General features: G+C 45.2%; 1 pseudogene; it reads right to left on the reverse strand.

The window, feature by feature from the left end:
• Nucleotides 1–69,912: 69,912 nt before the first annotated feature.
• LOC113837136 lies at nucleotides 69,913–70,023 on the reverse strand (annotated as a pseudogene).
• Nucleotides 70,024–72,089: the final 2,066 nt, after the last annotated feature.

The raw sequence follows: 72,089 nt of genomic DNA on the forward strand, positions 1-72,089 counted from the left end.
TTCCTCAGCCTCCTAAGTACTGGAATGACAAACATGTGTCAGCACTCTGGGATGCAAAGTCACACTTTTCTTTTTGCAGTATTGAGCATTGGGCAGATGTACATGAAGACAAAACACCCATGCATATTTTAAAAAGTTAAAAAACATTAATGTGGTACACATTTAATCCCAGCACTCAAGAGGCAGAGGCAGGCTGGCTGATCACTCTTGAGTTCTAGGCTAGCCAGGGCTACATAGTGAGATCTTGTCCTGAAAAGAAATAATTGATGTGTGTTCTATGAATATACATACATATATACATGTGTATAAAGAAACATTTCAGAGCATATTTTAAAATGTATCATTTCACATATTGTATGTGTCTTTGTTTTGCATTGTTAGAATAAAACAGCTGCATAGTTTAAAAAGATAAGAAACTTATTTCTCACAGTGCTGATGGCTGGCCAGCATAGATATCATCCAATCTCCACAGACTGAGAAGTCTTGCTCACTGGTATTTGGTACGGACCTGTGTGTTTGGTGTGGTTCTGTGTGGTGATTTGAATATGAAATGACCCATTGGCTTGTGAGTTTGAGTAATACTTAGTCTCACCACATGGTGGTGCTGTTTTGGAAGAATATGGAACATTTAGGAGATGGAGCTTCAATGTGGGTCAAAATAACCCCTTTCCAATTTAAGTTGCTCCTTGTCAGTTATTTGATGCCAGCAAAAAGAAAATTGTCTTAGTTTGCTTCTCTGTTACTGTGATAAGAAACTGACCACAATTGACTTTGGGAGGATAGGGTTTATGTTGCCTTCCAGGTAACAGTTTATCACGATGGGAAGCCAAGGCAGGGGCTGAAGCAGAGACCATGGAGAAATGTACTGTGGGAAGCCAAAGCAGGGGCTGAACCAGAGACCATGGAAAAATGCACTATTGTGAGACCATGGAAGGATGCTGCTCACTGATTTGGTCAGCCACCTTTCTGTAACAATAACTCTTTCTGCCAGCTGCCGGAGTCCCGCCACCTTGTGAGCGCCCAAAATAACACACAGAGATTAATATTAGGTACAATGCTGCTGGCTAATGACTAGGATTTCTTAGACGCTAGCTCAGTCTTAATTATCAACCGTAACTACTAATCTATATATTTTATAAAGACTTACCTTACCAAGGACACCGGCAGCAGCATCCTATCTTGCTGGGATCACATGGCGACTTCCTTTCTTATATTTTCCAGAATCCTTCTTGACTCCAAGCCCCACCTATCTTGTTTCCTTATTGGCCAACAGTGCTTTATTTATCAACCAATAAGACAAACATATACACAGAAGGACCTCCCCTATCACACCTTTTCCTTCCTTCCTTCCTTTCTTCCTTCCTTCCTCCCTCCCTCTCTCTCTCTCTTTCTCTCTCTCTCTCTCTCTCTGTCTCTTTCTTTCTTTTTTTGAGACAGGGTTTCTCTGTATTGCTTTGGGGGTTGTTCTGGAACTTGCTCTGTAGACCAGGCTGTACCAATAAGTCTTTTCGCCAGGCCGCCCTCCACCAGTTCCGCCCACCACCACGTTATGGTCTCAAGTAACATACAGAGACTTACATTAGGTACAAATGCTGCTTAGCCAATGACTAGGATTTCTCATCTGCTAGCTCAGCCTTAATTATCATAAATCTATATATTTTATAAGACTTATCGGATGCCAGCGGTAAGCGTCCTATCTTCCCAGGCTCACGTGGTGACTCTGCGCTTTCTCCTACTTTCCCCAGAATCCTCCTTGACTCCTAGCCCACCTATCTCGTTTTTTTCCTCTTGGCCAACAGTACTTTATTTATCAACCAATAAGACAATCATATACACAGAAGGACCTCCTCCATCATCTCCTCTTTTCTGTCTAAATAAAAAGAAGGGTAACTTATCTTTTATAATAACTGAAGAAAACTATAACCATAACTATCTGTCTCCACCTCCCGAGTGCTGGGATTAAAGGTGTGTGCCACCATCGCCCAGCTTTTCTTTAGTTTTAAATATTTATTTTTATGCACACGTAAGTGCATGTCAGTGCCCATGGAAACCAGGAGAGGGCCTTGGATCTCTTGGAAGTAGAGTTGCAGAAAGTAGTGAGCCACCATGTGGGTGCTGGGAACTGAACTTTGGTCCTCTACTCAGCCATTGCTCCAGACCCACAGATACTTTTCTCATACAGCTCAGACTCTCATACAGTTTAGGGATGGTACCACCCATAGTGGGCTGGGTCCTTCTACACCAATTATCAGTCAAGAAATGCCTCACATACATGGCCATAGACCGGCTGGACCCAGGCAGGCAGTTCCTCATCTGATGTCCCATCTTCCCGGGTGATTCCAAGTTGTGTCTGGCTGACAGCTGAAGCCAGCTCTGACAAGACTACAGCCTCCTTGCTCTGTCACCCCACAAGTATGGATAGAGGGTTACAGAGGGTCAGAGAACAAGAGACAAAGTGTGTCCTCATACCCACTAATTATCGTTGCTAGTCCAGCCACTGTGAATACCTGCCATTGAGCCCCACCACCAGCACTGGTGGACTGGGATGAAATTCCTAACACAGTATTTTTGAGGTGTGGAGTTATTTTCAAGCATACCAGTGTGAAAATGTATGTTTAGTCTCTCTCTTGTGCGGCTGTTGTCATTGGTTTTATATTTACTTTTGTCTGTGCTACAGGCACACAGTGGTCATGTATACCACAGTCAGGCCACTGATAATAGACATGAAAGAAAACAAAGAACCAAATTTAAGCAGGGCATGGTGGTGCACACCTTAATTCCAGCACTTGGGAGACAAAGGCGAGGGAATCTCTGTACGTTCAAGGCCAGCCTGGTCAATAGAGTGAGCTCCAGGACAGCTTGGGGGTACACAAAGAATCACTGTCTTGAAAAACCTCCACCACCACCACCAACAACAACAACAAAAAGGAAGCAAATTTCAAGTGCACCACTTAAATCTTGACATTTTCACACCCATGGAAGCACAGGATTAGAATATGAAACACAATTTCTTCTTGCCCCTTTGCGTCTCCCTCTCCCTCCCATCTCTCCTCACCCCTTGTTGACATTCTTCCATAATCACTTGCCAGTGTGCTGAGTTAAAGTTTCTTTGTGCCACTTGCTATCGTATCTGCAGCCAGTCTCCCCAACCCCCTTGCCTAATTGCTACTTTTAAGACCACATGCAGTTGGGCAGACCACAGTATTGCCTGGAATCTTAGAGCCAGCCCCCACCCCCCCCAGACTAACTGCGGTATATCCTATATGTTATCACAGCCTCACTATACATCATGGACAAGCCAGTCTGGTTCACAGATTAGGACCTGGGCTCTGAGGGTGAGGAGTGTGAGGACGCCCAGAGCCTGGGCCTCCCTGACGGAAGAAGTATGTGTGTTCATGGTCAGGAGAGCTCTTCTTCCTGCCGAGTCTTGTCGCTGGCCAGACATTCAACCCTCTAGTCCGTTTCTGGGGGTAGTTATTTCACAAGGAGCCTGTTCCTATTCCATGGGGTATTTGGTAGGCCTTCTACACATCAGCGGAGTTCCTTGCGTTGGTTCACTAGAGAACTCCAGCCACCCTGGCCTCCCCGAATACTTGCATGACCCCAATGATGCACTGCTTTGGGTTCCTCTCTCTGTCCTGTGGCCCGGATATGGAAGACTCTGGGTGTACAGTTAGCAGTGCTCACACTCAGGTAAAGTGGGGAATGTTGTTGGCAGAGGCCTGGAGGCTGGGTGGGACATGTTAGGCCTGAGTAGATGAGGGAAGGTGTCACCAGGTGAATTGTCAGTGCCAGGGGATGTTAGATTGTGTGTATTAACCTTAAAGGAAGAGGAGAGCACAGAGATGCAGGATTAAGGAAGTGACATTTGAGTTTATTAAGCAGAGTGCTGGCTGCAGAGGCTGACACAGCTGGCCTTTAGTCAGCCCAGTTCTTCCTCTAACCCCACTTTAGACACTGAACTATGGGTCTTCCTTTAGCTATCCTTTCCCTGTAGGAAACAGGGCGTGACTGTTAGAGACCCTTAACTATCACCTTACCATTGCCTAGGAGGGAGATGAGCGCTCATGGCCAAAAGGGCCTGGTGTTCTCAGGATTGCATGTCTTGTAAGAACTCCAGAAGCTGTGGAAATGGGTCAGGCTGCAACATTCCACATGCTTGGCCCGTGCAGCTCCCATGCCTGCACCGTTTTGCTTTCACTCCTCTAGAGAAACCCGCTTCTATGTAAGAATATTATCACTCTCATTTCATTCTAGGAGAATGTGGGTGGAGCGGGAGCCACTGCAGCGGGAGGAGAAACGCTCCCCTGTTGGGCAGTGGTTCTCAACGTCCCTAATGCTGAGACCCTTTAATACAGTTCCTCATGTCATAGTGACCTCCAACCATGAAATTATCTGGTTGCTACTTCATAACTGTCATTTTGCCACTGTCATGAATTGTAATGGAACTATCTGATATGTAGGGGTCATGGCCCCCGGGCTGAGAACTGATGCTCCTGGGTGAAGCTTTGTTTGTGACGGACACATAGGTGGGGTGTAGAAGGTGCTCAAAGGTGTGTGTGGAAGGGAAGAGGTGGTGGGCAGTGTGGGTGAGATATAGGAGGTGAGGCAGTTGGCAGTGCCACAGAGGCCTGGCAAGAAGTCACAAATGGAAGGTTGGTGGCAAATACGGCCCTAGAGGGTGATCCAAGAGCATTGCAGATCCAGACAGGCAGTCAGCAGCCTGCATCGAGTCTTGCTGACAACACAGAATAAATAAAGATTAATCACTCCCCAGGGCACCGAATTATCCTTCCCAGGTTCCCTGCCCATCATTGGCTCCTTGGACCCAGAGTTTTGGATCAGAGGCTCATTGGCAGTTGGTAGAGTCTAAATTATTCATGAGCTCTGTGACTTAACAGCTTGCTGAAGCCACACTTCCATTCTTTACAGTTTTTATAGGAGTGCTGTCTGTCTGCATTTGACAGGAGGGACTCTCCCTCATGAGGGCAACAACTTGGATAAGGGAAGGGGTTTAGAGGGAGGACATCGGAACTTTCCTTTTTGCATTATCAATCCTCAGACATCATGTTCAGAGGTAACTGAGGAGTTGAGGGACGGATATAAACACAGGGCTTTTATTTCTGAGCAAGTGTGTGCTTCTAGTGTCAAATTCCATGACTTTGGGGCCGTCCCAGAACTTCCACGTTGTCTAGTAAGCACTCATTTCTTACTCTGCCTCCCACCTGACCCCTGTACACAGGAGTTGACTCCTGTACTAATCCCTGGCTCCCAGCCGTGATGAACAGCAAAGGGTCATCCTTTCCTTACCCAGCATGCTCTATTCTAGAAGTCTTTATAATTAGAAATTCTCTTGTAGCAAACATCATCTCTTTCTTTTCCAGTGTAAGGAGGAAGTAACTCAGAACAGCACTAACAGGCATTTAGTAACTGCTGATGATGGCAATGATGACATCTAGTTGCCATGGCAACGTGCACTTATTCTCACAGTGGCTTTTGGGCTATGAGAAATATGGAAAGGAATATACACTTCTCCCCACGGTGTGAGAAAAAAAAATTGTATCTCTGGTCACCTAATGTTTTTCTCTAAGCATGTTTATTCTAAGTAGTTGAATCCACTTTCTTGATGCTGTGACTTATAATGATGTCGTCTTTAGGGATGGTTTCCCGGGTTAGGAGTGGTGTCAGAGAGGGAGGGAAGCAGGGAACGAAGGGGGTGGCTTGTTAAGAAGTGTGGATGGCAACCCATTTTTAGCACAATTTCCTTTTTGTCCCTTCATGCTCCCATCTGATCTTTATCAACCCAATTAAATCCTCCTTAGACCTAGATATCGCCTCACTATCTAGACAGACAATACTGAAATGATTCATAGGGCTAGAGAGATGGCTCATCAGTTAGGAGTGCTGGGTGCTCTTCTACAGGGTTCCCAGTACCTGTGATTCCAGCTCCGGAGGATCAGACACCCTTTTCTGGCTTCCATGGGCATCCACACATGTGGCATCCACTCACACAGACACATGCATATACATAAGTAAAAAAAATATATATATACATATATATATATATATATATATATTGCACACACACACAGACACACACAGACACACACAGACACACACACACACACACACACACACACACACACACACACACACGTATTTTAAAGAAGAGAAAATGTGCAGGAGTCAATCAGTGCTATTTCTAGATGGTGTTCATCAAGGATGGATACTCAGCTGGACTGGACCACCTTTCCTGGTTGCTAAGCACCGAAATACTAGTGGTTTGTCACTGTTGTGAGGCATCCACCAGAGAAGACCACCTGGACACAGGTTGAAGCCAATAAAAAGTCTTTATTAGCTGGCTGGTGACTACACTGGGTGTTTGAGATGGAATTCCAAGCCTTTGTGAGTTTTTAGGCACAAAAACCACATCATGGCCTGATACACCTCAGTTAGCAAGAACAGTTAGCCGGAAGAAGAACTACAGTAGCCAAAAAGATTAGTACATTTTCAGATTTTCCCAGAATGATGGATTTTGATGGATTAGGTCTTTGTTTTTGCTTTGGCGGGTGAAACTGCCTATGTATTAGGTTTCAAGGCCAGAATTATGCTCTACCAAGGAATCAGCTATGTTAAGGTCTGAGGGCCTGTTATATTAGTCTCATTCTGTACCTTAGCCAATCAGTGCTGGTCTTTGGTGACAATCATGGTTAATCACTGTGCTGGCAATTTCATGCCAACTGACACAAGCTAGAGTTATCTGGGAAGAGGGACCATCAATTTGAGAAAATGCCTCTATAAGATTTGCCTGAGCCGGGCGTTGTTGGTGTACGCCTTTAATTCCAGCACTCGGGAGGCAGAGGCAGACAGATTTCTGTGAGTTCAAGGCCAGCCTGGTCTCCAGAGTGAGTTATAGGATAGGCTCCAAAGCTACACAGAGAAACCCTGTCTCGAAAAACCAAAAAAGATTTGCCTGTAGGCAAGTCTGTGGGACATTTTCTTTTCTTCTTCCTTTCCCCCCCACCTCGAGATGGGGTTTCTCTGTGTAGCCCTGGTTGTCCTGGCACTCACTCTGTAGACCAGGCTGGCCTCAAACTTACAAAGATCCACCCTGCCTCTACCTCCCGAGTGTTGGGATTAAAGTTGTGTACCACCACCACCCAGCAGGACAATTTCTTAATTACTGATTAGTGGAGGAGGGCCCAGTCCACTGTGGGTGGTGCCATCCCTGGGCTGGTATGGTCCTGGATGGTGTAAGAAAGCAGGCTGAGCAAGCCAAGGGGAGCAAGTAAGTAAGCAGTGTTCCTCCATGACTTCTGCTTTAGTTCCTGCCTGAGAGTGGGAATTTCTCTCTCTCTCTCTCTCTCTCTCTCTCTCTCTCTCTCTCTGTATGTGTGTGTCTGTCTCTCTCTCTCTCCTTCCCTTTTTCTCTGCATGTGTGCATGTCTGTGTGTACCTGCATGTACTCGTGTGTGTGTGTGTGTGTGTGTGTGTGTGTGTGTGTGTGTGTGTGTGTGTGTGTGTGTGTGTGTGTGTGTGCTGCCCTGAAATAAAGAGGAAATGAGGAAAAGAAGTGCTGCCTGCCTGCCTTCCCTTCTTGCTGGTGACTGATGGTTCTTCAGGGATCACCCTGGTCCTGAGGACCAGACTGGGACCCATAAAGCATCCAGCCTCAAGAACTCAGCAGCCACGGGTTTCTCAGCCTCCCCAGGATCAGACAGCCAACCTGGGACGGACCAGCCCTTCCGGAAACAAGCCACTCTAATCCTCTTTTAAAATGTATTTATTCTGCTGGACATAGTGGCGCACACCTTTAATTCTGGCACTCAGGAGGCAGAGGCAGGCAGATCTCTGTGAGTTTTGAGGCCAGCCTGGTCTACAAATCGAGTTCTAGAACAGCCAGGGCTGCTACACAGAGAAAGCCTGTCTTGAAAAAGTCAAAAAAAAAAAAAAAAAAAACTTCTTTAAAAAGATATTTATTTTACCAGTTCTGTTTTTCTAGTACAGCACCTTCCTAGATACAGTCTAGAAGCTTTCAAATAAATACATAAACACATTCTTTCCCCCACCCAGGCATGACAGGAAAACACTGCGTACTTGTAGCAGACAGTTGTATATCAGTTCATCAATATCTAGCTATCATTCTATAGCTAGACAATACTCCATTACATAGACCAGCTACGTATCAGTCAGGTTTCCTGGGTAACAACCAGCCATTGTCTATCAGCAGTATACAATAATGAGCATTTGTGTCCCCCTTGTACATGTGTGGGTGAACTGAAGTGGCTTTGACTTGGGTCACAGGTATGCAGATGGGCTGAGGCAGCTTTGTCCTTTGGAGGGGCAGGGGACACCAGGCTCTGTTGTCATCATGGGGATACCGGCACACCAGGAAAACACACCATCTCTGCTCACATCCTACCTATAAATACCTTATTGGCCATCACATGACAACTTACCTGGATAGACCCATAGCCAAGAAGGAAAGACATTCTCCTTACCCACCCTGATGCCACAAGAAGGTCACAATATTGCTTCAGGGAGCTGACATCACTATAGTCCAACCTACCACAACCTCGATTTTATTTTGCCAGCTGTTTATGGATGGGCACTAAGTTCATTTTTCACCTTTTGCATATTTACATGAGTTATGTTAATCCTAACTCTGAACTCCCATTCCACCAAGATAATGAAAATTCACTCCATCATTATTCGGACAGCATTTGCCTCTGTGTGGTGCTCTGATGCTAGGATCACATGCAAGTTAAACACCGAAGAAGCCTTTGGGTCTCTGTTATTGGTCTCTACTGGCAACCATGAGGCAGGGCCCAAGGCTCATGATCTTTTTAGGACCCGTGCTGTTATGATTTCCGTGTCATAGGACCCGTGCCTCAAGTTCCATCTACAGTGATAGAAGTTCTTTCTATAGGTATAATGACCTCACTTGGATATGTGTTGACAAAAGTAGAATATTCTTTGCTTATTTTTAAAGATTCGTTTTTTCAGATAAGTTATTATCTAAATTAAAAACAATCTTATTTTGCATACCAATCCCAGTTCCCTCTCCTTCCTGTCCTCTCATGTCCCCCACCAGCCCCTATTCACCCCCATCCGCTCCCCAGGGAGGGTGCGGCCTCTCATGGGCCAGTCTGATGCATCATTTGGGGCAGGGCCTAGGCCCTCCCCCATGTATCTGTGCTGAGAGACTAACCCTCAATAGGGAATGGGCTCCCAAAGCCCATTTGTGCACTATGGTACATAGTACTGACCCCATAGACTACCCAGGCCTCTGTACTATTTTAAGATATGTGTCTCTGTGGGTATGGGCACATGAATACCACTGCCCATGAGGCCAGAGATGTTGGATTACCCCTGGAGCTGGAATTATGGGTAATTGAGACCTGCCCAACAGGAAAGCTGGCAATCGAACTCAGGTTCTTTGTAATGGCTGTGTGCTCCCTTAACTGGCTGAGCCACCAGTCTCAAAAGTAGAATATTTAGAACAGTTTTTTTTTACAATTTTTGTTCATATTTTTATGTGTAGATATGAGCTCATGGGCCATGGCATGCCTGTGGCAATCAGAGGACTTGTGGGAATACTCTGGAAGAGCTGCCGGTGCTCTCAACCCCCAAACCATGTCTTTTGCCCCTGAGCACTGGTCTTTTGCTTTGTATGCAAGCTCTCTGACTGCAGAGCCACATCCCTAGGCTCTGTGTGCATCTTCTACTCAAGTTTCCTTCAGCTCTCTGAACTCACTGTTTGCCTGGAGGGACTTGCTCTTCCCTTCCCCAATGAGTCTGGGTTTCAAATATTCCTTCAGACACCACCTTCCCTGGAAAATCACTTGGCTCCCGATCACTCCAGGTTTGAATCCGAGAGTCCAGGCCACCTTGGACTCCTTTTACCACAGCATTTTGGACACCAGGCTGTAAACTGAATCCCCAGAGGAGACAGAGCAAATGTGGAAGGTGGGAACTGTTTTTTTTAATCTCCAAATCTCCAGCCCTGGAACATCTTAGCTAATTGACCAGGCTCTCAATTAATTATTGCCTCTCAGCAAAAGTGTGAAGTATCCCAGAGACGCTGGAGACTCACGGTCAAGTTCTACCTCTTCTGGAGTTATTTTTGATGTATCAGAGAAATGTGATATTGGGATTTAGATCCAAGGAAGAGACAGAACATGTAGCATTGCAAACAGGTCCAAATCTAAGAGGAGGCATCTGCCTCAGGCCTTGGCAGATTTCCTTGCCTCCCTCTAATCTGTTCTTTTATCCGGCAGATGTCTGCAAACTGCAACCTCAAGATAATTAATAATGCAAGGAGTGGGGATGGGAAGAGTTTTGTATTTTGGGCCCAAATTTTCCATCCCCGTGTGCGACATTAAGTTTGTTTTCTTCTATTGAGGTGTATGCTTAAGTAGGTTTAATTAGGAATAACCATTAAAAGGTAGTATACTTACCCTTATAGAAGAAATGGCTGATGGGATACTATCAGAAACTAACAAAGAAGGGACGAGGAGTCGGAGAAAGTAGTAGGATGTTTAGGAGAAGGAAGTTGTTGGCTTAGAGAAATATGGGAACGAGAAGAAAGTACCCCAAAGTGTTGAAGTCTCTCTTGATGACATTTCCATGTTTATTTGTTGATTAGTTGTTGGTGGTTGGGATAAAACTAAGGGCCTTACACAACTACAGAAGCTCTTCACTACTGAGCTACATGGCCATGATTTCTTTTTTTTTTTAATTTTTTTCTAAATTTTATTGATTTATTATGTATACAGTCTTCTGCCTGCACGCCAGCAGAGGGCACCAGATCCCGTTAAAGGTGGTTGTGAGCTACCATGTGGTTGCTGGGAATTGAACTCAGGACCTCTGGTAGAACAGTCAGTGCTCTTAACCACTGAGCTGTCTCTCCAGGCCCCCATGGCCATGATTTCTTGACACAAGGTCTCAGGATGTAGCCCAGGCTGATCTTGAACCTGTGATCTTCATGTCTTTGCCTCCACTGGGACAGAAGGTATGAACCATTTTATCTGGCTTTAGTATTTTTATAGATTTGGGCAATGGTTCTGAATACCTAGCCATGACCCTTGGGGGGGGGTCCTTGGTATTAATCCAAATTAAAATCCATATGTTCTCAACTAGTAGAAAGTAAAAATATAATTAAGTCTATGACAATGTCTATAATTAAAAGATGGCAGAGCCCAGTGTGCTCACACCCACCTGTGATCCCAGTCCTTGGGAAAGGGAGGGAGGAAGATCCAGTGCTGAAGGTCACCTTCAGCTCTGTAGTGATTTGGGGCCAGCCTGGGCTACACGAGACACTGCCTTACCCCTCCCACCCCAAATAAAGATTGGTAATAGATCTCGAACTTTTAGTGTCGATGCTGGACTAGACACTAATTTTGTATTTCTGTAATACATTCCAAAGTACAGAGATTTCAAAACTAATTATATCATCCATAATGCTATGGGGTGAAAGAGAAAAATACTCCTATTTTTCAGATGCAAAAGAGAGACTTGGGCTATGACCTGTATATAGTCCACTGAATTAAACTGGTTCAATTAGATGAGCCAGCACATTCCATGGCCTTTGTACAATACTTTCTTTTCTGTTCTACAAAGAAAGAAAACATATCCAGGACAAAGAATAGAGAAGACATATTAGTTACTTTTGGCGAAATGCCCAGCATAACAATGAATGGGAGGGAACATTTTTCCTGGTCCATGTTTTCAGAAGGACTCAGCATCTCATGTCAGGAGGTGTTCATGGCGGCAGGAGCCTGTGCTACAGACTCAGCATCCCATCATGGTGGAGCAGGAAGCAGAGCTCCCGACCCCTACTCACCCACTTCTTTGAGACAGTTTCCAAAACCTCCTAAAATTGTTCTACCCTCTGGAAAATGAGTGCATCCAGTAGCTTTCAACCTATGGGTCGTGACCCCTTTGGGTTCACAGGAGTCACCTAAGACCATCAGAAAACACACACACACACACACACACACACACACACACACACACACACACACACACACACAACTTTTTTGTTTGTTTTATGAGACAGAGTTTCTCTGTTGCTTTTGGAGGCTGTCCTGGAACTTGCTCTGTAATCCAGGCTGGCCTTGAACTCACAGAAATCCGCCTGCCTCTGCCTCCCGAGTGCTGGGATTAAAGGTGTGCACCACCACTGCCTGGCAAAACACTGATATTTATATTATGATTCATAACAGCAGCAACATTACAGTTATGAAGTAGTAATGAAATAATTTTATGGTGGGGGGTCAACATAACCTGAGAAACTGCATTAGAATCATAGAGCTAGCAAGGTTGAGAACCACTGGTTTAAAACATGATCATTGCTGAAGTTACCACAAACTTTGGTTGCAGGGCATAGAGGAATCTAGCTGTCACTAAGCTGTAAGGTCCTCCTGCTGGCTAGTTTTCACGGCCCTGGTAGGTCCAGACTATTGGGGAAGTATCAGCAGTCTTATTCAATAGTCGACCCTATATTATCTACTTCCAGGTAAGATGCCAACTGCTGCAAAAGTGGCGAAACTACGATGAGGGTAACCGGCCACTTTCTGATTGGATTTTTGACCTGCTTTACAGGAGGGAGTTCATATCTGCCCCTGCAAAGCCCATGTCTGGGGAGGTCCTAGGTCCTAGGAGGGAAGCTACTGCTATTGCTTTGATAAATGAACATGATGTGTTCATCAAATTGGCTTCTAAATGTGTGTGTTTATATCTCTGTTACTGATGCTGTGATCAATCAAAAAAGCATTGTTTTGTAGTGGGTTGTTTTGCAGTTACTTCGGAGACTAATAACTGGTTTAAGTGTTGAGAGTAAGAGACTTTTGAGTGGTCAACACTAAATGGGACATCTCTTCCAAAGTGGAACACTGCACAAAGGGGTGGGAGGATTTTAAGATCCAGAAGGAGAGGTAGAGTGTATGGGATGCTGTCCCGGAATGATGTAGACAATGCAGTCTTTCATTGGATAAGATTACCCGCACAAGAGTGAGCCTACCAACATTCCATCGTGGATGGGGGGAGGGTTATTAAGGCCCTGCCCCTCTCTGAGCTCTCTGAGGATCTGTATACTCTTAAAGGTGCTGGGAGAGAGAGAGAGAGAGGGAGAGAGAGAGAGAGAGAGAGAGAGAGAGAGAGAGAGAGAGAGAGGGGAGGGAGAGAAAGAGAGAGAAGCACTTTCTTTAGTGGTATAGTTACTTTTAAATGGCCTGTGTTCGTGTAAGTAACCCTAATTGACTCAGGTCACACAGCTATAAAGAAGACATGAAAATTGAAGGGAGATTATTGGGAAAAAGAAGGAGATCCTTGGGATGGGGGCATGAAAGAGGGTAGCGGGAGACGAGCATGATCAAAGTATATTGTATACATGCCTGAAAATGTCAAAATGAAATCCATTATTATATATAACTAACATATGGTAATAAAGATTTAATTCAAAGCAAAAGTATCCCTCGAGCCTTTTAGATTCAAATGATAGCATTAAATGATAACAGATGAGCTATCAGACATTAAACAGACATTCACTAGGAGCGAAGAAAAGGAAGACTGGGGCTGGGAGAAAGCTGGACCTTGTCTGACAGCAGTGTTTGAAATGGATGGATTCTGTAGGTGGGGCTTGGATATGGAACGGAATAAGGGTTTGTTATGGTCAAGCAGTTGTGTCTAACATTGAACAAAGCCTCCTGATGCTCTAATGAGTGATTTGGGCGGGGCTGGAGAGATTGCTCGGTGGTTCAGAGCACTGGCAACTCTTGCAGAGGACCTGGGTTCAGCTCACAACTGTCTGTAATTTCAGTTCTCAGGAATCTGCTGCCCTCTTCTGGCCACTTTAGATACATATGCGCTGCCCATATGCATATGACAAGTAAGAAATAAGACACATAAGAAATAATTATTTTTTTTTAAAGAAGTGTCTTTCGGAGTGGTGGTGGTACAAGCCTTTAATCCCAGCACTTGGGAGACAGAGAGAGGCAGATTTCTGTGAGTTCAAGGCCAGCCTGGTCTACAGAGACAGTTCCAGGACAGCCAAGGCTACAACTGAGAAACCCTGTCTCAACATCCCCTCCCCCAAAAACCAGACAAAAAAGAAACAAAAGGACGTGTCTTGATTTTCATCCAGAGTAGAATAAAAATTATGTTGGAGGAAGGTTTGAGGGATGGACACAGGTCACTTCAAGGCTTTAGATGAAGGATGGACCAGAACAAGGAACAGAGCACACATTTGATAGCATTTAGTCTCTCCCTTGATTCATTACAGTGTATCTTCTGCAATGATGGCATAGACAGAAAGACACACATTTGCTGTAGGGAAAATCTTCCTCTATCTGATTGTAATAATATAGGCATTTCTTTCAAAGTGTGATTACATCATTGACTAATAGTAGACCAAGAACCGTGAACCTGAGAGAAAGTGTATATTCTGTGTAAATTCCATGTAGTTAATGGAAAGAACTGTGATTTTTCTGGGTATCGTGGGTGGACTAGTTTATTATCATTCTGTCTGCCTATCTACACTAATTATTAGAAATTTTATATTAAAGATTCATAGTTGACACAGTTTTTACAAACAGTGTCATAAAGTTTAAAGTAAATAAGTCTAAAGTCAAACAGGCAAAATACAGTGGGAGTTAAAAATAGGGACTTAAGCTCAGAGGTTTTTGAATGCTAGGTCCATACACTTAAACTTTCTCAGTAGTATTTTAAAAATGATTAAAAATTTTTTATTAGTGTGTGTGCCTGAAAATATGTGCACCACGTGCATGCGGGTGCCTGAAGAGGGCAGAAGAGAGCGCCTGGTCCCCTGGAACTGGACTTAACAAGCAGTTGTAAGCCAATAGATGTAGATGTTGGGGACCAACCCAGATCCTCTGTAAGAGCAGTACACGCTTTTACTGCTGAGCCGTCTCCCAGCTCTCTATGTAGTCTTAAAATGAGCAATGTACAGTGTTCCCTGGAAGTCTCTGGAATTTAAACCCGTGTTACCTGAATTTTATATGTGAAGGCTTTTAGGCTCGCAAATCAAAGCAAGTTTGGGTGCATTCTCCCTATCTGTCACTAGGTGGAGTCAGCGCACTGATAAGCCATGCAGGTTTGGGGAGGGAACAGTATTTATTCTAGGAAGTCAGGGAGTCAGGAAGGCTGGTTTTGATTAAAGTGCTAAAAAGCTCACTCCCTCTGACAGCTGGCTTTATTTCTTTTCTGGATAATGTAGATGAGGAAGACGAGCGGTCTCTGGAGGTGTAGAGAATTGCTAGAGCCAAGAGCTATGTGGGACAAATGCATGATGGACGAATTCTGTTCTTTCCCAGGGTAGTCCTAATGATCCAGCGCGCGGCTGGGCTGTGGGCTGTGGGCTGTGGAAGCAGAACACATCACCATTCTGCCCTGTGTGCTCTGTCTGCCTTCAGCACTCCAACCTTCCACATTACATAATGCTGAGCACACCTAGTGTTTCCACTGGCAATAGCTAGAATGATGGTGATACTGCGCGGCGCTAGTGTGCACAACACTTTACGATTTGTACGGCACCTTCACTTGCACTTAGCCTTGAGGGAGTGGACCCTTCCACCGGGGACAGATCTTCCTGAGTCAAAGAACGTAGGATAAGGAGGGTGATAGGGTTGGGCCACCCTTCCTCCATGAGTCAGGCTCAGCCTCTCTCTCTCTCTCTCTCTCTCTCTCTCTCTCTCTCTCTCTCTCTCCATCTGTGCTTTCTCTATATATCATACCGTCCATCTATCTGTCACCTGTCTCTATACAATTATCCATTTATTGTTGATCTCCCACCTGTCATATTTAGCTATCCATTTCTTCTATCTATCTATCTATCTATCTATCTATCTATCTATCTATCATCTCTCTATTATTTATATGTCTGTCTGCTGTCTTCCCTTCCCTTCTCTTATCTATTCCACAGCTATGGAAACTGGCAAGTCCAAGGCCTAGGCTGCCAGGGTGCACTTGATGCTGTAGCTTGAGTCTGAGGGCAGCCTGCTGGCAAAATGCCTTTTCTTTGAGAAATCCTGGACGTTTTCTTAAGGCGTTCAGCTAATTAGATGAGGCTACCCACCTTCCAGAGGGCAGTGTCCTCCACTGCAAGTCTATTGATTTAAGTGCTAATCTTATTTTAAAACATCTTCACAGACACAGGGAGACGTGCTTGACAAAACGCCCGAGAATTGTGGCCTAGCTAAATTGACACATAAAACTGACTCTCAGAAACGCAGCAAATTCCCTGCCAGGCCCTGAGAGATGCTTCTTTCGTTGTCTCCGCCAGGGTGTGGAGATGTTCATCTCAGCCTCCACTCGCTCTCTCTCCTGTCCTGATAGTGATGAACGGACAGTGATCGCTCACGTAATTAAAATGGTCTAACACAGGTATTTAAAGAGATTTATTCATTTTTATTTTATGTGTGTATTTATACCACACATGTGTAGTTGTCTGTAGAGGCCAGAAGAGGTCATCTAATCCTCTGGAACTGGAATTATAGATGGTTGTAGGCTGCCCTGTGGGTGCTGGCAACTGAACCCAGGGCCTCTGCAAAAGCAGCAAGTGCTCCTAAATTGCAGAGCCATCTCTCCAGTTCCTACACAAGCCATCTCTCCAGTCCCCACACAAGCCATCTCTCCAGTCCCTACACAAGCCATTTTGTTTCATTTTTCTCTTTTGAAATAGTCCCAGATACCCTCGAAGTTGTGATCTTCCCTTTAAAAATCCCTGCGTGCTGGGGCTGTAGGTATTAAAATAAATAAATATATGTATATGATTGGCTTCCAGTGCTCTCAGTCTATATTGTAATTGTCAGGTAGAGCTGATATTTCTTTTCTGTAGAAAAACTTAGAAAAGTGTGCAATGAATGGAGTACCTTCCACCTATGAGGCATGTCGAGTGTTATTTTTGAAAGGGTCCCCAGAGACACTGTGTATGGATTTCCGCATTTTAGCATCAGATGGAAGCATAGAAGAATGAAATGGCTTCAAGGTCACAGGGTTGCTGAATGAGAGCGCAGAGGCCCAGACTCAGTCCTGTCTGTCCTGGGCTGCATCATGTGACACCATGTGAGGGTACAGTGTGGGGCTGGGGACCAGCTAGGGTGCTGGCCTAGCGTGCTCTGGGTGTGAACCTCCAACACTTAAAACTTGGACGAGGCTATATACTCCCGTAATGCCGGTATTCAAGAGGTGGAGGCAGGAGCATCAGAAGTTCAAAGTCACCCTTGGTTCCATAGTAAGTTTGACGCCACCCCGTGTTTCTTACGTGAGACTACCACAGGAAACAAAGGTGCAGCCATAACGACCTGGACTATACATTTCCAATCAGTTGTGCTGTCTGTCCATCCCGGGTCTCAGCAGCTCCAGTGGAAATGCCAATGTCCAGTGAAGCAATGGTTGAGACTGAAGGAAAATATGGGGATATTGAAGTCCTGGCCTTTTCTGGGGAAGCAGAGATGAAAAGTCTTTGCTACATCCGTGTAGCAAGCCGTGGGAGGAAAGTAATCAAGACTTAGGCTCCCGTGAGCCCCGGGCTTAGTCGTGTTGCTGCGCTGTCTGAGGAGACTCTATCAGGCCCTACAGAGTGGATTTGTGCTCTCTGCAAATTGAGATTTCTGAGGCATACATCACTTCAGAGTCACACACACCACAAGCTTATGTGTTGATGTGTGCCTGTAATCCGAGCACTTGAGAGATGGGGGTTGGAGGGTTGTGAGTTCAAGGCCAGCCCCGTAGCAAGAAAAGTCTCTCTCTCTCTCTCTCTCTCTCTCTCTCTCTCTCTCTCTCTCTCTCACACACACACACACACACACAAACACACACACACACACAGAGCAGTTTCTTCAATGAATTCTACAAACACATCTCCAGAAAGCATTCGATTTGAAGGTAAGGGGAGAGACTGATCTTTTGATACAGCCACGGATCCCTGCTGCTTCTGAATACTGGCCACAAACTCCAGATTGTGTCAGCTGGAAGAAATGCTAGGCATGGCCTTGGAACTAATATCTGGGCTCTTGGAGACTCTTTCTGATACCCTAAAATTTAACGCCAAGGGAACTTATTCAAAACGTACTCTAAATGAGAAACTGTAAGGAAGCTGAGACGAAAGGGACCCTTTCTTTCACCAGAGCTGTAACAAGGAAGAAACAGTGGCTCCATCCAGTTTTCGTCTGGATGGGAGACAAAGTAGTCCAGGGCTCAGGAGAAGGCAAGGGTTGTGGGAGAAGCAAAGGGATAATGGTCACGGTGATGCTGTCCACAGGACCAGTGAGGACAATACCAACAGCAGATGCTTGTTCACCGATGGAATTCAGCGCAAATTCAGCTGGAAAACTCTTTTGCAGCTCCTGGGACGGGCTTCCTATCCAGTATAAAACCCTCTTCTTCATACATTCTTACAGCGGTCCTACCTTACATGGCTGCAGTGGAGACTAAGCTCCAGCAATCTGCTTCATTAGACTCTATCACAAATCACAACTTACTTGCCTTCTTTTTGTCAGAAACGCAGCTCGTCACCACAGAATTTCTCCATGCTATGCATCGTTCAGTAGACACTGCCCAACAGGATCTTAGGCTCACATCAGAGTGCAACATTATGAGTTTATAAGCAAACCGAGGATGAATCACTTTCGTCTTATTCAAAAATATTATGATAGACCTGGGTTGTGAGTGGTGGCAACAAAGGCAGCAAATCTTACGGCATCCTGTTGCCCTCTTCATCACCCGACACTAGCAGATCCATCGTCTATACACTAGAATAATTCAAAGAGGCTTTATACAGTCCAGCCATCACAGACGGCCACACAAATAGACTGTGGTGTGCAGGGGGTAAGAATACAACACTGAGGCTGGGGAGGTGTCTCTGTAGGCGAAGCGCTTGCTGTGCAAGAATGAAGACCTGAGATTGGAGCCCCCCAAAGTCACATCAATCCAGGGGCAGTAGTGCATCCTTAATCCAGTGTTCCTACAGTGACATGGGAGATGGAGATGGGGGATTCCTGGAAGCTCACCAGCCATCTAGTCTTCTGCACACTGGCAAACAGCACAGAGACCCTGCCTCAAGCAAGGTGGTAGAATGCTTGAGTTTTTCCTTTGACCACCATACATGCACTGTGACACACTTGTGCCCATGCTCACACACATGAGCATAACTATGTATACATATGTCACACATACTTCCAGTGGTGGTTTGAAAGAAAATGGCTGCCAAAGGAAGTGGTACTAATGAGAGGCGTGGCCTTGTTGGAGGAAGTGTGTCATTGTAAGGGTGGGCTTCGAGGTATCCTATGCTCAAGCTACACCCAGTGAGATAGTCCACTTCCTGTTGCTTGTGGGATCAAGATGTAGCTCCTTTTCTACTCTCAGCTTTTCCTCCAGCACCCTGGCTGCCTCCATGCCACTGTATCCTGCCATGATGGTAATGGACTAAACCTCTGAAACTGTAAGCCACCCAATTAAATGTTTTCCTTTATAAGAGTTGCCGTGGTCATGGTGTCTCTTCCCAGCAATAGAAACCCCAAGACATATCCAAACAAGTTAAAAAAGCAAATAACCTGGAATTGAAGCAAGACGGAGTACTTTGTCAGATGCAAACACTGGCAGTGTGACCTCGGACAAGTTCCTTAACTTTTGAAAGCTGGGCCCAGATTCTCATCTTGAAGATGTAAAAAATAAGACTGACTGGGGAGGGGTACTGTTGTGAAGTCAAAAGAAACTCCCCTGAAGTCATTAGTAAAATTTCTTGGGTAAGGTCTTCCTCCACAAACATGGGTGAACAGCTCCCTCCCTTTTATTTTCAGTGTTTGAACTCGCAGCTGTTTGTGACATTATGATTGGTATCTGTTCCACATAAAATTAAGCTGCAAGTAGAAGCACCAGCCTGTCTGAATGGACAGTTGCTTATCTGGCAATAGCAAGTTTCTTACTAAGGAAGATATTGGAGAATGGGTATGGGAGAACCTCGGCACACATTTCCTCTAATGCTCGACTTGTTTATTAAACCAACTGAACTCACTGCTGTATAAATATGAGTGATTTATTTGTCCAATAACACCCACCGACTTGTCTCTGTGGAGCCATTGCCTCTTAAGAACTGCTTCCCTGAGTGGTGCTCCGTTCCGTTCGTTTTCATTCCTCATACTCACTGGGTGGTGGCGGCGCATACTCTGCTCTATTCAGAATAACCCCCTTCCGGTTTTAGAAGCTTATTCCTGCTACTATAACAAACTGTCCCAGCCTGGGTAATTTCCAAAGAATGGGAATGTCTCTCACTGTGGTGGAGGCTTGTGAGTCCAGCGTGAAGGTGCCAGCAGATTTGATAGCTGGGGAGGGTTCACCCTGTTTCCACGATGGTGTCTTGTTACGGTCTCTTCTGGAGAAGTTGGAAGCTGTGCCCTCACACAGCAGAGGAGACTGCGGATTTGAATCACTCCTTTGGTAAATATAAATGACAGTATCTTCTGATGCCATCACTAAGAAGTGCCAGCACGTGAGTGCTGAGGGACACAAGGTTCAGACACTAGACACATCGATTCAAAGGTCCAATCTCCCTCCTTGATTCATCTTAGATTGGTGGTCCATGGATCTAGAAGGGAAGGATGACTGGTACCCAGCCTCTCTCCCCGTTCCTCCTGCGTGTCTCCCAGACACAAAGCTGTGGAAACAGGGGCACAACCTTGCCTTTCTTTGGCTAGTCACAGTGGTTCACCAGTCCAGTTTCTCTGTGACCTCGGGACACTTACTGCTTGTTAGTTTTGGTTGGTGGCACTGGTGCTTTGGGGGCAGTGTTTCATGTAGCCTAGACTGGCTTGGAACTTGCTTTGGGGCCTGGGATGACCGTGAATTCCCTAATGCGGCGGCCTCTACCTTCTGAGTGCAGACGTTTATGGTGTGTGCTTTCATGCCTCCTTTTGTGTAACGCTGGGGACCAAACAGGTTTGTTTGTTTGTTTGTTTTTGCGTGTCAGGCAAACGCTGTGCTAACCTCACTACACCCCCAGTCCATTGCCCATGTAATTTTGGTTGCAGCAGGTGTGACATTGGATGGTGTCTCTTACGGCACTTCTGATTTGCATTTCTCTGATGACTCATGGTGTTGAGCACCTTCTCATGGGCTGATGGGCCATTTAGGTCTGTTCTTTGGAGAAATGTCTACTGAGGTTCTTTACTGACATTCCAATTAGTGTGCCCCATCTCTGCCACTTCCTCCTCCCCACCCCCCAGTTGTCACTGACAGAAGCAGGAACAGGGCTTCTCTTCCTGCAGCTGCACCATTCAAGAGCTCACTTCTTGTGCCTCTGGCCTTTTTCTTACGGCTGCTTGTGGGTGAATCAGTTCAGGCCTCCTTGCTCCTGGAGGTAGGAAGTAGTGGTTCAAGGTTCAGAGGAAGAAATAAAGAAATAGGCATTAATCTGGGTGTCTGGGTGTGGTAGCTCATGCGTAGAACCCCACTACTCAAGGGGATGAGGTAAGAAGATTGCCACACGTTTGAAGATAGCCTGGGCTACTCAGACACTTTCTAAAAAGGAAAACAAAAACAAAAACAAAACCCACAATGGACAAGCAGACAGACAGACAGACAAAATGGTTCCCAGTAACCCCCCTGGAGGCTGTGCATATGTCTGTGTGTGCTTTTGAGACAGGTACTCACTATGTGGTGCGGGCTGGCTTGGAATATACAATTCTCTTGCTTTGGACTCTAGTGACAGGATTGCATACGTGTCTCAAGATATCCCACTCAAAAAAAAATCAGTCTGACCAAATTCCTATCTATTTCACTTATGCGAACAATAATTCCCCCTGTGGAAAGAAAAGGACTCTAGCGTTCACAGGTTCAGCTCCACTCTTTTATAAATGAGGGCTCTCAGGGTCGGCAAGGTAAAGTAACTTCGATCGTTAATATTCTGGCTTAAGATGACGTTTCAAGTTCCTGACTTAGAGGCAGGCATGCCAATGGGTACCTGTAATGCCAGCAGTTGGGAAGTGAAGGCCGGAGGACTGGTGAATTGGAAGGAGGTCTGGGCTATGTGAGACACTGTCTCAGAAAAGCAAGCGTAAACAAATACAAATGAAAATAAAATTCTTGCAGTATGCGCCACTGTGACTGGCCGTGAAAGCCCACGCCCCTGTGTTTTGTCACCCGGGAGAGGCACTCTGTGGAGGTAAGACCTCCTTTTCTTCTTCACAACACTGGCAAGTTCAAGGCGAAAATAGTTTGTCACCCAGTTTAACATACCAATGGCTATCTAGGCTTTGGGGCAGGGCAGGCACTGTTGCTGAACGGGTCCAGGCAAGCTCAGCATTTGCTCTGTGCTTTGCAGAGGGGTTATGGCTGACATCAGCCAGCAGCGGTTACGGTTTCTATGGGATGGGGCACAATACTGTCTCACCTCCATGCAGGTGACTTGGCTGTTGTATTTGTCCCTGTGATGGCTAATCCTGTCATCTTGATAGGATGACAGACGAGACAAACCTCTGGGCTCCTCTATGAAATCTGTATGCTGTTAACTGAGGTGAGAAGGCTCACCCTAAATGTGAGGGGTGCCTGTCCAGGGACTGAGGTCCTGGGGAACTTGCACACCAGCTTCACTGCTCTCTGCTTCCTGGTTGTGGATGCCGGGAGGCCGGTTGCCACATCTTCTTGCTCCACGCCTTCCCATTCATGATGGACTGTGGGTCTTCAAACTGTGAGCCCCTCCCCAGCACGAGGAACCATGTGTCCTTGCACTCTCAGCTAAAATAATTCTTTAAGTTGCTTTTGTCTGCGATTTGGTCACAGCAAGGAGGAGGGTAACTGACAGTCACACTGCTATTGGCAGCAGGATGCAAAAGAAAGGTCATCAGAGTGAGAGGCCCCAGAGAACTCAGAGCCAATTCCCAAGCCAGTTTGTCCTCCTGAAGCTCAGTTTTCCTACCTGTAAGATGGGAGCAAAGGCAGCATTGTTCAATGCAGTTGTTGTGAGAACCCAGACAGAAAATGCAATGCATATCTGTTGTTAATATGGAGAGCTTTGCAAATGTTGATAGTTGCTGTTATCTATCTGGGTAGCTAAAGGGTCGCTCTGTGTGATATATGTGCTTCACAACATCAGAAGCTTCAGGGGCTCCTTTCTGGAGAGTCTCACATTCTCCACCCTTCCTTTTTTTTTTGAGACAGAGTTTCTCTGTGTAGCTTTGGAGCCTATCCTGGCACTCGCTCTGGAGACCAGGCTGGCCTTGAACTCACAGAGATCCGCCTGCCTCTGCCTCCTGAGTGCTGGGATTAAATGCGTGCGCCACCAACGCCTGGCTCACCCTTCCTTCTTATCCTACTCATAACCATTGCTATTTAGAATTTAACAGGCTGAAGAAGCCCTGTGTTTAGAAACATCTCCCACTTTGTAAATGCAGCCCAGGCTTTACTGTCTGTTCCTGTGGAGAGATTCAAGATTTGCTCATCTCATTGAGCATCTGAGGGGTCGGTCAGTCTTGAGACTCTGGAAGGCTTTGCGATGCAAGCGCAGATTGAATCGTGATGCCCCGATTACTAAGATCTTTTCACTCCCTGTGGCTCACAGGAAAAGCCCAAATGCCACACCTGGAAATCTTTCTCTTATTCAAGTGCACTATAAATACACAAATAAGTCTAGTTATCAAGCCCTTGTCAATGTTGCTCCCAGCTCTCTCCCAGATTTTCCCCTCTGTCCCCTCACTCCATCCTCCTGAGTCTTCCCCACACCCCTGTCTCTTTTTGGTCATCACAGAGTACTCTCCTCACCTCCACCACTTACCCAGTGAGATGTCAAACCCTCACCTCCGTTAGACTATCCATGATCTGTTCCTCTTGCTAGGGCGACTTAATCGTTTTCTGTCTCTGCCTCTGCCTCTCTTTCTTGGGAATTTCCCCCAATAGTTCTGTCTTTTCTCTGCTTCATGTGAGATTTGGCCTTGCCCGGGATTTGCGAATATTTTGGAGACTGGGCAGAGCTTTTCAATCTACACCAGATGTGCTGGACAGTAGGTGCTTAACCTGTGTTGTCACATGAGTGTTTGTTGATGGCCAGGGACAAGACACACCAAGGAGAGAGACGAGAGACAGGAACCTGCTTACCTTGCACTTTAAGGTAAGGTTTTCAGTATCAACAGTCTCCATAACCGGAAACCACACTCATTCTTTTTTTTTCTTCATTTTTTAAATTTAAATTAGAAACAAGATTGTTTTACATGTCAATCCAAGTTCTTTCTCCCCCCCTCCCCGCCTCCCCTACCTCTCTGCTACCCTCCAATTAACACCCTACATATCCATACCCTTTCTGCTCTCCAGGGAGGGTGAGGCCTTCCATAGGGGGTCTTCAGAGTCTGTCATATTCTTTGGGGTAGGGCCTAGGCTCACCCCCTTGTGTCTAGGCTCAGGGAGTATCCCTCTATGTGGATTGGGCTCCCAAAGTACATTCCTATGCTAGGAATAAGTACTGAACTACTCCAAGAGGCCCCATAGATTTCTGAGGCCTCCTCCCTGACACCCACGTTCCTGGGGTCTGGATCAGTCCCATGCTGGTTTCCCAGCTATCAATCTGGGAATCAAGAGCTCCCCCTTGTTCAGGCCAGCTGTTTCTGTGGGTTTCACCAGCCTGGTCTGGAACCCTTTGCTCATCACCCCTCCTCTGAAACTGGATTCCAGTTCAGTTCAGTGTTTAGCTCTGGGTGTCTGCTTCTACTTCCATCAGCTGCTGGATGAAGGCTATAGGATGGCATATAACTTAGTCATCAATCTCATTATCAGGGGAGGGCATTTAAGGTAGCCTCTCCTCTGTGGCTTAGATTGTTAGTTGGTGTCATCCTTGTAGATCTCCAGACATTTCCCTAGTGCCTGATTTCTCTTTAAACCTATAGTGGCTCCCTCTCGGATGGTATCTCTTATCTTTCTCTCCTCTATTCTTCCCCCTACACAATCTTTCTGCTCCCTCATGTCCTCCTCACCCCTTCTCTTCTCCCCTTCTCATTCTCCTAGCTCCCTCTCCCCTCCCCCCATGCTCCCAGTTTTCTCAGGAGATCTTGTCCCTGTCCCCGTCTCCCGGGACCGTGCCTGTACCTCTTAGGGTCCTCCTTGTTTCCCAGCCTCTCTGGTGGCAAACCACATTCATGCTTGCTTTGGATTTTCTTTGCTGTCTCTCTGAGATTAACCAGTTAACTAATTAGTCATGAATTAGGCAATAAGGTGACCTTTCTTTAAATTGAGCCCTGTTGAGATGGGGTGCACAACACTGAGTGGGGGTTTTCTGTTCTAACTGGCTAGGACTGGCCTAGGGCTGTAGCTTGGTTTGTAAAGGGCTTGCTTGGCATGCGTGGGGCACCATCACCATCACTATGTACACCAGGCATGGGGACATGTGCCTGCAATTCCGTTCCAGCACTATGGATGTGGGGGCAGGAGGATCAGATGTTCCAGGTCATTCTCAGACACACTGTGAGTTTGAAGCCAGCCTGGGCTGCAGGAGAATTTGTCTCAAATTAGAAGAAACAAGCTGGGAATGTGGCTCACTGGTGGAACAGTAAAAGTGAGTAAGGAAGTGAGCACACAGATAAAGGCCCAGGAACAAGTAAAGAAGTGAGCACACAGTTAGATAAAGGCCCAGGAACAAGTAAGGAAGTGAGCACACAGATAAAGGCCCAGGAACAAGTAAGGAAGTGAGCACACAGATAAAGGCCCAGGAACAAGTAAGGAAGTGAGCACACAGTTAGATAAAGGCCCAGGAACAAGTAAGGAAGTGAGCACACAGTTAGATAAAGGCCTAGGCAGCAGCCAGCCTCACTCAGGTTTGGGACTTTGGGTTGTGCAGTGTCCGGGAGTTGGAGCAGACATTCTGGGCACTCCTCCTAGTTTTAACCATTTCTCTTTGATGCAGCCGGTACCAGGAGAGCTGAGGGAGGCAACAGGCAACAGAGTCCATTGGAAACACTGGTGGGAAGCAGGGCCTTCAGGACATGTCCCAGCCCTCGAGCCCCTGTGTCTGCTGCTACAGGACTGTCTTGTTGTTGAATTCAGCATAAAGCCCTCTTGAATCCAAGCACATCTTCTTCAGTGACACCCTCTCCCCCAGCTCCCTGGCTGTGGGGCTGTCCCCTGGCCTGGTCTCACAATGAGACTGTGGTTGAGTAACCTCTCCACTTTTCTGTGTACTGTGCCCCATCCCCTCCACATCAACCATGATGCAAATCAGAGCCTGAGGAGCTGCAGCATGGGCTTGTGTGGAGACTGCGGGCACAGACAGCAGAAAACAAGAGCTCTGCAGGCTAGGGCATGTGGGCAAAAGGAGGACTTGGGGATGAGACGTGCTTATGAGCTCGATTGCAGATGTTTTATAGGGAAGGCATATGTTGAAAGAAGGTAAGTCCGAGTAAGGGATTCACAGAGAACATAGCAATCACAGTGAGTTTTGTGGTTTAGGGAACAGGGTCTCATGAAGTCAAGGACCAAGTTATAAGTCAGTTCTCTCCTTTCACTGCATGGGTCCTGGGGATTAAATTCAGATTTCAGCCTTGGTGGCAGCTGTCATGACCTGCTGAGGCATCTTGTAGGCTCCAAACTTTAGACAATGTCTCATGTTTATTGTTTTAAAAAGAGAGGAGCCGTGTGGCATGGGGGGGGGGCACGTGCCTGTGATCTCAGAACTCAGTGTGAAGAAGGAAGAGCAGCACAGTGTGTGGCCAGCCTTAGCTACAGAGTAAGTTCCAGGCCAATGCCTCGCAACACTATCAAGACAAAACAAAACAAAACAAAAATCCACTCAAACCACGTAAAAGTGAACAGGTTAATACTCACCCATAACCAAGAAAGCTACCATCAAGAAAAGGGCTAAGAAAAACAGTTTTCATAACTTTGCATTTTGTTACTTATCTTTTTTCTCTGTCTCTCTCTGCTCTTGTGCATGTGTAGAGATCAGGGGAGAACTAGGGCTGGTTCTCTCCTTCCACCATGTGGGTCCTGGGGATAGTACTCAGGTCTCAGGCTTGGTGGGCACCTGTACCCGATGACCCTTGTTTTTAGTTTTTAAGCCAGGCTCTTGCTTTGTAGCATAGGCTGACCTGAAACCCACAATTCTCCTGCCTCAGCCTCCTGAGTACTGGGACGGCAGGCCTTCACTACACCTGGCTACTTGTAATCTTCATTTTAACTACAGTAAAGAAAGTGGGAGAAAAAAGAAAGCAATTAAGAAAAAAAAAACAGAAATGAAAAGAGGACACAGAAAGTCAGTTGTGAGGGAGAGTGAACCTCAGCGAACCTCAGGGCAGGACTTCCTCCCAGACATTCCTTCTCCATGGTGCCTTTATGTAATGAGAGCAGGCTAATGCTGGGTAGTCAGAAAAATATCACTCAAGATTCAACTAAAGATAAGTAACAGCAAAGATGTATCTAGTCCCTCGGCAAGCTACTGACGTTGCATAGCAACAACTGCCTGGTTTTATTTCTGTCACAGGATTGCCATAAGGAAGCTTTGAAATTAAGTTTCTTTTCTTTTCTTTCTTTTTCTTTCTTTTTCAAACAAACAAGGTAGCCTGCCTCACTGTACCCATCCAAGTCACCTGTCTCCTTCTAAAATTAGCCAGGTGGCCTCAAAAGAAGAGCTTCCCAAGGTAAGAGCAGTGGAGGGGGACCCTTAGTTGTTAGCGGTCTCTCTCAGACCCGATCTCTGGCAACGCTTGCGGTAACCACATCAGGTAGGTTTCCTTTTGACAGTGGAGAAACATTAGAATTTCTTGGTCAAGGTCACACAGCCAAGGCAGGCAGAGTCAGGACTGAATCAACCCCATCCCTTCCTGTTGCCATCTTGTTATCCACCCAGTAATGCCTCACCCATCTTCTACACCACTGTGAGATGGAGACAAGCGGTGTGCAGGGGTAGCAACTCCTACCCCTACTGAGGTGTCTGGGGTCATGCCTGTGGCAGGCTAGTTGTTCCCTCTCCCTCCCTCCCTCCCTCCCTCCCTCTCTCCCTCCCTCCCTCTCTCTCCCTCCCTCCCTCCCCTCCCTCCCTCCCTCCCTCTTTCCCTCCCTCCCTCCCTCCACCCCCTCTCAAGTTTGTGTGTGTACTTGTTTAATGTGTCCACAGGCCTACACCCACATGCATATACTCTCTTGCAGAAGCTAGAGATTGAAATCATGTCTTCCTCCATGGCTGTCACCCTTTAAAACATTTATTTTTATTATTTTGAATTACGTGCATGCTTGTGTGTCTGTGTGGGGGTCATGCCTGTATGTGCCGTTCCCTGCGGAGACCAGAGGCACCGAATGCCCCTGGAGCTGGAGTTACAGGCGGTCGTAAGCTGTCCATTGAGGGTGCTTGGAACCCAAGTCATGTCCTCTGGAAGTGCTCTTGACGAGTGAGCCATTGCTCTGGCCTATCCCACCTATGAGACAGGATTTCTTGAGAAACCTGGAGCTCACTGATTCAACTAGATTGCCTGGCCACAAACCCCCAGGGATCTTCCTGTCTCCATCTCCACGGTACTGGGGTTACAGGCATGCCAGCTTTTATGGGGGGTGCTGGGGATTTGAACTCCGGCCCTTATGCTTGGGCAGCAAGCACTTTACTGACTGAGCAGTCTTCCAAGCTCCTAGGATAATTTGAAGAATTTGCTCCCCTTTCTGATCTTGTGGGCTGGTTGCTTCATAGCCCAGATCTACATGGAAAAATGTGCTTCTTTAAGTCGTTTAGTTCAAGGAACTCAGAAAAGGGTGGAGTCTGCTGGGAAGACAGTAGCTCTTTACCACTCTTGGGTCTGATCCCTTGAGCAGAGAGCCCCTTCCATAGTTTCTGGTACAGGGATTCACAGACAGACAATTAGGAGCTATTCAAGGAATAAAACGTTCCTGGCCTTGGGGTGTAGCTCATGGAAGATCGTTTACTCCGTTTGTGTGAGACCCATGGTTGGGTCTCCAGAGTTTTCAGGGCTAAGAAAACCTGGATCATTATTGGCAAGTTCCCTATACATCAAGACATTGGCAGGCATTTCTAACATCCCTTCTGCCCATGCTCTGCGGTTGTTACCTGGAGGAGGAATTCTGGGCGGCTGCCATGTGTTGGTCATCCAGATGGGTTCCAGGGACAGAGAACTATCAGCCATAGCCACACAGGTCAAGAACTCCTAGCTGGGGAGGTGGCACATGCTTGTGATCCCAGCAGTAGACAGCCTAGGGCAGGAGGATCACCATAAGCTTGAGGTCAGCCTGGGCTACATAGACAAGATCCTTTCTGAAGAAAACTAAATAGATTAAATTAAAGGTGTGGTGCTGGTGGTGGCGGGGAGATGGTTTAGCCAGTAAAATGTCAGCAGCCACACAAGCAAAGGGACCTGCGTTCAGGTCACTAACACACATGTGAAAGACATGCTTGGTAATGTGCCCCTGTAGCCCTAGTGCTGGGGGTGCGAGAGGGACAGGTAATCACTGACATTCATTGTCTGGCCAGGCTAGCCAAATTAATCAGCTCCAGATTTAATGAGAGGCCTCATCTCAAAGAAACAAAAGTGGCGGGGTGTGGAGTTGACTCAGTGGGTAGGGGACTGCCACATAAGAGTTTGGGTTCCCAAAACCCATGTAAAAACTGGGCAGGTATTGGGGCTCCCTTTGGTTCCTACCCTCCAAAAGCAGGGAGGGGGGCTCCTCAGGGCAAGGTGGGTTGCTAGACTGTTCAGAATTGGTGAGTCCTGGGTTCGGTGAAAGACTCTCCTTCAATAGAGTGGCGAGGAGTTGAGGAAGACATCCCAGTATTAACTTTGGGCCTCTACATACAGGGACACACATGTACACCCCTACACTGTACACACTTTAATTCACATCATACATGTATAACAACAGACCAATTAAACAAGAAATCAGCAATAGAAAGAAAGAAAGAAAGGAAGGAAGGTGGAGAGTGCTGTTGGAAGACACCCGGTATTGACATCTGGTCTCTGTATGCACACACATGTGCATGTTCACCCTACCCAAGTGTCACACACGTATGAACAGGCACATGCATTCCCCCACATAACCCCCAGACCCTCCAGTTTAAATCCTGGGACAATACACAATCACACACAGCATTAGAACTGTTGAAGGGATGGCTGTTGTTGGCTTTGTACAGGAGCAAAAAAGCCAGTGTTGGCATCATTATGAAGAGAGTCCGCTTGATTGTATTACTGTGGGTGATTGCATATAGAAGGACAGCGTGGGGCCACAAATCAAAGGCATATGAGGAGGTCATTGAGCCCGGGGCTCAGTTGCTGGAGACAGGGATGGTATATGGAGGCATGATCTCTGTGCGTGTTGGAACAGGTTCCAAGTGTAAAGATTAGGAGACGCAGTCTTCTGGGTAAAGGGGGGCTGTTGACAGATTTATAAGCAGAGGAGTAACTTGCAAAGATTTAACTTGTAAAGATTTGTGCTTTAAGGAGTTATATATGGCTGCAATTAGGAAGTAGATGCAGCTGGGCAAGATTCAATTCAGAAAGATCAGGAAAACAGCCAGGAAAACAAATCTGAAGGGATTTTTTTCCCCTCCTCTCCAGAGGTCTCTTAAAAATACTTGGTGTGCAAGTAAGTGCAGGGGTATGTCTCCGGTGGGTAGGCTTCCTTTCCTCCATGGACCTCAGGAGGCTGACTTTCTAGAAATTTCCTATTGAAGTGTCCTTACTTACTGTTTTTTGTTAGGTTTATCCCAAAGTAGGGTTCTACTACACGGGTCGACAGACAGGAAGGTAAGGGACGGGAAGTCTGTGACCCCCTCTCTGATTGGGCCCCGGGTTGCCCATGGCTCTACCTGAGCTCATTTTACTAGGAGGTTCCTTTCCTCATTCACTATTAATTTTTCATTCTTCAACCTGACAAGTAAAAATTACCCATAATTGCAAGTATAACACGTTGTTTTGAAGTGTGTGTGTGTATTGCATAAATCACAGTTGATACCTCACAAGTTATTTTGTGGTAGGAACAGGTGACCTGGTTTCCATGGCTACAACTTATTCTGGGGTCCAGTTCTCTTTTCTTCCTGTTCCATCAGACTCAATGAGTGCAATAACTAGCTGCTTCCTACAGATTAAGGGGGTGTCACCGCCCTTGTCAGTCCCTTTCACCTGCCTGGATCCGTGTGATAAACCTAGCAACTAAGTGTCTTCAGTCAGCACTTTGGAGTACACAGCCTGCTTCCTGCTAGGACTTGGACACAGTCATGGCAAAACAGAGGTACACTGCAAGCATCCTGCTTGATCCAGGATACAGATAACAGAGTGTGCACCAAGACTGGAATAGTGGCGATGGAAGGGACGACCCTGCTCGGAGCTTTGTTCATGAGACAGCACAGACAGTGCAGTGACTGGTTGGGCTTGGGGACAGGGAGAGATAAGGTTGGCTCATTGCCTCTAGCTCAAGCAGCTTGGTGGTGGCATCATTCAGCCAGTTACAGAATACACCAGGAAGAAGCAATATTCAGGAGGGAACAAATGACATAATGTGATGGTTGGTCTTGATTTTCAATTTGATAGATTTAGAATCACCATGGAAACAAACTTGTGAACAGATCTGTGAAGGGTTTCTAGATTAGTTGACATGGAAAAGACCCACCCTAAAAGTGGGTGTCACCAATCCATGCGCTGGGGTCTTGGGCTTAATAAACAGGAGAAAATGTGCTGAGCAGCAGCCCTCACCCCTGCGCTTCTGATCGCTGATGTGATGTGACCAGTCACTCCTCATTCCTGCTGCCCTGCCTTCCTGGCTGTGAAGTACCTGCAAACTGCCAGCCAAAATGAACCTTTTTTCCTAACTTATTTAAAAGAGTTTTCAAGTGTGTGGGGGGGGGAGGAGAGGAGGAGGAGGGAGAGGGAGAGGGAGAAGAGAGAGAGGAGAGACAGAGGAGAGAGAGAGAGAGAGAGAGAGAGAGGAGAGAGAGAGAGAGAGAGAGAGGAAATTTTTTTGAGACTGTGTGTGTGTGTGTGTGTGTGTGTGTGTGTGTGTGTGTGTGTGTGTGTGTGTGTAGCTTTGGCTGTCCGGAACTTGCTCTGTAGACCAGGCTGGCCTGGAACTCACAGATATCAGACTGCTTCTGCCTCCCGAGTTTTGAGATCAAAGATGTGTGTCACTACTAATATATATTCTTGAACTGGGCATGGTGGTATATACCTTTAATTCCAGCTCTTGGGAGGCAGAGATGGGGCAAATGTCCTTGAATTAAAGATCACTGTGGTGTACAGTGAGTTTCGGGACAGCCAGGACTCCATGGAGAGACTCTGTCTCAAAGCAGCCCCTCCCCCTGAAACCAAAATCAAACCAAACTTCCTTTTCCAGTGCTGTCTAGAATCTGTCCCATTAACCTCCGTAGCTCTTTCCTCATGGTCCTCTTTGTTTTTTAGTTTTTATTCATCTTACTTACCAACCACAGCTCCCCCTCCCACCCCTCCTCCTATTCCCCTCTATCCCCCCAACCACCCCCATCCACTCACTCCTCTGAAAGGGTCAGGCCTCCTATGGGGAGTCAACAAAGCCTGTCACACTGAATTGAGGCAGGACCAAGTATTCCACCCCCTTGCATCAAGGCTGAGCGAGGCATCCCACCATTAGGAATGGGTTCTAAAAAGCAATCTCCTGGTCCCACTGCCAGGGGCCCCTCACACAGACCAAGCTACACAGCTGTCACCCACATGCAGAAAGCCCAGTTTGGTCCCATGCAGGCTCTACAACTGTGGGTCTAGAGTTTGTGAGTTCCCGTAAGCTTGGTTCAGCTGTCTCTGTGGCTTTCCCTGTCATGGTCTTGACTCCCCCTTGCTCATGGAATCCCTCTTCCCTTTCTTTGTTTGGACTCCTGGAGATTGGCCTGATGCTTGACTGTGGATCTCTGTATCTGCTTCCATCAGCCACTGGATGAAGGTTCTATAATGACAATTATGGTAGTCATCAATCTGATTACAGGGAGGTCAGGTCAGGCACCCTCTCCGCTATTGCTAGGAGTCTTAGCTGGGGTCATCCTTGTGGATCCCTGGGAATTTCCTTACACCAGGTTTCTTGACAACCCCACAATGGCCCCTCCATTAAGATATCTCTTCCATTGCTTTACCACTCCATCCCTCTTCTAGCTACCACTCTGTTCCCTCATGTTCTCATCACCATCCCCTTCCCTCTGCTTCCCCTCCCAACCCCAATAATACCCAGGGGATCTCATCTATTTCCCCTTCCCTGGGTGATGATCCTCTATGAATATGAACTTGACTTGAGTGGAGAAACACAGAGTGTCTGTATTGGGACTTCATGACAGTGGGGTTGAACATCAAGGAACATCAAGAACCTGGGGCTGTACTGATCTTAAAATGCCCACATCTGTCTTTCTGCCTCTTTCCCAGAACACAGCAGGCTCCCTGAATGTCAGCACTATGGTTGGAGTACCATTTATCCTCCTGAGGTACACAGGAGCCTTAAAGTAGTTAAGACTTCTCTTTTGCTTTTGAGATAGGTCTTGCTATTCATACAGGCCAACCTGAAACTCACTGCATAGTCCATCTAGGCCGTCCCCGAACTCTTGATCCTCCATTCTCAGTCTCCCAAGTGCCGGAATACAGTCCTGGACCACCATACCCTGGTGTCAGCTCTTAAGTGTTGTTGATGGTAGTAAGAGGACAGATATGCAATCCAGGTAAGGTGTCCCTATGCAAGGACTTAAGAGGGTTGCTCTTTAAGAGCAGAAATGGGAGAAAAATGCCAGGCTGGGATGATGGTAGCTTAGTAACCTAGTGTCCATCCCTCCAATTCAGAGGGTGGCGTGTCCATGACTGTCACAGGTTCCAGCACTGTTCAACCGATATGCCCTGTGACTGTTGACATTCATTTTGCCTCTGAAACCTCAATTCTTCTTTCTAACATATCCTGAGCTAAAAAAAAACCTTCCTCTTAACCATTATGAAAATAAAATTTCTTGACCTGACAACTAAGTTACACCCAAAACAACAAGGACGAGCTGTGTCCTGGGGTCTGGTGGAGTTGCTAAGGTAACCCATGGGCTATTCTTAGGAGACAAAGCCACTTTCAGAGCATGAGCTCCCAGGTCTAGATTATCTTTTCAGAGGATAGAGTCTGAGTTTATCAGAGGCCATTGAATTTCTTTCATTCCTTCAGCCTTTAATTCTGCCACGTACTCTTTTCCCCCCTACTGTTAATTCAGCAGTCAGATGTTTGCTAATTTTATTATAGTTTTCATATTTTTGGTTGCTAATTACATTAACAAATTCAATCACTTTATATTGCCCACAGCCTACAGGCTATAGTCCAATAAATGTTAAAAGGAAGAAAAGTGTCTTTTTGAATAAATTGCTAAGTCCAAGTCACCAATGAACAGCTCACCTTGACTGGAGAGGCCTGAGTGAGGTGCACTGCAGTTAACCCTTTAAGGATGGCCTGGCTCCTTTAAATCTCCATTCATCTAATTATCTCAAGGTCAGTAAAGCCTGAGAGTTAGAAAAAGACGATTTAAAGAGTCGCTCTCTGGAGGTTACCAAAAAGGTTCAAGACAAGTACAAGTTTAAGCAAGTCACTACATCCATTTGGATTTTATTTCTTTACCTACAAAGTCACCCTGCCTGGGAGTCAGCACAGAGCATCATGGGAAAAGATGTCGGTTCATCTCCCTATTTGATGTGATATTATCTCAGTGTCCTTCAGTTTCAGTCCTGAACTCAATGTGTGAACTCTCAAATATCTCAAACAAAAACTATGCATGTATTGTGAATGTACTACATCAGAAACATGGATAGACATGGTTTTGTCTTTCCACAATGTCAGAATTTATTGAATGATGATAAATCTGTAAGGGATGTTGGTTCTGTCGGCTGTGATTTGCCAAGTAGTTGAAATTTCCCTGGCTAGCTGGCCCAGGCAGACACAGATTCCTTTATTATGATGGTGACTGTATGCTAACTCTTGGGTCACACGTTGTATATCATGCAGCAACTATAAATGTAGGTTATAGAATGACTACTGGGGGTTGAAGAGGTCGAAACAGAGTTCAAGGAGTCCCCAGAGGTCCAAGTGGAAGGTTGACAGGGATGTGTAGGGTATCCAGGAAGGTATTGGACAAGGGACATTGGTGGAGCTCTGACACAGCCTCAGCTGTGGATTCCAGCTGCAGGGTCGAGTTGAGGTGAGCCTCAGGGGAGAGTCGAGTGTCAGAAGGGAGGTATGTGAAGGCTGAGCCTCAGCATTTAAGACAAGATAGGCAAATGAGGGAGTGAGGTGAAGGCTGTAGAGGTGAAGGAGAAGACTGGGGCAGGCAGATGAATGGGTGGATGAATAGGTGGATGGATGGGTGGATGAATGGGTGGATGAATGGATGGATGAATAGGTGGATGGATGGGTGGATGGATGGGTGGATGGATGGGTGGATGAATAGGTGGATGGATGGGTGGATGAATGGATGGATGAATGGGTGGATGAATAGGTGGATGGATGGGTGGATGAATGGGTGGATGAATGGGTGGATGGATGGCTGGATGGATGGGTGGATGAATGGGTGGATGGATGGGTGGATGAATGGGTAGATAGATGGGTGGATGAATGGGTGGATGGATGGGTGGATGAATGGATGGATGAATGGGTGGATGGATGGGTGGATGAATGGGTGGATGAATGGGTGGATGAATGGATGGATGGATGGGTGGATGAATGGGTGGATGAATGGGTGGATGGATGGCTGGATGGATGGGTGGATGAATAGGTGGATGGATGGGTGGATGAATGGGTAGATAGATGGGTGGATGAATGGGTGGATGGATGGGTGGATGAATGGGTAGATAGATGGGTGGATGAATGGGTGGATGGATGGGTGGATGAATGGATGGATGAATGGGTGGATGGATGGGTGGATGAATGGGTGGATGAATGGGTGGATGAATGGATGGATGGATGGGTGGATGGATGGGTGGATGAATGGGTGGATGAATGGGTGGATGAATGGATGGATGGATGGGTGGATGAATGGGTGGATGAATGGGTGGATGGATGGGTGGATGAATGGGTGGATGAATGGGTGGATGAATGGGTGGATGAATGGGTGGCCACTGCAGATGGAGGAATAGGCAAATGCACAGACAGCAATTCAAGTAGTCTTGAGTCAGCAATCCAAGCTGAAGTCCCCAGAGCAGGGGGGTGTTCTCCCTCTGTATGTCCCTTGACATACACTCCATGTCAGATGATGTGTCTACTAGGGCAGGGCCATCACCATCACAGGGTTGTACCCTTTCAGTATGATGCGTTTGCTAAGTTCACAGGCCTGTTTTTCCTGGCATGATTTTGACATCCCCATGTGCTCAGATGGTCTGAAATGACTTTGATAGATCAATAGTGTGGCACCTTTTTACTTTTTGGATAAGTTACCCATCATTCTATGTGTCATGGGGGTGCTGGGCAGATGGAGCCCAACATTGCTTACTTGTAGACAGAAGTTTCTGTCCCGCCAGGTCCCACATCTGTTTAGTTCAAAACAAACACACAGAGGGCATTTATATTATATTATATATTATATTATATTATATTATTATATGTATTATATAATATATAATATATAATATATGATATATAATATATAATTTATATTATATTATATATTATATTATTGTTAGGATTAAAGTCTCTTTATTCAAGAAGACACCAAGGCAAAACACAGGCCAGAGCTAGGTTATAGAACCCAGCAAGCACGGCCAGAACAAAAGGGGCCCGGGTCCCCACGTGCAGCCCCTTAAGAAGCTCCCTTACGTCACCCTGGCTTTCCTTCACCACGCCCTTATGGGCGAGTCCCGGGTCCACCTGGTACCTGTCCCAGGACTATTGGACGGGGCTAGGGTGTCTCCCTACATATTATATTAAAAATAATATATTATATTATATTTATAATATATAATTTATATTAATTATAAACTGTTTGACTGATGACTCAGGTTTCTTATTGGCTATCTCTCTCTTAATTATTAACCCATTTCCTCAGCAGCTACTTGGTGTCTCCTTGACTCCTCCTACTACCTTTCTCTATCCCTGTTTGGATTTCCTGCCTGGCTAAATCCCACCTGTCCATTGGCTGAAACAGCTTTATTCATCAACCAATAAGAGAAACATATATTCACAACATACAGAAGGACACCCCCCATCACTTATCAGTTTGAAATTATCCTGCCTTTGCGTTTGTACTCAAAATGGAAGTTACCACTGTTTGTAAAATGGAGTCTTTGAGAGAAAGGCCCAACCTGGAAAACTACTGTCTTATATATACAATATGGAGTAGCACTAACACACACACACACACACACACACACACACACACACACACACACGGAGAGAGAAAGACACAGAGAGAGAGAGAGAGAGAGAGAGAGAGAGAGAGAGAGAGAGAGACAGAGAGAGACAGACAGAGAGAGACAGACAGAGAGAGAGACAGAGACACAGAAAAGGACACACATAGAGAGACAGAGAGACTAATTCTTTGTGACAAGTCTCACTGTGTAGCCCAGGCTAGTCTCAAACTCATGGCAATCTTCTTGGCTTAGTCTCCTGAGTGCTGGGACTAGAGGCATGTGCCCTTGAACTTGGCTCTTTCTAATTTTTTTTCCTCCTTATGTTGAAGAGAACTTAAAAGGGTCAGCAGTGTGCCTCACCTCTTCACAGATGTGAAACCAAGATCCACAGAGGTCTCCTTGGCTGTCAGGTGTGTGTCTGTAGCTAACATCTGGTCTGACCCAATGCTCTGTGTTTTCTCTTCACCATTGCTGACTGTCTTTGTAAAATGTTATCCATGAGACTGAACTGAGCGGTTCTGTTAGTAAGGCACCTGCCTCTGGGTCCTGCCTTTTGTGTCTCTGCCTTGGTTTCATTCATTCATCTGCCTTTCCCACCACATTACCAGTTTCTCTTTCTGTTCACTTTCTGGCTCCTTAGTGCTAACCCTAAACGCACGTAATGGCTAAGATTTCAGTGACACTAAGTGTGAATATTGACATGCACAGCCATTGGGTGTGCTCTATTTACTTTCTCATTCTTGTGATATAGTTAATAAGTCTGTAACTGACTTGAACTCTAGTTTAAAAAACAGAAGCCTTTGCCGTAGGATAGACTTAATTTGCATACCTCACCTTTTCTTCCTTTATGGATATTAGCTCCTGTGAGACCTTAATCCCTCTAGAATGGAGACATCTGGCCTGTGGTGACTGGTGCTCGAAGCAGCCTCATCCACTGCTCTGTCTTTGATGGTGGCACAAGCACACACAGCCATCAAAACGTGGCTATATTAAATTATTGTTTATGTGACTGTTTCCCTTGAGGGCTGGCTTTGTGTCTCACTCATTTTTGTGTGCCCTGGTCTCATGCCCAAGTTCCCAAGAAGATGTCCTTGGATATTTGTCAAATTGAACCAACAATTCTTTCTGTTCTTGTGTGTTTTTTGAGACAGGCTCTCTTTTTAAAATTACTTATTTCTCATTTTGTTTTTATGTGCATGGGTGTTTTGCCTGAGTTTACACCGAGGATGAATTAGGGAGTCAGATCCACTAGAGCTTCTGTTACAGATGTTTGTGAGGCTTCATGTGGGTGCCGGGAATCTATCTCCAGGTCATCTTCAGAAGCAACAAATGCTAGTAATCGCTGAGCCATCTCTCCAGCCCTAAACTAGCCAACTCTTGATGCTAACTTGACTATTAGATGAAAGCACTCTCTTCCTAATGGCGATGATTCTTAGGAAAAATCCTATCACACACAGTTACCTGTTGTGCCTTGAGTAGCCCCAAGCTTGGGTAGAGCCATTTGAAAGCCCCACCCCAAAACACCCGTCTCACAGGAGGGTATAAACCCTAACTAACCCTTACTCATTTGAGGCTTGGAAACATCTTCGTTCTCAAGAGGATTCCTTTGAAATCCAGATGTCTCGTGAAAGGGCTACAACTTGCCTCGCCTCTGCTGGCACTTTACAAGATCCATCTTCAGCAGAAAGAGCCACAGAGCAAGCAAATGCCTATCAGACTGAAGCTGTGTTTGAGGTGGAAGTGGAAGCATAGCTTGGAAGAGAGGACTGCCTAACCTGGTGCTCCGAGCCTTAGCTGCTGCAAGCCTCCGGCCAGCTTTGACTTCGTGCTCTGCTCTTGCTCTCCTGCTTCTGCAGCCAGAGTGTGGTGACAGGGTTGCAGCACCACAGTCCTCCCAGGGCTTTGTGCATGCTAGACAAGCCCTCTAACAACTGACCTTCACCAGGCTACTGGCTTTTAAAAATTGTGGTTTGGTCTTCTGCTCTGCCACACAGTGCAACCTATATACCACCTATTTGCATTTTTCCCTCTGTGGTGCTTGTGTTTATTTTCTGAGGCATAGATAACTTATTAGCGTCCTTCACCACTGAAGAAAAAGAATTCCCTCCACTCCCTGCCACGGGCAACCACTAATTGCCAAGAGCTCTTTGGCTGTGGGTGGGGTCCAATGTTTAATTGGTTACTTTTCTCATTTAAGTTCTCAAATAGAGCTTGAGAGTCAGACAGTGTAAACTAAAAGAAGGGGGGCAGACAGGGGCGGGTCTCTCTCCATCTGAAAAGGTGTGATTGTTGCCTCTCATTGTGGTTGATGAGTCGGCACCCTCACTTAGGACTCTCACAGACAGATGTGGACATGAGGTCTCAGGAGGAGATTGTGTGTTTTGGAGGATTTGAGTGTTCATTGAGCAGACCGACAATCATTTGTAGTTTTCACTTAACTGAAGACAGAGCTGGACAAAAAGTCCTGGGCTGGCTGTGGCCCTCCAAGGGCCTTCATGACTCACACTCAAATTCCAGACACATCCTAGGGCTCCTGTAGACCATGTGTGTCTGTGTGGTGACTGGCCCATGACTAACTAGTCTGTCACCCTGGGCAAGGTCAGGCATCAACAACACAACCTTTCCACCGACTTTCATTGGTCCCTAGGAATCTCTGCCCTGTGTAGAACCAGACCCTTGCCTGTTGGCTTCTCGGAAATGCTCTCCATTTTCATCTCCGCTTTATGAGGCAGAGGCCGACAGCATCGCGTAATGTTTCTTAGCATTCAGCGTTATTGCATTTATAATGTTATTCAATTTAAAAATAAATGTATTTCTACTTTGCAGCTCCTCTGTTCCCTCTCATTCAGCTGTTTAATAATGTCAAACGCTTAGAACTCAGATTAGAAAGCCTTACAATGCTCTCTGATTAAACCTCAGTAACAGCACTGTCAGGAGAACTCATAAGGCACACTAACTAACTATTGGGATCTTGATTTATATTTTGTGAGTCTAAGACTAATTTGAGGTCTATGTCGTCAACTGAAAAAGCTTTCTGGGCACTTTGGCAAAATATTAGCAATAACAAATGAGATAAAAACACAATCTTGGGTAGTTTTGCTTATTCACACATTTATTATTTTTACTTTGTTTCTAAAACATGATTTGAGACAGGGCACCATGATTCTTGAAAACCCCAGAAGAAGACCAATGAAGATGAAGTAATGAATTGAGTAATTGTGTCTACAAACCTGGGCTGAAGAAAACACATTATTATTATTTTTTTAAATTTCTAGGCAGGGTTGCACTGTGTAGCATTGGATGAGATTGTGAGTCTTGGAGGATCAAAGTTTTCGCTGAACAGATAAACAATCGTTTGTGGCTTTGACTCATGAAGACAGAATTGGGCAGACAGTTATCGTCTGGATGTAAAGATGTCCCTTGCCTCCCAGAGGCCTCAGGCCCACATCTAAACTTCCAGACTCATCCTACTGTCTTTTTCTTTTGGTTTTTCAAGACAAGGTTTTTCTGTGTAACAGCCCTACATGTCCTGGAAGCTCCATAGACCAGGCTGGCCTCGAACTCACAGAGATCTGCCTGTCTCTGCCTCAAGAGTGCTGGGATTGAAGGCGTGCACCACTGCCACCCAGCCTCATCCTGGATCTTTCGTAGATTATATGAATCTGTGCAATGACTAGAACTCACTGTATAGACCAGACTGGCCTCGAAATAGTTAGGCCTGCCTCTTGCCTTCCACGTGCTGGGATTGAAGGTGTCACACCACCCCTGGTGAAAATGTCTGTTTTTAGCCACAAGAGGTAATTCTGGGTTTCCTTTAAGCCAGGCTCCAGAATGAATCATGCTGGGTCGCAAAGTTCTGACCCCTAAACATGAAGAAGAATAGCAGACAAGTGTGTTCCTGCAGTTTATCCCTAAGGGGAAAAATGTGAATTTTCAGGGCTGTTGGCCAAGATGGTGAATATATCCTTAACAAAATAAGGTGTTCTTTTGTATCATGTAAACACATTTTTGATAGAAAGTGAATGCGCAGTAATAAAAAGCAGCTTCTGGAGACATTTCTGTGAAGGACAGAACAATATCCAGGTACACAGCTGCCTGGTGAAAGGACATATCCTAACAAATGTAAGAATGAAAAGCCAGACAGGATCTAGGTTGTTGCAAGCAAGCTTTGAACTCATAATTCTCCTGCCTTGGCCTCCTAAATAGCTGGGGTTAAAGGTCTGAGTCATCAAGCTGGGCTAAAAATTACCAAGCCCCAAGCAAGGTCTCGCGTGTTCTGGCTGCTTTCAAACTTAATTGTAGCTATGCTCTCTTGAAATTCTGGCCTTCCCCTCTCTACCTGTGCGGGTGGGGGGGTGCAGGGTGGGGGCACTTACTGACAGCTGTCACTAGCCCAGTATAAGTGGTCCTAGGGACTGAAAAGAGTTACAGTTCTTGGAGTCCGTTTTAAACTTTAATGATCAGCAGCAGGCTTTTGATTAGGAACTAACAATTGAAATGGCTGGTGGGAGGGAGCTTTGGTTCCAGGTGCCATACACTGCAAATATTTATGTACTTTTGGATGCAAGGTCCTAAGTATTTGAAGCTGGTCTAGAACTCTATGTGGCTGAGGATGGCCTTGAACTTCTGACCCTCCTGCTGCCACGCCCCAAGTGCTATAAGACAATCCCTTTGTGTGTGCTGGCATCATCTGGCCCAATCAGATAAGGCATGAGAACAGGAGACCAGAAGTTGGTGTTGCTGTGTTACGAGAATTCTAATTGGTCTCAATAATAAAAACCCCAAGCCAGAGTAAATGGAGTATTGGAGTAAATGCCGAAAGATCAGAGAAGCAGAGCAGCCAGCCACTAGTTCTCACGTCTACTGAATCCTCAGACCAAAGGGGTGATCCTGTCTCTACGAGTCCTCAGACTGAATGCCAGGAGCTCCTGTCTCCTCCTGCCTTATATTCCTCTTCCTGCCATTTCACTCCTGTCTCCACCTCCCCAGTGCAGGGATTAAAGGTGTGTGACTCCCAAGCACTAGGATTAAAGGTGTGAGCCACCACTGCCTGGCTCTGTTTCTCTTTTGGACTGGATCAACCACATGCAGACCAGTGTTGTCCTTGAACTCACAGAGATCCACCTGCCTCGGCCTCCCGAGTGCTGGGATTAAAGGTGTGTGCCACATTGCCTGGCCTCTATGGCTAACTAGTGGCTAGCTCTGCACGCTGATCTTTAGGCAAGTTTTATTCGTTACAGAATAAGCAAGATATCACCACATTGCTGGATAAGGAATAAAGTCCCTGGTCTTCCATAATGACTCTGTGGTAAGTTACCATGTTAACTATTGAGTAGTGCGAGCAAGCGCCTCTGTCCTTGTACAGCATTTGAGACTCCTTTCCCCACTCTAAGTGTGTGGTCCACTGCATCTGGACAGGGTCAGCGATTTTTAACACTAGGCGGAGAGATTCCTCAGGACCACTACAAAGCAATAGTTTCCTATGCCCTCATCACATAATGTTAACAATAAGAATTAGAATAATTGATACCACCATCATTTATTAGATGCTGACTATTGACAAAGCCCATTGCTACAGAAACAAACATGTAGATCCATTGCAAAGAACAGGGAACCCCGACATGAACCTGGAAATGAACAGCTACAGCTATCTAATGTTTGACATTGTAAAGATTACACAGTAGAGACAAGACAGCCTAGTCACAAACGATGCTGGGAAAACTGGACATTCACATGTCAGAGAATGAAAGTAGACCCTTGTCTCTCACCTTGTGCAAAAATCAATTCAAAATGGATCAAAGACACCCCCCATTTTCATTAATTATGGATCCTTTTAAAAGCAATTAATCTTTGACAGTTTCATGCGTGAATACAATGCAGTCTGATCCCTCTCACCCCCACCCTCTCTTTCCTCCTTCCTACCCCTGCCAAACTCCCTGTCCTCAATTGAAGATCTTGAAATTCTGAAAGTTCTAGGGGGAAAATACAGGCAAATACGTCAAGACACAGGCACACAGGTGAGACTTTCTCAAGGGGCTCTGGTAGCATAGGAATCACCAGAGGGAATGGCCAAGGGGGTGGCAGGAGGTGACAAACTTCTGCACAGTGAAGAAGCAATGAGGAGAGTGAGCAAAAACGGTTTACATGAAGAGGTGGCTCAGAAGTTAAGGGTGTGTGCTGCTCTTGCAGAAGACCCCAGTGCAATTCCCACCTTCTGCATCAGGCAGCTGGGGTGGTGGTGGGGGGCAGACCCGACACCTCCAGCCTCTTCAGACACCCATGCTAACCTGCATCAGCCTCCACACAGATCACGCATGCCCACATAATTGAAAATGTTTTAAAATATCTTCTAAAAAAAGGTATACAGTATACAGAGTAGGGAAAAAAACTTCATCAACTATATGCCTGGCAGGGGATTAATATCTAGGCTCTATAAAGAAGTAAAAAGAGATTAAATGCCCCAAACCAAATTACCTAATCAACAAATGGGCAATGAGTTGAATAGATAATTCTCCAAAGGAAAAAAATAAATATATACAGTAAATATAAGACAAAATGTTTAACATCCTTAGCCATCAAGAAAATGCAAATTAAAATTGCAGTATGTGTCTCTTCTACCTCATTTGGAATGGCCATTATCAAGAAAGGAAAGAAGCGAGAGTGCTGGCTGGATGTGGAGAGACAGGGGGCCCTTGTATACTGCCGAGGGGAATGGAAACGTCTGCATCGTGGAAACCAGTGTGGGGCTTGCATGAGAACTTCAAAGTCAATTGCTATAAGGTTTAAGTACACGCCACACCTGGGTGTGGCCATCAAGGATCTCACGGGCTGTGGTGGGGTGCACAATAGCCAGTCAGGGTTTCTCTGTGGCTTTGGAGGCTGTCCTGGAACTAGCTCTTGTAGACCAGGCTGGTCTCGAACTCACAGAGATCCACCTGCCTCTGCCTCCCGAGTGCTGGGATTAAAGGCATACACTGGAGTCTTACTAAGTCATAGAGAAGTAGAGAATGATGAAACTGGGACTAGGGAGATGGCTCAGCAGGCAAAGGTGCTGTGTTAGGGTTTCTACTGCTGTGATATGACCAAAACCAGCCTGGGAAAGAAAGGGTTTATTAATTTATTTTATTTTATTTTTTATATTTTGTATTATTAATTTATTATTATTATTTTTTCACTTATTTTACATACCAATCACAGTTTCCCCTCCCTTCTCTCTTCCTGTTCCCTCCTACCATCTCCTAACTATCCCTCCATCCACTCCTTTCATGGGTAGGTCTCCCATGTGAGTCAACAAAGCAGGCCATATCACGTTGAGGAAGGACCAAGCTCTTCCCCCGGTATCCTGGCTGGGCGGCATGCCTGTGTGGGGAGTAGGTTTCAAGAAACCAGCTCATGAGCCAGGGACAGGTCCTGATCCCACTGCTAGGGGCCTCACAAGCAGACTAAGCTACACAACTATCACACACATGCAGAGGGCCTAGGTCAATCCCCATGCAGGCTCCCTCGCTATTGGTCCAGAGTCCATGAGCTCCCATTAGCTCAAGTAAGCTGTCTCTGTGGTTTTCCCTGTCATGATCTTGACTCCTCTTGCTCACAAAATTCCTCCTCCCTCTCGTCAGCTGGACTCCCAGAGCTCATCCCAGTGCTTGGCTGTGGATCTCTGCATCTGCTTCCATCAGCCTAACTGGATGAAGGCTCTCTGTTGACAGTTAGGGTAGTCACCAATCTGACCCCAAAGAAGGCTAGTTCAGGCACCCTCTACACAATTGCTAGGATTCTTAGTTGGCGTCATCCTTGAGGATTTCTGGGAGTTTCCTTGGCACCAGGTAAGAAAGGGTTTATTTAGCTAACATATCGCAGTTCATTGAGGGAAGGCAAGGCAGGAAGTCAAGGCAGGAACCAGGAGCCAGGAACTGAAGCAGAAGTCATGGCTTCCTACTCATGGCTTGCCCAGTCTGCTTTATTATATTCTACCTTCCAGAGCCACTTGCCTAGGGGTGACACCACCCACAGTGGGCTTGGCCCCTCCACATCAATCATTAAGCAAGAAAATGCCCTACAAACTTGCCTATAGACAATCTGATGGAGGCCCTTTCTGAACTGAAGGCCCTCTTCCCAAATAACTCTAGCTTGTATCAAGTATAAAAAACAAAAAACAAAACAAAACCAGAAAACAACCAGAACAGATGCCTACTCGGTAAGCATAAGAACCTGAATTCGAACCCCCAGCACTCACACAAAGTCCAGCATGGCTATGTGTGTCCACAACTCCAACATTGGAGGACTGAGATGGGCAGATCCTGAGAACTTGAAGGCCAGCCTGTCTAGCTGAAGTGAGACGGTGAGCTTCTGGTTTAGTGAGATGGTGAGCTTCTGGTTTAGTGAGAGCCCCTGACCTGGGGCAATAAAGTGAGAGGCCAAGAGAAGGAACACGCCATCTTGACATCCTGCTGTGGCCTCTGCAGGTACAGTGATGTGTATGTATAACACACACACACACACACACACAGATACACATAGACAGACAGACAGACACATTCACAGATACACACACACACTCACAGATACACACACACACACAGATACACATAGACAGACACACACACAGATACACATAGACAGACAGACACACACACATACAGATACACAGACCATGAAAGAAGGAAGATGAATATTTGGAGTGATGCCAGTGGGTAGGGTAGAGGGACAAGGAAGCAGGGGGAGGCACAAATGTGAACTAAGTACAACATGTGTATGGAAATGTCACAGGAAACATTATTGTGTACCATTTTTGTATAACCCAAAACTTGAAAAAACAAAAATGGCAAGTGTTGAATGTCTGCAAAGCAGAAGTAAGGCCCAGTGCTAAAGTGCCTCATTTGTCCTTTCCCCTCTGTTTCTTAGATGAGAGGTATTAAGGATCCCATCTTACAGATGAGGGAATTGAGGCTTGGAAAGGTTTACGTTCCGGAGTTTCCCAAGACTGTTCATTTGGCGCTTGCAAAATCAGAATTCCATGTAAGGTACTTGGCTGTCAGAACTGTTCCCTGAAGCATGGCGTGCTAAGGTGTTTGCTGCGGGAACTCACCAAGGGTCAGATTCTCCAGTGTTGTCTCTCATCCACCCAGTCAAACCTCTGGTGCGGGGCCAGCATTGTGGTCCAATGTCTTTCCAGTTGGGTACGATGCACAGTGTTTCATAACCACAGCTAACACTTTTCTCCTTCCCAGACCAACTGTCTGCTGTTGATTCCATTGATGTAGAGAGAGCATGCTCATAGAATGGCAGCCTTACAGGCTGCCTTAAACAGCATCATGTATGAAGTATGCTTAGCAGGAGACAACAAACAAAATGAAACAAATTCTCTCTCTCTCTCTCTCTCTCTCTCTCTCTCTCTCTCACACACACACACACACACACACACACACACACGCACACACACACACAACACACACACACACACACACACACACACACCACAACCAACCAACCAACCAACCAACCAACCAACCAACCAACCAACCAACCAACCAAAAAAGCCAATCATGGGTCTCATGGAGCCTGAGGTTTTGCCTGCTGACCGGCCATGCAGGAGACAGGGAGTGCGGTCAGTAAGGGATGCAGTCAGCAGAACCCAGAGGCCTCCTCCAGGGTTACTGACTTGCTTTCTTCAGTAAGTTGGGGTTGAAAAATATAGAAGTGAAACATATAGTTGTGAGACTTCAGCCTTGTTTTGGCTTCTGTTTTATTTTCATTTCTTTAGATTAAAATGGTAAAAACTTCAGTGACGATGTAAATGTCTGTGTGTGAGTCCATGCATGTGTGAGTGCAGTGCCCTCAGAGTTGAGAAGGAGACATCAATCAACCCTCTTGGCGCTGCAAACTGAACCCAGGTCCTCTGTGAGAGCAGTTCGTGTTCGTAACTGCTGAGCCATCTCTCCAAACCCCAAACCCCATTTTTCAAGACAGGGTCTCACTCTGTAGCCCAGACTGGACTCAACATCAAAACATTTCTCTAGCCTCAGTCTCCCAAGTACTGGGGATAGAAGCATGGATTCATTCTGTTTAAGGACAAAGTAAACCAACGTAAACATATAGGGTCATCAAGTGATTATGGCCATTTAATGATTTACAAATGGTAATATTTTTAACTAAAACAATTCTTCTGTTGAATGCATGTGTACACAGAGTGTGTGTGAGTGTGGTGTGTGTGTGAGTGTGTGTGTGTGTGTGTGTGTGTGAGTGTGGTGTGTGAGTGTGAGTATGTGTAGGAGTGTGTGTGTGTGAGTGTGTGTATGAGTATGTGTGTGTGTGTGTGAGTGTGTGGTGTGTGTGTGAGTGTGTGGTTGGGTGTGTGTGTGTGTTAGTGTGTGTGTGTGTGTGTATGTGTGTGTGTGAGTGTGTGTGTTAGTGTGTGTGTGAGAGTGTGTGGTGTGTGTGTTAGTGTGTGTGTGTGAGTGTGTGGTGTGTGTGTTAGTGTGTGTGTGTGAGTGTGTGGTGTGTGTGAGTGTGTGGTGTGTGTATGAGTATGTGTGTGTATGTGTGTGTGTGTGTGGTGTGTGTGTGTGTGTGTGTGTGTGTGTGTGTGTGTGTGTGTGGTGTGTGTGTGTGTGTGTGTGTGTGTTTGAGTGTGGCTGTGCCACAGTAAGTGTGCACGGAGGTCAGAGGAACACAGTTGTGACTCAACCCCCTCCTACCACAGTGGGCCCCAGGGATCCAACTCAGGTCCTCCAGAAATCCATGGACCTGCTGAGTCATCTTGCCAGCCCCAAATGCCAAAGTTTAAAGTTATAATAACAGCATTCTTTCTTTTAAAGTTATTTTTAAATTAAAGAAAGACTTACTTATTTTGTTTTACATGTGAGTGTTTTATCTGCATGCATGAATGTGTACCATGTGTGTGTCTGGTGTAGGGACATTCAGAAGAGGACGATGGATCCCTTGGAACTGGAGTTATGGCTGACTGTGAACACCAAGTGGGTGTTGGAAATCAATTCTGGGTCCTCTTCAGGAGCAGCCAGTGCTCTAAGTTGCTGACCCATCTCTCCAGTCCCTCTTTTAAAAGTTTTTTTTTTGTTTGTTTTATTTAGACAAACAACCTAGGGTTCTTCCCTTAAATAGCAGTTTCAGGAATCAAGTTACTCAATTTAGTGAGCATTATATCTGGTTGTCCCCACATCAAAACACATCCCCCCCTTTTCTAGTCTCTCCCCAGAAGCAAACTTAAGTATCCGCACGCTTGTGTTTCACGCAGCCCAAATGGTGGGGTCTGTGGCTTAGACCCAATTTCTCAGCCTCAACTCTAACTATAATTTCTAGCTTGAAGATGGGCCAACTGGGCAGGAAGTAAGTTTTCTGGCGGCTTCTGGAGAAAAACAAATCCCTCATTGGTCTAAGAAGACAATAGGAAGCCACTAGAAGGTGTTTCTTTGGCTCATAGACATGGTGGTCAGAACCCAAGACGATGTCTCCGCTTCCACGGCCTAGGGCAACCTAATTGAAGAAGGGCTAATCTATGTGGAAACTAGGAGACTATAGTGTGACTTCTGTTGTTTTAAGACAGAATTTCATTATGTAGCCCAGGCTGGCCTTGCATTCACAATCTTTCTGCTTCGGCTACCAGAGCTCTTCCTTGATTATAGGCATGCTCCACCATCATGTATGACTTTAAATTTTTTTCTTTTTACATTTATTTCCACCTTGGGGGGAGAGCATGCATACGCAAGTCTGTGCATATGTGGAGGCCAGAGCACAACTTGAGGGGGCTGTTTTTTTTTCCTTTCCATCTTTGGGTTCTGGGGATTGAAGGCAGGTCACCAGGCTTGAGAGCATGTACCTACAGCCATTAAGCCACCTGGCTTTCTCCTGATGTGTCACTTATGTGACACTGCAGCTTCATCCTTATTTTCCTGCTCTGGGGAAAGCCAGATGCTGTGTCACAGAGACCCTTGAGACAATGGGAGGTCCAGGTAGGCAGGCATCAAGTGGCGCCCGAGCCTCATTTGCAGGAGGACCTTCTAGCCCTGATAAAGTCTCCAGCGTCTGCAGCTCTGATGGGTATACAATTGCAACCTTATGAGAAAGGATCTTGCCAGAATCCCCCAACCAAATCCTATGAGGATTCCATATCCATAGCAACCAAACTGACAGATAACTGTGCAACTTTAAGTTACTGGCTTCGGCGTGGTATTTTGTGCACATAAACAATAACAATAATAGAGGACAAAAAACTAGAGTCCAGAGAGCTCTGAGACGACATCTCGTGACCGTGGGAGGGAAAGGATTTGGTGTGGGACTTCTGTCTTAGGAGGCAAACCATGAAACTGGTCGTGTCTCTTCAGCGAAGTCAGTCTTACTTTGGTACTTTACTGTTCAAGTGCAATTGTGAAGTCTAACATGGGCTTGTGTTATTTTTATCTACCTGCTTGGAGTAGGACATTTGACAATTTTGAGGATCGAAATAGACACCATTTTGCATATGTGAACAAGCACAAAGAGTAATAATTAATGAATAGAAAGGTGACCCTTTGCACTGATCCTCATACAGGTAGGCCACTGCCTTATCTTCCCAGGAATGCTCTCATCACCACAAATAGGGTGACTTAATACAAAAGAATTTCGTACTCAAATTCTGGAATCCAGAAGTTCAAAGTCAAGCCGATGGTAAGTTTGGGTCCTAATGGGTACACTGAAGAGTCTATTCCTTGGGTGTCTGCTACCTTCTAATGGTGACCAGTACCCTTGATATTCCCTAGCTTACATGCCGGCACCCGAGGCTTCATTCTCCTTTGTTTACATGGCTCTCCTTGTGTGTTTTACCCCTTTCTTATAAGGGTGTGGGTCCCTAGATTGAAGCAGCACTCAAACCTGGTATGACTTCATTTTAACGAATTGCATCTGCAGACCCTATTTCTACAGAAGGTGGCATTCTAGATTCTGAGTGCCCATGAATTTTAAGGGACACTTTCAACCTGGTACAGTCATGTTTTACTCAACCGATACTTTTGAAGGTAAGACTCTCTGCTGGTAATTAGGGTTAGCGTGATGAATAAGGCAGACATGACTCATAGCCTATATGGGGATTCACAGTTGGCATCGTTTACATGAATGGTTCACATGTTAAGAGATGGTTACACATGTAGTAAAAATAGCTGAGGACGCACCAAAGGCGATGCTCTCACATGAAGGGAGGTGGATAAAGTCTGTGGTGGAGGTGGGGAGAGTGCTTAGAAAGACCTCCTTGTGGAAGGGATATTTCAGTCAAAACCTGAGTGGCCTCCAAGTGACGCGTATAGAGACCAGAAGACTGCAAACAGACTTGCACTGCACCAAGCATTTCAGTAATAGCCCAGTGTGCTGGATACTGAGAACCCCCCACTCAGGGACCCCAGCTGATCTAAAATGTACCCCAGGATTCCCATCAGCCACCTACAGGGGCATTCTATATGGTGTGGGTGGTCTAGGACAGCTATACTTTGGGTTTTGAATGAGTTGAGTTTCTTAAGTATGTAGCTATTCATGGTAAAAAAAAAATAGGTAGCAGGTAGATATATAGCTAAACACTACCAAATAGGGCACTTAAAACACCCAGCAGAAACTGACTGGGGAAGTTGAGACAGTAACTCAAGTTCTTATTGAGCTTTCTCTTCATGGCTGGACTTCCTATAGCTGAACTCTCTGCATCTTTCCCCTGCTGCAGGCACTTTATTTCATGGGATAAACACCGGGAACATCTGAAGGAAATGGTTCATCTTCTAGCTGTCCTCGAGAAACACAGCATCTTTACTCTTGCGCTGATTTTCTGTTCTCTTCCTTCTTTGTAATGGAGTTTGGGGGCCGGTCCATATCCAGACCTTGGGTAGCACTTTGAGACAAACAAATACTTGGGTCTGAAACGGGGCAGGGGCCACAACCCCATTCCCAGAGCAGCTTCTCTGTGAGTTCAAACAACACACAGCGATTTATTAACAGAACACACATGATAGGGACACTAGCATTTTACCCTGCCACCTGGGGCAGAATGAGGAGGTTCCTCAGGCCCGAGCCTCTCTACCGTTTGATCCCATCAGGCCCCTTTCCATCCCTGAGCTGAGTCAACTAAATAAAGCAAGTGGCTTGGCCCTCGTTTAGATTTTTCTCCTCTCATAGCAAGCCTTCTCCAATGTCTCCCTGTCTGTAAGGTCTATTTTGCACCACATTGCAGACCTAGTACTTTGCAGTTTGATTGTCAGTTTTTTGTCCATTACATTTCAGGAGGCCACCTTTCCCTTGAAAACAGCTTGAGAGTGTGTGGCCCACATTTGGGGTTTTCTAGGAGGCAAAGGCAGAGACATGTTTTCATTGCTAATCTTCATCAGCAAAGGGGAGAAATGGTAAAACGTGCATTTTCTTTTTAATTGACTTGAATAGTAGTTGTGCATATTTACCGAACACAGTGTGCCATTTCAATAGACGTACGCCACGTGGAATGATCAGATCAAGGTAATTGGCATATCCGTCACTGCAGACATATATCAGCTCTTTGTGTTGAGACCATTGACGATTTGGCAGAGGAAGCTTTTATAACCAGTGTCTTTCCTTCAGTTAAAAAAGCAAGGGGAGACAGATCGTCCATAATAACATTTGAAAATACCACAACTGAAAAAAAATTGCAAGGGAATTTGAACTCATCTCAGGAAAGGGCTGGTAGGTTTTTAGCATTTGGCTCCTTAGCAGAATTGGTAAAATAAATATTTAAAGTGATTTGATGGCAGATTTTGAGGCATCTTGGAGATCGCTGACATCCCCATGGTCATTCTTACCAGACAGTCCACAGCACCCCTCTCCTCAAAATGTTATTTTATTTCCTTTCCTTTTATTATTCATTTACAATTATTATTATTTTATGAGACAGGGTTTCATGGATCCCAGACTGGCCACCAACTTACTATGTAGCAGAGGCTAGCCCTGAGCTCCCCGTCCTCCCGAGGGCCAGGTTGTAGAGACGCACCATCATACTTGGTTCCTTTCACTTATTTTTAGTGCCGCTTTTTCCACCTGCCTTGGTGTGTGGATCTACACTACTTCCATCACTCAGCACTTCTCTTCATTTGTTACCACTGAACTCCTAAGAGCCCAGTGACCCAGAGCTCCCAAAGACATGGACCATCTGGTATCAGAAGTAGGGTCCTGTCCCCTACTCCCGAGCTCTGGCTTCTGTTTTTTTTTTTTCAAAAGGTTATGCATGTCTTAATCACATAGAAAAGAAAAAAAAAAACTTAAAGCCATTTTCATTCGTTGTCTCCGGTCTAAAAATAGGGTGACAGAGGGATCGTGGGATAAGCAGCCAGAGCAAGGAAGAGTCGGTTGCCACAGTAACCAATGAGCCATTTCACTGCATTTGCCTTGACTGTGTGATTTCTGGGAGTTTTCCCCCCTTTCCTTCTCTTGTGCGTGGGGTGGGGGTAGGTGGAGGGGGCATTTTTAGATTATATAATATGGAGCCAGATTTCTTACTTCCGGTATCAAACTGTCTTCATGAAATTGTTATCTGTGTAACCCCTCCCCAACTGCAAACGGCCCAGGCTAGTTGACTTTGCTGGGATCAAAAGATTATGACCACACCCATTTTGACTTACATAAGTGCCTTTTTTTAAATACATCTCCATTTTTTTTATAATTAATTTTTAAAGTTAGCATACAAAGTGATGAGTTTCATTATGGCATTTTCAGATGCACCTGTCATTATACTCTGTTTTAATTCATCCTCCATAACTTCCCCCTAAACATTTTCCCTTCTGCTTTCTGGTTACACACATTCCATTACTCTTTCTTGCCTCCCTTCAGATCTCTTCCTTGGCTCTCACAATCCCTTCTGTAGTTCCATGACATACACACATGTACACAAAAACATGTACACACGTGTACAAGCATACACATATGTATACACTCAAATTCACACACATGCACACCCATGTGGCACACACACACACACACACACACACACACACACACACACACACAGAGCTAAATATCTTTAAAGTGGGCCTGGTTCTGAGGTGGCCACCTCAGGCTCTACCCTCTTCCAGACTGAAGCTACCAAACTCTGGCACAAGCCCTTGTTACACAGCCATGAAGGAAACAGTCTTGTGTTTGAATTCTGCACCGGCCACTACCTTGGGTGAAAATTGCTTGATATTTTTTGTCCTTGCCGTATGGTTTCTGGAATGAATTAGACACTTAGTAAAGATTAATTTTATCCTCTCTTTCCCTTTCTATCATCTTCTTTTGTCTGGTTGGCTATTGCAGGGTGTCTCTGTAACTGCCTCTTCACTCACATAGTGGGAACCATCCTCATCTGTCTCTCTTTTGATCCTATTTTCTATGCATGGTACCCCCCTCCCCCGCCTGTGGCCTCATGTGGCACACAGTTCTTGGTCCTGGCCACTTTTCATCTAAATACTTCTCTGTTCTCTTTCTTCATGAAGAGCTCAGTAGGTGCCTGGATAGCTCATCAGCTTGAAATCAAAATGTAAAAATGTGTTCAATGGATCCAAATAGGTTAAAGTGACGCATGGTAGGCTCCAATCTTTATTGCTTATTAGGGTGATGAAGTGTGAACGAGAAGCTGAATGGGAGTGTGTTAGTGGGAAATAATCCCTCACCTGCCATGAGGAAAATCCTGCCTGAGCTCACCAAGGCAAAAAAGAAAAAAAACTACAAAAAAAAAAAAAAAAAAAAAGTGAGGGCTGGGCGCCGTGGTAAAAACATTGGCTGTGCAAGCCTGAATGAGGAGCCCGTGAGTCCCCACCCCACATAAAAGTCTGAGGCACAGAGGGAGAATTTGTAACCCAGTGCCCTTGTGGGGAGATGGGAGGCAGAGAAGGAGACTCCAGAAGTGCTTGGACCAGCTGGTCCAGTGTGTGCAGCAGAGACCACAAAGATACCCTGCCTCAAACAAAGCCGAAGGTGAACACTGACCTTGCCCTCTGACCTCCATATGTGTGCAGTGCCATCCATTTACCTGTATTTACAGACACGATTGTGCACGTGAGGGAGCAGACACACGCATGCACGCACGTGTGCACATACTCTCTCTCTCTCTCTCTCTCTCTCTCTCTCTCTCTCTCTTTCTCACACACACACACACACACACACGAGTGGGCGGTCAGGAGAACCTCACAGACCCAGTAGCTTCAGAACTTGTGTGTGTTAACTCTTTTCGGAATGGCTTTGTTCTTGCTCGACAAGTGGCTTTTTTGGATTGTTCATGTGGCCTCTGGTTGGCCTTTGCCAACCAATCAGATAAGGGCTGTGGGGATGGCTCAGTGGGTAGAACACAAGTTGGTTGTGCTCTTGGACCATTCATTTTGGCTGGGTGACATCTGAGATGAATAGTTACCAGAGTGACATGACTCAAACAGGGTGGTGGGTCTCCCAAAGCACTGTAACCAGAGTACCAGGGGTCACTACTGCCTCCCCGGGCACTCCAAAGGCCAGTGAGTGGGGACAGGCACTGACTTGAAGCTCTGCTTTACAGGGCTGACCATCAGAGAAGGCAGCAGGTGACAATCCTACAGTTAGGGAGAAGGGGGCCGGGGTGGGCGGGACAAAGGCAGGCAGTCACTCTGGAGCTCAGGCTTACCTCCTGGGTCACTGCAATGTCTCTCATGGACCTGCACTCTTCGTGCTCTGGATGTCTGGGCTCAGGCACTTCTTGCCAGTCTTCTTAGCAGTGGCTGGCATCAACCTTGTGTTCCTTTTGGTGAGTCTGGGTAGTGTGTGCCACCATTCTAGTTGGCAGCATGAACACCTTGGGAGAATGGAACCTAAAAATGAGGAGGATGAAGTCTCATGGAATAGCCCAACTCTATGCAGAGCATCACACAATCTCTATTCTGAGGGTTAAGCAAGGTCATATGAGCAAAGTTCACACGAGTTCAAGCGGTAGACAGTCACAAAGGCAAGGTTTGTTCTCGTGAGTTTAGGCTGTATACAGTCCCGAGGCTTGGATAGTAAGATAATGAAGTAAACCCCCTCCTACTTACTATACCTGGGGGGGGGCACAGAAGCACATTCCAAGAACAAACCCATGACTTGGAGGAACAGAGAGCACAGAACTCTCATCTTGTTTTCCTAGGCTTTTCTCACAAGCTCCTAGAATTCTCCGCACACAGCTTCATTCATGGACTGTGTTCCAACAGAGTTAGCTGGTATCAGTCTTGTGCTTCTCTAGGGGCATCTGGGCTATACATGTGCCTCTCTCTCTCTCTCTCTCTGTGTGTGTGTGTGTGTGTGTGTGTGTGTGTGTGTGTGTGAATGTGTGTGTGTGTGAGAGAGAATGTGTGTGTGAGTGTGAGAGTGTGTGTGTGTGTGTGAGTGTGAGAGTGTGTGTGAGTGTGTGTGTGAGTGTGAGAGTGTGTGTGTGTGTGAGTGTGTGTGTTCTCTCTGAACAAACAAGTCATCAACCATGTAATTTGCTCTTCATAACATATAGCTGGAGATTCCATACTTTCTACAGTATGGAGTACATATGTACTTCATAATACAGAATATAACACATAACATATCTCTCCCATCTCCTATCAAAGATACGGATTTCTGGTCAAAGGGTCACTGGGATGACAAAACACCAGGTTTCCTCCTTCCGTGTGACCCTAGTTTATGTTAAGTTGACAAGAACTAACTGAACAACTTGTGTGTTCAGTTAGTTATGAACTATGTGAATGAATGCAATGTCCCTGGAGGCCAGCAGAGGGCATCAGATTTTTTTTTTTTTTTTTTTTTTTTTTTGAGACAGGGTTTCTCTGTGGCTTTGGAGGAGGGCATCCGATTTGTACGGTGTTTTGCTTTACATTGAAGTCTGTTTTAATTTTGAGACAGCATCTCACTATGTAACTCTCACTGGCTTGGAACTTGCTGTGTAGATTAGGCTGAACTTGAACTCAGAGATCGGCCTGTGTCTGCCTGAGAGACAGGATTACAGGTATTTAGGGCGTGTGTCCCATAATTGGTCAACATTTATGCCTGTTGTCTTTTTTTTTCTTCTTCTTCTTTTGCCTGCAGAGCGAAGAGTGAGGTTTAATTGAAGGTATATAGGTGTTACATTTCACTCCTGGGTATTTAAATGTTCTGTCACTATTTGCTGATAATGTCACCTTTCCTTTATTGTGTTGAGTTTTGTACAGTGCTAGGAAGCTTCTGGGTGCTTTTTTGTGGGACTTACCTTTGTGTTATCTATCCTGTTCCCTGTCTGTGCTTCCAACTCTTTGTCAATGCCACACCCTTTGTATCACTGTAAACAGACAGTGAACAGTGAAAAGCTAAGCGACTTTTCCCATCTTATCTTTTCTCCCCAAAATTGTGAACAGTTCTAGTTCCTTTGCTTTTCCACAGTTACGGCTCAGAGTAATCCTACCTAGAGCTGCAAGAGCTCCTGCTGAGATATTGGTTGGAACAGCATTGGACTTGAATGCGAATGAGGAGAGAATCGCTCGAGTCACTATGTTCAGTTGTTCAAGTGAGGAGGACAATGCGAGGTTCAGCTTTCCTAGGCGCTCGATATCATTTGTGGAGTTTCCTAAGTTTCAGCCGGTGAGTCCTTGTGCTCTTCCCTGAGACGCACACTTAAATGTTCCAGTTTTAGCAATTGTAACTGTTATTCTTTTGCTTAAATTAAAAATAAAGAAGAAAAGGAGGAAGGCGCAAGACGAGACACAAGATGAGACATATTAGACATATTAACCAGTTTATTATAGGCCCTGCAGAGTAGGGAGACTGAGAGAGAAGAGAAACAGAGTTAATGGCTGACCGCCATGGCCAGTTGCCATAGAGAGAGAGAGAGAGAAGAGAAGCAGAAGCAGACAGAGAAGAGGAGAAGAGTAGAGAGTGTAGAGAGAGTGTAAACGGGCAGGGATCTGTCTTTTAAAGGGGTCCTCTGCACCTGCGTGCAGACTTAGTTCCCATGGAACCCTGGCTGACCAGGGTACTGCCTGTTCCGCCAGGTAACAGGGGCAGGCCAGCATAATGCCTGAACCTTTCGGTAACTGATATTTTCACTTGACTTTTGATGTTTGCGTCTTCATTGTTAGTACTTAGAGTTGAATTTTGTCTATTTATCTCATATGCTACTTACTTATCTGGACCCACGTATTAATTCTTTTTTGTGAAGTTGCTTGGGATTTGTCATGTCCATGTTATCTGCCAACACGTAGGCAGTGTGGTATTATTTTTATAATCTGTGTGCTATTTATTTGTTTTGGGCCTTACTTGTACTGGCTAGAGATTCAAGCACCATGTCAAAGAACAGCAAGGATAGTTGGCCTTGGCTTGCTCTTGACCTTGAGCGTAAATCATTGTGCTTCACCAGGAAACACATCATTTGAAGATGTTCTTGCAATTGCTCCCTTTCAAGTTCAAGATCGCCACTGTTCTGTATTTCTGAGTTTGTGGGTTTTTTTTTTTTTTTAATCATGAATGGGTATTGAATTTTGTGAATTTTTTTTCGTCATTCATTGTCTACCATGTTATTTTTCTTCAGTAGCTTGGTTAACGAATTGTTTTTCAAACATTGCCTCTCTCTTGCAACTCTGGAATCAATTCCCTGTGTAAACTACAGTTACTGTTCCCATCACTGTCGTCAAAAAACAGAAAGGGATGACTCAAGGGGAGGAGAGGATTGATGGGAAATAGGCCACCATGCCAGCAAGACATGGCGGCCGGGGAGGCTCGGGGCTGTGGCCAAGGGAGCTTGCTTAACCCTGGGCCAATAAGGAAGCAGAGTAAAGGGGAGCACCAGCCAGCCCTGTGGTGACCCACTTTTCCCTGCCTAGTCCCTGCTCCTAAAGGTTTCAAAACCTCCCCAAACAGCACCCCTAGTTGGACAGCAAGTCCTTGGGAGGACATTTTTTTATATCAGTTTTTTTTCTTTAATTACTACTCATATTTACATATCCATCCCGCCATTTCCTTGCCCTCCCATCCTCCTATGTCCTCCCCAACCCCCCCAACTAACCCTCCAACTCTTTCCCAGGGATAGTGAGGCCCACAGGGGACCTTCAAAGTCTGCCATATCACTTGGGGGAGGGCCTAGGCCTTGCTGTACCTGGGCTGCAATAGTATCCCTCCATAGGGAATGGGCTCCCAAAGTCCATTTGTGCTCTAGGGTTAAAGACTGGCTCCACTGTTAGAGGTCCCATAGACTGTCTGGGCCTCCTAGCTGGCACCCACATTCAGAGGGCTTGGTTTGGTCCAATGCTGTTTCCCCAGCTTTACGACTAGGGTCTCCATGCTATCAGTAGGTCAGGTCAACTGTTTCTGTGTTTCTCCAGCACTGTCTTGGCTCCTTTGCTCATCCCTCCTCCCTCTCCACAACTGGATTCCAGTAGTAGGGTTCAGTGCTTAGCTGTGGGTGCCTGTTTCTGCTTCGAACAGCTACTGGATGAAGGCTCTAGGAATGGTAACCAAGGTAGGCATCAATCTCATTATAGGGGAAGGGCATCAATGGCATCCTCTCTGTCATTGCCTGGCTTCTTAGTTGGGTCATCCCTGTGAATCCCCTAACATTTTCCCTGTGCCAGATCTCTCTCCAAACCTGTACTGTCTTTACTGTCTTTGGGAGGATATTCTATGCACAGCCCATAGTGGGTCATGGTACTTGATTCCATTATGAGTATTGCATTCTGTTTGCCAGATTTTCCCACTGCTTTGGTCAGTTTTTATGAGGGACACTGCCTTTAATTTGCAGTTTTTCAAAATGTCCTTTTCTGTTTTGTTTTCTAAGACAGGGTTTCCCTGTGTAGCCCTGGCTGTACTGGAACTCACTCTGTAGACCAGGCTGGCTTTGAATTCAGAGATCTGCCTGTCTTTGCCACCCAAATGCTGGGATTAAAGTTGTGTGCTACCACTGCCCAGCTTTTCTTTTTTGGTTTTGTTATTAAATAAATACCAGCTTCATAAATGAATTGGGAAATACTCTACCTTGTATGTTCTGGAAGGCACTGTATGGAATCAGGATGAATTTTTCTTTAAATGATTAGTATCATTGTTTTGCTTGTTTGTTTGAGATAGGGTCTTACGTAGTCCAGGCTGGCCTGAGCCTTACTGTGTAGGAGAGGATGGCCTTGAACTCCTGATTCTACTGCCTCTACCTTCTAAATGCTAGGGTTACAGCTGCCTACCACAACCCCTTATTTTCATTGGCAGAATTTTCCATGAACCTAACTAGATTTGGAAATTTCTTTTTGGTGTGTGTGGTTTTCAAGTCTCATGTTTAATTTCGTAACGGTTATATATCGGCTCATATTATTTGTTTTATTTTGAGAGCCGTGGTAGTTTCTTAGTTATTTTCTTTCTTTCTGAAATAGTGGTACATTGCCTTTGTAGTAACCTTGCAAGGGGTATCAAACAACCTTTTCACAGGGGTTGCCTAAGACTATTGAAAAACACAGATACATTCTGGTTCCTAACAGTAGTGAAATGACAGTTATGAAATAGCAATGAAACAATTTTATGGTTGGGGTCACCACAACACAAGGAACTGTATTAAAGGGTCTCAGCATCAGGAAGGTTGGGAACCATTGCTTTAAAGTGTCAACAGTGTCAGTTTTTGCCTAATCTTGTCTTCGGCACTTCATTGCTTCCTCCTTGGTGTCCTAGGACCTTCCTGTAGTGGTGTCTCCTTCCTGATACTTGCTTATGTCTGTCACTGTCTTTTTTTGGTAGTCTTGACAGAGGTTCATACATCTCATTAATTTCTCAAAGAATCTAGTGTGTTGTCATTGATTTTTTCTTTATTGATTTTCTATTTTTGATTTCCCTGATTTCTCCTCTTACTTTTAGTATTTCTGTTTTTCTTCTTGTTAATGGCTTTCTGTTTTCCAAGTTCATTTTTAAAAGATTTATTCAGTTATTTATTTTTTGTGTATGGAGCCATCTCTTCAGCCCTTCACTTAATTGTCTGTCTATCTATCTATCTATCTATCTATCTATCTATCTATCTATCTATCTCTCTTTCTCTCTCTCTTTCTCTCTCTCTTTCTATCTATCTATCTATCTATCTATCTATCTATCTATCTATCTATCTATCTATCTATCTTTGAGACAGAGTTTCTTACTGAATGCAGAACTTGCTGATTGGCTAGACTAGATGGTCAGCGAACCCCAGGGGTTCTTCTCTTTCTGCCTGTCCAGTGCTGGGATTGCTCTTGTGTGCTACCGTACTTGATTCCCATTTGTGCCTTGATGCCTTTCCTGAGTCCCAGTCTCATGCACCATCCTAGCTCCCACCATCCACAGCCCAACCATTAGCAAGACCTTTGAGTTCTTGAAGCACATTTGGATTCATTGGCTTTCCCAATTTGACTCTCCCCCCCCCCCCAGGAACAAATCAATAGTTTTCTAAATTGTCTCCTGGCTGCCCTGTTCTTTTGTGCTTATACTCAAGTCTCCATTGGCAGCAGAGTGGTCTTTAACATCATATGTCAACAACTTTCCTACTGTAGTTAGAATGCGTTACAACTTTTAAAATACCGTGCTACAATTGGAGACAGTCTCTGAGCTGCAGAGAACCTTCAGCAGCACAGCCTTCACAGTGGACACTCACCATCAGCCATCTTGAGTCTGGCTTGCCCACTGCAGGTTTGGACTTGCTCTGTCATCATGTGTGCCGACTCCTATCACAAATCCACCTGCAGACACACATGTCCTCTTGGTCCTCTTTCTCTGGAGAATGCTGACTCATCATGTTAGCCTCTACCCTGAACAGTTCCAAGTGAATTTAGAGTTGTCACATAACCACCTTATCCCAGCCCCAAAGAATGATGGGATTCTGATTTGTATGATCAGAATCTCTGAGTCTGTGTGAAAAGAATTAAGAACTCCCCCATGTTGAAATGGACGATCCACATGTCTTTATTGTTTTAGGATGTCTTTAATTTTATTCTGTGGTTTGGCGCTGCCTAATTTTACCGTGCTACAAATGAAACAGTCTCCGCTCAGTTCTCTGGATGTGCTCTCCAGCACAGGGACTTTCCACTTGATTCATGAGCTCAGCTCAGCCTTGAAGCCTCAGCACTGCCTCTTCTTCCTGCCTGAATCGCTGTTTTCAGTTCCTCTCTCCTTGGCTCTGTCTTTCATAGAGGTCTCCACTTAATGTGTACATTTCCTCAGTTGATGGCTAGCTTTTATGCCTTCATGGACAGGCTGTCGTGCTCAGCTGTTGGATCAAACAGGAAGATGAGTGTGGCTTTATGAAGGGATTTTATAGACGCCTTTAACATTTACAACATTTTACTTTAATTAAACATGTACAACACTTGACATTTCCCTCAATAATGTGAGGGGACCTTAGCTAATCACTTGAAAGAATTTAAGAACAAAACTGCAGTTACCTTGAGGGGCCAAATATTCTGCCTTAAGTTGATACAACTGAGGGGCTAGAGAGATGGCTCAGTGGCTAAGAGTACTTGTTGGTCTTGCAGAGGTCCTGGGGTTCAGTTCCCAGCACCTACTTGTGGGTCACAACCGTCTGTAACTCTAGTTCCAGGGGATCCTATGTTCTCTTCTGAGCTCTGTGGGCACCAGGCACGCAGGAGGTACATGTACATACATTCAGGCAAAACATTCTGACTCATAAAATAAAATAAATAAATCTGAAAAAAACAAAGAAAAAGAAAAATTGGCTCTTGCAGAAGAGTTCCTATATGCTGCCCCATCCATGGATTTTCTACTAGCTTGTCCCTGTAGTTGTATCAGCCAGTTCCGTAAAATAAATCTTATATGGAATATTAATATAGTATGTATAGATATACATATAGATAATTCACACACATATATTTATGTTACATTTTCCATTCTATGTATATGATAAACTGTGACATGTTCTCTTATAGGCTCATTTTTTACTCCCTAGCCTGGTTTCTGATTATCTGCTAAAGACCCCAGTGTTAAAGTCTCATTCCTCAAGTGGTGGTATTAGGAAATGGTGGTACTTTCAGGAGGTGGAGTCTTGTGGGAGGTCTTTAGGTCATTGGAAGATGTCCTCCAAAGATGCTGGGAGCCTGGCCTGATGGGAGCCTGGCCTGATGGGAGCCTGGCCTGATGGGAGCCTGGCCTGATGGGAGCCTGGCCTGACCCTAGCCTCTTCTGTCTTTGCTTCCTGATCCTGTGGTGAACAGACTGCTCTGTCACATGCTTCCTGTCATTGACACCAGCTTCCTTGCTAGAGAACTAAAGGGGATGGTTGTATCTGAGCCCGAAGCCACCTTTCCTCTTTATGACTTGACTGTCTCAGGCAGTGTGTAATGGTGACGGAGAGCTGGATAACAGACTCTCACTATTAGTCCGTCCTTCCCTGTGTCACTCTCCAGCACTTCCCACGGCCTCTGTTTCAGCCCCTGCCTCCAGCTTCCTGTTTTGGCTTCCTCTGATGATAGACTGTTACCTGTAAATCAAATAAACCTCTCCTCTCCCCAGTTGGTGTTTTAGCACAGTAACAGAAAGCAAAGTAGGACAGCCTGTCATCCCAGTGCTGGGAGGCAGAAGTGGGTGGCTCCCCCAAGCTCCCTGGCCCACCAGTCTTGCTGAGCCAGTGAGCGCTAGGGTTAGCAATATGGTATTTTGTAGATATAGTAGAGACAAGACAAACGTACTGATGTCACCGGACACTGACTTTTGGATAAGCTGTGGTTCTCTCTAAGTGTGAGAGCCAGTCTACCTCGGCTACCTCCTGCTGCCGTGACAACCTACTCCTCAGAAGGACCACCTCTCCAGAAACCAGTAGCTTAACCCTTAGTCATCCACTTCATCTATGAGTCTGCAAGCTAGAGACAGGTTGTCCTGACCATTCTTTTTTTTTTTTTTTTTTTTTTTGGTTTTTTCGACAGGGTTTCTCTGTGTAGCTTTGGACCCTATCCTGGCACTCGCTCTAAAGACCAGGCTGGCCTCGAACTCACAGAGATCCGCCTGCCTCTGCCTCCCAAGTGCTGGGATTAAAGGCGTGTGCCACCAACGTCCGGCTGTCCTGACCATTCTTATCTGGTCTATTTTCACCCACATGACTAACAGTGGCCTGCTTGTGGACTGAGCATGCTCAGTAATTTTAAAAAAAACATCTTATTTGTTATTTGTGTGTGCTCACCATGCACATGTTAATGAACATGCCATGGCACAAGCTTGGAAGACAGAGGCTAACTTTGTGGGTTGGTTCTCTCCTTCCTCTTTTGTGTGGGTCCCAGGTATCAAACTTCAGCTCTGGAATTGTCTCTCAGATCTGACTAACTTAAAGATGCTAATGACTCAGTTTCCAACACGAAGAAAGCAGCGATGATCCAAGTATGTCCTCTTTATAGAGGTCCACACAATAGCTTTGCACCTGATTAACCACCAGGAAAGCAAAGAGCTTCGTGAGTCGGTCCATGGTTCCTTCGAACAGTTTTGGAAAATTAAGAATATAATGACGATGGTTGATTGCTCTTAATATTCTTGGGCAAGAGATAAAGGGAGAAGATGAACTCAGAGACATTCCCTCACTACTAATTATCTGTGGCAGAGCATTCTGGGGATTAAATCTGAAGGCCACAGTGTGTATAGTGCCCAGTATATTGGCTATTCATTTATATACACAGGATGTAGAAAGTTCTTTTTTGCTTGTATTTTATGGGAAGAAGTAAATATGCCTCTCTTTAATTATATGGGCACAGTCATATGTAATACTAAATTTAATGCCATGTTTATAACACGTGTGGCAGATAGCTTGGACACAGTAGTAAGTTCATGCTGGAAGGCACCCAACATTATCATTGCCCTAAAAGACTATTTTTTAAATTGTGCATGTGTGCGTGTGCGTGTGCGTGTGCGTGTGTGTGTGTGTGTGTGTGTGTGTGTGTGTGTACATGTGTATGTGTGTGCTCGTGTACGCTTGAACATGAGTGCAGGTGCCTGCAAAATCCAGAGGCATTAGATTCCTCCTGACATGGAGTTACAAGCAGTTTCGAGTTCCCTCACATGAGTGCTGGGAACCAAACCTTGTCCCCTGGAAGAGCCATGTTGCACTCTTAACAATGAGACACCTCTCCAGCCCTGTATTGTAGCTATTCTAACCCAGAAGATACAGTATTTTTATGACTTAAAGCCTTTTCCCAATTTAATATATTTAAATCTCCTTCTCTTATTTAGACCACGTCAATGTCATTCCCCGAAGCTGAGTTGGGCGGTGATTTTTACAGTTAGAGACAGAGGTGTCCGTGTTTCCTGTGTGTGTGCAGGCCTGGACTGCTCCTCAGGGAAATGGAAACGTCATTAATTGCTAAATACATAAGAGGCTGCATAAAGAACAAGTGTTGCACATAACCCCCCCTCCCCCACCCCCCCCCCCAGTGATTTGCTTCCAATCCATTTAGGAAAGATAATCAGGGACAGAGTTTTGAGATTTTATTTTAATTTTAGTGAGCGCGTGGTAAGACCATTAAAAACATTTGGTTATAGAGCTTAGAGATGAACACATTTTATCTGCTTCTTCTAGCAGGTTCTTTAATGTAATCTTGTCGCTGTAATTTTGAAGAGGAAAGCAATGTCTAAATTGAAGTTGCTTTTTACTGGCTTTGCAAACTCCATCTGTGCTGCCTCTCAACAGCTGCCGGTCCTCTACCTTGACTGGTGTGCCTGCCTGTGAGGCCCATGGTCAGGTGGTGAAGGAAGAATGGGAGCCCCTGGGCGGCTTCGTTGTCACCCGCCGCCTTTTGTGGTAAAACTTGAGTTTCATAGGACAACATGATAGTCATGTGTTTCAAGTTAAGCAGTCTGGGGAAAAAGGAAGTATGTACTTTCATGTTTTCCTTCAGTGCCATTTACCTATCTCCTGACCTCGCCACCAACACCTCTGAATGTTAACTGCTAGTGATGTTTATATTGCTGTTTGATCTAGGCTTTCCTTAAAATGTAAATATCTTTAAAATAGGTTTTGAAGAATTAATTTTGATCTGGGTGTGGTGGTTCATGCCTTTAATCTCAGCACTCAAACGGCAGAGATAGGGGGGAATCTCTTAGTTCAAGGCCAGCCTACTTCACATAGCTAGTTTCAGGCCAGCCGGAGCTACATAGTGAGACCGTGTCTCAAAAGAAAAACCTTGTATTAATAAATAATGTTACATTAAAGCTGCATATGGTGGCACAAGCCTGTAATCCTAGCCCAGAAGAAGCGGAGGCAGGAGACTGGTGAGTTCAAGGCCCAGCCTCATCTACATGGTGAGTTTCAAGGTCTGAGGTGACTGTCTCAAAAACCCAACTAATGACTAAGGCAGCCAACCAGCCACACCCCCAAGCTGCCTTAGAGCATCATTTATGTGGATGGCTGACTTTGTAAGGCATCCTCTTTCACTCCATGTTTGTTCTGATCCTGGACAGCAATGCCGTGATAAACTCTGCACCCGACGTCTGCCACAATCACAGCCTTCCAGAAAGACGAAGGATCCATGAAGCGTCTTCAATGAGGGAATTGCCGTCGTTAGCTGTATTTCATTATAAAGCACTTTCAGGCTTATTAGCCTAAACAATTGCATTTAGCTCACAATTGTGTGGTTTGGCTGCCTGGTTATCCTGGTCTCAGCTGGCCTCATTTGTCTGTGGTTGGAAGATAGCTTGGCTGAATGTGGCTAGCAAGGTCGGGAAGGAAGTGAAACAAATCAGGCATTGGGACATCAAAAAAAAAAAAAAAAAAAAAAAAAAGCTTTGTGTTTAGAAGGCTCACTCTGAGAGTGAGGATGAAGCAGACCAATGCTTACAAGACTGCTCTGAGGATTCGAGCAGAAAATCTCTAGGGTTTAAAGAAAGTATCAACAACCGTTGAGTCAAGGAAGGACCACGACTGGACTACATTAACAAAGGCGTTTATGTGATCCAGGACCAGACTTCTGCAATGTCCTGTAATCCTGATTTCCCCTAATTGTCCTGATAGTAGCACTTTAAAAACAACCAGCCATTTCTTTTGTACAGCATCTTTGTAATCTATGGTATTTGGCAATTACGAACAATGCTCCTGTCAATATTTTTGCCCATGTATTTTGGTGTGCATATTTGCATTCCCCATAGCTAGGCACATACCTAAGGACGACATTGCCACACCAAATAGCTAGTCTGTGCTTAATTCTGTAGATTCTGCCATGTTCTTTTTCTCAGCAGTTGCAGCGGTTTGGGTATGATAAAGACTCACTTTGAGGCTTGAATAGCACCCAGCTGGAGGCACTGTTGATAGGTGATTTGGTCCACAGGTAGGAGGTTGGGCCTTGGTCTTTGAATGGAATAGCTTGCCCTGGTTCCTTCCTATTTGTTCTCTGTGTTTCCTGCTGTGAGAAGGTGACCTGTTCTACCAGGTACTCACTTCACCATGACTTCTTGGCCGCATGGCAGGCCTACAGAAAGCAGGATGTTCAGCAGAGCCTTGAGCTGAGCCCTTGGGACAGTGAGCCAAAACAAAGCTGTCCTTTCCTGAAGTTGCTTTTGTCAGGTGTTCTACGAGAGAGATGCAGATTCAAGCCTAGCCAGCACAGCCATTGTGCCAATTCCCAGTTCCTCAGCGGTGTCAAGACCATGACATTATGTGGAATTACCAGACTTAATGCCACCTGCTGAGGTGGAGGCAGAGGAGGAACTCGTGGATTTAAAGGACATTTTATACATCATTTATCTTCGAATTCGCTGTTAACCACAAGAGCTTTTTTTTCTTACTGAATATAGCACAATCTTAACCAGCTAAACATTTGTCCTTATACCCAAAGGTAAGGATAGCCTTTACCATTCATCAAGGAACACCCCTGCCTCCTTTTTGGTTTCTCTGTGTAGACCTGGCTGTCCTGAAACTAGTTCTGTAGACTAGGTTGACTGCAAACTCAGAGATCTGCCTGCCTCTGTCTCTTGAGTGCTGGGATCAAACGCTTACACCACCACCACCTGGCAAAGAAGGTTTTTTTTTTTGCAACAGATGGGGATCACTACAGAAAATGACAGCCACTCAAACTGCAGAGTCGTGAAGCCCAGTCCCGATGGGTGCATCTACAAAAAACGCTCCTGCAGTTAAGGCTGGGAGACCACAGTGGAAGAGAGGATGAAGAGGCAGAAAATCAGAGTTTGTTGTTAGACTGTGTAATCAGAAGCTCCAGCCGTGTGACCGCCTAAATATGTACTGGACAAGGGCAATAACAACAGATATGTCAGAGTATACTGGGAAAAGCCCATGAGACCTCCACTCTACACAAAGAACTACAGGAAACTGAGGCAAGCTGGGAGCAGGAAAAGTAGGTCCTCCCCAGGGAGAGCTCAGCAATTGGTTATCCAATACCCAACTGTCAGCCCCGAAGACACACACGCAAGCCATAGGATACAGGTTGAGCAGGGTGTATCTAGGAATATAAGTGCATGTGTGTGTGTGCGTGAGTGTGAAAGAGACCATGATTTTGAAAGAGAGCAAGGAGAGGTATATGGAAGTGTTTGCAGGGAGAAATGTAATTATATTATAATCTTAAAAAATAGAGTTCTTTATAAATGGTGACTCCAATATGTGATATCTTATGCTCCCCTTTGTATCTTTTCCTTTCGCTCTGTCAATCTTCCTTCCTTCCTTCCTTCCTTCCTTCCTTCCTTCCTTCCTTCCTTCCTTCCTTCCTTCCTTCCTTCCCTCCCTCCTTCCCTCCCTCCCTCCCATAGGATCATTTACTATGCAGCCTAGACTGGTTTCAGCCCCTCAGGAGCTGGGTTTTCAGGTGTACACTACCATGCTTAGCTCTCCTGGTTCATTTGTGAAACACAAGTTCTGACTTAATACAGCACAGCATAGCAAGTTTGTTTCTTCAATACTGTTATGATTTTTCCTGTTTGGCAAGAAGATCTGAGATTGACCTTCTGAAAAGCTGTGTGTGCTGTGTGGTATTGCTCTCCCCAGATAAAGGGCTGTGTGTCTCATCCAGAACTTCCTCATGTCCCTGGGCAGGGATTTTACCTGTTCTGTCTCTCTGTCTTCTCTTGGGCTCTGTCTGGCACCCACTGCTCTGTTTTTACCATGCTCTATCCTGTAGAAGGTTCCGTGTGCCATTATGCTTGCATATTCTCATTGCGATGTTGTTTGGAAGTTTGTATATCCTGAAGCTCTGAGTCCACTCCTTCTGCCCTCAGTCACTTAGCTGTTTTTGAGACTGGAGGACTGAAATTCCTGCTAATATTATATTGTGAAATATTCCAGTCTTAAGTTCTTAAGTTATGTCAAGATGGAGACCACACACACATGTTCATGCGCGCGGCGCGCGCGCGCGCGCACACACACACACACACACACACACACACACACACACACACACACACACTCCTTGTTATGCAACTCTGGCTAGTCTAGAACTTATTATGAAGTCCACTGACCTTAAACTCTTGGCAATTTTTCTGCCTTGGTTTCTAGAGTGACAGGATTATAGGTAGTCGCCTCATGCCTGGCTTATTTTAATGTTTTTAAAAACTTAAGAAAGTTTCATTTTATATGCATTGGTATTTTGACTACATATATGTCTACTATGCACTATATGTGTATCCTGGGACTGGAATTACAGCCAGTTGTGAGTTACCATGAAGGGGCCAGGAATTGAACCAAGGCCCTCTAGAAAAACAGCCAGAGCTCTTAACCTCTGAGTTATCACTCTATAAGGGGTCCATATGGAGTTGCAATTGTTTTGTCTTGATGGATTGATAGTTTTGTCACTATAAAGAGTTCATAGTGTCTTCTGGAAGTCTTTAGCTTGTACTCCATGTCTGTTTTGTCTGACAGAAAGATGGCCAACCCTGCTCTCTTTTGGTTACCATTTGTATGGGTTATTTTTCCTTCTATCTTTTCTTTCAGCCCAACCTGTCCTGAAATGGAAAGTGAGTCTCTTGTACGTAGTGTATAATTGAATCTGCTTTTGTTTAGCCACTGTGTGCCTTTTGTTTGAGGAGCACAATCCACTGAAGTCTGAAGTAATTGTTGACAAGGGGGATTCCCCGATGTCTGCAGAACATCTTCTGTCTGTCACGTAGCTCTTTTGTGCTCCCTGGTCTCTCACTGTCACAGATTTCTTCCAGTGTTTTTCATATTGCTATGCTTGGCTTCCTTTTCCTTTTGTATGACACCTACAGGTATCTTCTCTGCAGCCACCACAGGGAAGCCATAGGAGAACACAGACTAGTAGTAGTCCATTCTAAGAGGGCCACAGTCTCTCTAGCGTGTGTCCTGCCCCAACACAGTATTGCCACTCATCTCCATTTACATGTTCTTGTTACCTATGCAGTAATGCAATTTATTTAGTTCTTTTAGTACTTTTGCCTTGTAACTTTTATAGTAGAATTAAAGTGATTTACTTGCTTCTATTATGACAGTGCTGAACACTTTCAAACATTTCCAATTGCATGTGGAGTGTCAGAGGACAGTGTGGGGAGTTGGTTTTCTCCTTGTACCATGTGGGTCCTGGGGACTGAACTGGGGTGGCCAGATGTGGCAGGAAGCTCCTTCACCCGCTGAGCCGTGTTGAGGGCCCCAGTGGTCCAGTGCCCGACAGTTCTGTCGAGAACTGTCCCACTTTCCTATTTGATTTTGTTATTTAATTCTCTTTCTAATCTATCTATTAGCTCTAAAATTCATTTAGTATGTTGTCTTCAGACAGAGGACCCGACCAGTGTTAAACTGTTGAGAACAGATCTTACATTTGATCTTAGTCAAAGGCTAGGGAGTGATGAGGATGCCTTTGAATTTCTGGTCCTCTTGCCACGGTTTCTCAAGTATTGGAGGTACTTTCCCAACACTACGGGTGTTTCCCAACACCACCACCCAACAGGCACACACCACCAAACTCATCTTTCCCCCCTTTTCTTTTTTTTAATCCTTCTCTTGTAGTCATCCAGACTACATTCTTCCTTCCCTCCCTCCCTCCCTTCCTCCCAGCTCTCCCCACCTCACCTCTGTTCCATATCCATTGTTCCTCTGTTTGTTTCCCTTCAGAAAAGAGCAGCCCCCCAGGGATATCACCTGAATTGTGTAATAAAATGCAATTAAACCTGTCTTACAAAAATTTTAAAAAATCTTTGAACTATTTGAATGTTTCACTTTGCTTTCATCCATGAGAGCTACAGCTTGCATGGTTTTTTTTTTTTTTTTTTTTTTTTTTTTTTTTTTTTTTTTTTTTTTTTTGCTGAAAAGTAAAATTTGCTTATAGCCTGATAGACACCCCTTGTTTGCAATAGCTACTTCTTACCTGGGCTCCAGTCTCTGCCTCTGCTACCACCCCGAGACTGCATTGTACAGCTCTAAACTGGCCTTGAACTTACCAGAGAGCTTGGGCTGGCCTAGAACTCACCACATGGCCTGGACGGGTCAAAGTTCCTCCATCCAGTGTAGGTAATTTACAGGTCCACATTAGGGAGGAACTGCTCTTCTTGGCTCACTGATTCCAATGCCCATCTCATCTAGACACACAGATACACCCAAAACAGTGTTTGCCAAACTATCTGCCCCCTGTGACCTACTCAAGTTAATGCATAGTTAACCATTACAATCTTATGATTGTACATTTGTTTCTCTTCTTTCTTGCGCCTTTATTCTTGAAATTTCCCAGTTATCAATCCAATGACTTTGCTGTTATTTGGGTTTTCTAGATATACATCATATTATCAGCCAATTTTATTTTTCTCAACCTTTATAAGTTTTATTTATGCAATGTGTACACATGGGCTTGTATGTTTCAAGGCACATGTGTGGAGGTCAGGTTGTTGTCCTCAAGTTTGTTTATTCTGGGTATTTTATCTAAATTGATTAATGCAAAATGTGGCCTTTTATGCCTGCATTCTTTCTGCCATGAGCATCTCATACTGTTAAATGATCCATTATAAGGATATTGCAAATTCTTTTTCCCATTTGTTATTTGACATATGGCTGGGAGTTTCTACACGTTATGAACATTCATATGCAAGCATTTGTTAATGTATACCTTAATTCTTTCTTATTTTATTATATACCTAGGGGTAGAGTTGCTGGGGTAGGTTTAATGGTATGAACTGTTTTGCCAAATAGATACCAATGGTCAGCATGGTTTGAAGGTCACAGTTTCCCCATAAACATTACATCTTAGCTGTCCTGCTAGGTGTGAAATTTTACTTATTTATTTATTTTTGTAGCTTTTATTGTTCCTTCCCAATAATTAGTGGTGTTGGGCATCTTTTTATGTGCCCACTGGCAAAGCTTACTGTCTTTGGAGAAAATCCTTTCCATATCTAAAACTTAGATTATTTATCTTTTTATAAGGTGATAGACTTCTTAAATATTCAGTATTCAAGCCTCTTACCACATATTCACTTCATTTTATTGGGTTTCTCTTCAGTTTGTTGATGCTTTTGAAACACAAATGTTCTTATGATAGAAATCTTGTCTGTTTGTATATTTTTTTTGCCAGTTTTGATTTTGGTATTCTATCTAGGAAGTCATCGCCTGATGCATGATCATGATAATTTACTCATATTTTTACAATGTTATAACTGTAGTTATTATAGGTAGAGCTATGGTCCATTTTGAGCAAATTTTTGCATATGATGTGGGGGAAGGGTTCAGATCCATTTTTTTTTTGCATATGGATGTCTACTTCACTTGTTGAAAAGAATATTTGCTTGAATTTTCCTGACATTTCCTGTGAATCAACCCATCTCTGGTCTTTTGATGCTATTTTATTGATTTAGATGTCATCTTTCAGGATTGTTTCCTTGCCTTTTGCTTTTATCAATCTTATGTGTGTAATATGACTTTTTAATATT

This window comes from Cricetulus griseus, chromosome 8 (assembly GCF_003668045.3).
Source record: "Cricetulus griseus strain 17A/GY chromosome 8, alternate assembly CriGri-PICRH-1.0, whole genome shotgun sequence".
Taxonomy (NCBI): Eukaryota; Metazoa; Chordata; class Mammalia; order Rodentia; family Cricetidae; genus Cricetulus; species Cricetulus griseus.